Here is a 57,803-nt window from a genome sequence, read left to right as displayed (position 1 = left end):
CGCGGTCGTCGGAAGCTAGCTAGCAAACAATGCCTTGACTGTTGGGGGCGCTTTGGGAGCAGCTGGCGCGCGCGTGGGGTCTTCTCCGGCGAAGCAGAGCGGACAACGTGTGGAGTTCCCAGGAGAGATCGAGCGAGACGCCGAGACGGACACGGTCACGCAGCTTTGCTGCTGATGTGGGGGCTTCGTTCACTGCGTGCACTCGGTCCGTGGAACAGTGGATTAGATAAGAGGCTCCGACGCGAGCTGATCGGACAACGGCGTCCGGCTCTCCGAAAGGCCGGCTGGAGTGGAGTGGAGTACAGGAGGGTTCAGCACAGCGCCAGGCCGGCTTAAACATGAATTCTGTGAGAAAATTTTGTCATCGATCTTCATCTCATCTCTTTAAACGTGTATTAAGAGTAGTTATACCTACGGGTGTTTGCTGCACATGCAATGAGGTGTATGTGTGTGCATCTTTCTCGAAAAATATAAATGTACTCGTGCTGATTTTAAATATACCATGTAAGTTGTTTAGACTTGTGTTGTGTATATGAATTGAGAAAACAACTTGCTTACTCCTTGTTTATACATTTCTGAGATTTACGAGGGGGATACTAACATAGTAACATTTAGAGTATATTTCATTTTGAACCACTTTTAATAACCGAAGTTTCATCATGGACCACCAAGCTTATATTTTCACTTAGCACAGTTACCACCACTCTTTACACTTTAAACTAGGGTTTACAAGTTAGCACAAGAACATCAAATGTAACAGGTATACAACATCCTATAAAATAAATGGAATTGCATTATATCACTGCATATGAACATTCAAAGATAATATATATTTCATTACTATGTATGAACATTCAAAGATCATATTTCACTGCTTGAAAATTAAGATATCAACGCATGTTGTTCAACCTTGTCCAAAGCGTGAACGATTGTAACTATATGCTGTGATGTTACGTGAAAAGATGAATCTAGCGTAGTCTATTGGGAACTTTGGTTGATAAAAGTAGCCCAAAGTGAAATTTACTCTAACATTTATCTGCAAGGACATACAAGGAAAAAAGTTGCAAAAATGTCTTAAAGTAAAAAAAAATAGCTTACAACTTGGAAAGAGTCGAGAACTTATGTTCGAGACAGGAGAGTCAAAAAATTAATTTAGGGCTTTCATGGAACAAAGAAAAAACATAAGACCTTTTAGGATTGAAATCCAATGGAAAATTTTCATAGGTGCTCATTTGGAAGAAAGAAATGAGCACTTGAGATTTCTACGAAATTCCTATGAAATTGGCTTGAACCATAATTTATTTTAAGGATTTCTATCATGAGGTTGGGCCTCATGGGAAACTTTCCTTGTGGCTATCTCTCTCGAAAAATCCTGTATTTTTCCTATGAAGTATCTAAATAACATATTTCACACAATTCCTGCATTTTAGGAATTATTTAAAATTCCTAAGATCAACTAAACATGCCATTTTGATTCTTACGTTTTTCATGTCTAGTGTTTTTAGATTCCTGAGCATTTTTTTTCTTTTTTGCCGATAACCACCTATTAATTCAATACTCAACAGTGACACAAAATGCCAGAGCTGGCAAAGTGGAGTAGCTATTCTATGCAAAGATTTTTCCAAACATTCTCTCCAGTTATAAACATTTGACGTGGTTGACTTTCATGCATCTTATTAAAAAAAATTATATAAATATTATTTATTATGTTATTACTTTATGTATGTATATATGTATGTATTTATTTATTTGCACGAAATTTTTAAATAAAATGAACGGTTATAAAATATTTATGGTTAAAGTCGACCGTATCAATATTTATGGTCAAAGAGAGTTCTTCGTGAAAGAAAGAAAAGGAAATGCTCTCCAAGAATTGCATGCAATTTGACTTTCGGCACTACGGTCATAAAAGAACTGGAGTAGTGATCATTTTTGCTACCTGACACCTCCTAGGCTCCTAGCAGAATCTTTAATTAACACATTGCCTAAATTTTCATTACATATGGCAGGGAAAGAGCTACAGTAATGTCGTTACTCGTTAGGCCAGCCAGGCTCATCGATCTCCCAACGAGGCAATGGCTTGGATGAAGCTTTACAGTAAATTTGAGCAGTACATATCTACAGTATTCACTGCCACTCAGCCAGACTAGCGGAGTGGTGCCGTTCTCAGGCTCACGGTCTCAGATCAGCACGGGCCTGCTGTGCTAGTCCGGTATGGTCGATTCTTACGGGCGATAGAAGGCGACAGTATACTAAATTGCATTGGACTGACTCTGTGTTTCTGTCAAAAGCTCGATATATATGGAGTAGTGTAACTCATGTCAATCTAGGTGTCTATAGGTGGTGCGAAATCCGCAATTTACTAACGCGACGCTGCTGCAAATTTGTAAAGAATATGATAAGCAGAGATTGGAAAGTCGTGAGAAGGGGGGGCAGAGGCATGGACGCGGTCCAGGGAATGGAACAGGATGGCGCAGCGCAGCGGCAGGGGCGTCGCCAGGCAGGCAGGCAGGCAGGGCCATGGCGAGGAGGGCAGCAGCAGCAGCCGCGCAGTGCTGTCACTGCTGTGCTTGAGAGACCCACACACACCCGATAAAAGCGAGCGCGAAAGCGAGCGGGCGAGGTGGACGTAACACCCCCCCCCCCCCCCCCCCCTCTACTACCGCTGCACACACCTGCACACTGCCTGCCTCCCTCCCGCGCGCGTCGCTGCGACGAGCCAGCTGCCAGCCAGCCGGCCGGCCGGGGAGGTCTTTCCTCTTTTACTCCCTGTTCCTTGCTCGTATAGTTAACAGTAGTACGTACTCATGCAGGGCTGCCAGTGCCACAGCCTCTCTCCCCACGGGCCGACGGCGAGCTAGCGCGCGCGCGCGCATCATCCGTCGCGCTCGCGTATGGTTGGCGTGGCGCATCATTCATCAGTAGTCAACAGTGGCAGCGCCGCAGCAGCGAGCGAGTGGCAGCCTGGCGCAGGGCCGCAGGGGGGGCATCAAAATTTTGGCAGCTGCGTGCATGCGTCAACAGTCGTATACACGGCCGAGTACAGAGATGACATGGGCGCGTCGTCGTAGCGTGGATCCATGATGATGTGTTATATTCCGGGGAAGGAAGGATGATTGGATGCGATGAGCGATGTGCCAATGTCACGCCGCGCGCATCTCAGCAAATTCAGCATCGTCTCCCCCTGCACGATTCGGACCTGTCTTAAACGGTTTAGCTATGGTCAAAACCAGGAGTAGTTTATTTAGGGTAGTCCCAACCCTCTATATAGGATGGTATATATGGCATTAACTACATTGTTATGTAGGACCGTTAACTTATGTGGCACTATATTAATTAAGAGAGAGAGTGAAGAGAGGAAGAAACTGGGTCTCATGCAAGACACAGCTTCAACAAGAGAATCTATGCACTAGACACTATCAAGTTTTGCATTGGGAGATAATAGTGTCTTCATAATAGATGAAGAATAAATATGATTGGTAGAGAAAAGAGATGATGTATTTATTAACGGCCCACTTTAAGAAACAATGGGTTGTAGAGTGTAGTTTCTATTGTGATGTCTTATTGACATGATACCATAAACACTGCTTATGGACACTATAGTTTGGGACTGCCCTTACATGCCACATAATGTTATGTGATGTCATGCCGCTGCCAGGCAGGTATAAAGACGTGAGTAAGGCCTTGCTTAGTCTTAAAATAAAAAAATTTCACGGTTATATAGATTACGGGTAAATTACGAGATAAATCTTTTAAGCTTAATTATACCATGATTTGATAACGTTGTGTTACAGTTAATATTTACTAATAACGGATTAATTAGGTTTAATAAATCCTTCTCGTAATTTTCTGACATGATCTGTAATTTAGTTTATTACTAGACTATATTTAATATTTCAAATGTATAAAGGCCTGAACCAACCGGTTGAATTGGTGTTCAATGACGGTGCATTGATCGGGCTGGCCGTGCAGTAAGGAAATTAAAAGCAGGGCTAGCTGGGAAGAAAGGCAGTAAGACACCGTGGACAAAAGAGTAATAGCATATATTGACTACCTCCATTATTGTTTTCTACTGGCATCGATACACATCTTTTACTTTATCGTTGTTTACTTTATTACAACTAGGAAGGATGGGAAGATGCGTGGATATCTTATTTATTATTTATATAAATAATATTAGAAGAGTTAAGTCATATCTCATCATATAAATATAAAAAATTTATAAATTTCGTCTCATAAGAAAAAAAAATATGTTGTAAAATAGATAGTAGACTTTAATATAAACAACAAAAATGTTTCTTGTATTAAAAAATCACTGTTGATCAGGATACATTTAAACTCATCTATTGTCGCCGTTACTTATTAGCATTATCGCTAAATGCCTTTTGAATAAATGGAACTGCATCTGTACCACCAAAATAAGCCTAATGCATCATTAATACATAAAAACATTCATCTTCGCTGCATACCTAAATGTTTATGTCAACACTTAATTTTTAATCTATAAATAAGTAATCTAAAAATATTGCTTCTATTGGTTAATGGATAGCACCATTAACAATTAGATATGAATGCCCCCTCTAACAGGTGAAGCTACCAAGGCTTTATTTCTCTTTTGCCTTCATACATAGGTTCCGTATCGATATACTCGTGCCTCTCAAGGCCAGCATGGAGCACACTTTTAAGACTTAGTTCACTGTCAATATCTTCAAAGACGATTGTATCGCTAAGTAGAAAGTTGAGCACTATTGTCAATGGTGCCCTCCACTAGGACTGCCTCAACTCAACCATATATATGCCCCATGCTATACTCATGGTAACGCAACAAGCACTATCATCCATGCTTGATGCCCTTCAGGGGAAAGCAAGAAAAGATAAATGTGATGAGAATAGTTCTTTCCATAAAAAGTATATATATTTTTATTTTTTAGACACAATTTGTTTGTGGTGTTATTTCAAATTTTTATGGTACAGATACAATGCTCTGTTTTGAAATGAGCAAGGTTGATCCTTAAAATCGCAATATTTAACTATGATAAGTCATCAACAATATAACTATGATGGAGCGGATGGTTAATGGAATTTTTCTTATATAATATATATACCTTGCCACATCTAACTGTATACTGGTGCCTTACATGCATGGCCAGTATAAAGTCAGATTTGGTGGATAAGAGATTTTTGATATATTTGAATGCAAGTACCATGTGCCAAAGGAAGTCGTTTTGGACAGCGATATGGTCTCCAAAACTCAACTTTGACTTCTTGTTTCTATAAAAATATTTATTGAAAAATGATATATGTATACTTTTATGAAAGTATTTTTCAAGACAAATCTATTCATATAATTTTTACATTTTCAAACTCAACAACTTGAGAGCTATTCATGATTTATATTCTCAAGGTTTGACTTAAACATTGTCTTAAATGACTTTCTTTACAAGTACGGATGGATTACAGATAAAAGTAGTTAAATAAGTAAATATTCCACTGTATTTTCTTATGGCAAAGCTATCGATATCATTTCAAAGTGACAACACAAATATTTTTGTTATGTATATGTTGTGATCGAAGTTTTTTAAAGGTATGCATGAACTCACATGTTCTAAAATGACGACAAGACCTAGAGAGGGACAAATAGAAGTTTTCACCAGAAGATCGATCGACAAAGAGCAATTTTCACAAATAATTTATCAGCACACTAGGTAGCTCCAATAATGCAGGATACAACCATCTCAGATTCACAAAGCAAACCAAATTATTGGCCCCAAAATACATCCGAAAAGTCATAATATCACACACATCTAAGCTAGCCATGGACCACGAGCCGGGCCAACAGGGGGGAAGGTAACATGGCAACAAAAGGTTGTTAACACACACAAGAAGAGGAGGATCTTTCGGAAACAGCTCAACGAATCGTGCCCGAGATGCAGAAGAAGGCCGGACCCCCGGGCTAGCTATTTACTGGCGAGTACTGTGTTGTACTACACATCTATAGTAGGGTGGGGAAGGGAAAAGACATGGACAAGAACATGCTCAGATGGCTACAGGAAGTTGATAGTAATGCCAATTGGACGGCGCGGGGGCCGGTTGATGAAGGCACCACCAGCCGTTCTTTCTTTGGACAGCATGGCCCCTAAAATCCACCATGCATGATCAGTGCTGTTTAATTAGGGTTCAGCCGCTCAGAGGACCAGTAAGCAAAAGTTGTGGGCTTTAATTTGCTTTAGCAATCAGTATCCCTGCTAAAAGTGTGCAGGTTATGTAAAGGGTAGTTAAAGATGTATATAACTACATGTTCACAATGGCATGTCCTTGTGACCAAGGAGAATATCATAGAACAACTTCAAGTTCTATTATATGAAGTCTTAAATAACATGTGATACACTATACATTGTTCAATTTCATGACTCGGAAGATACGCTTGTTAATTAGTATATATAGTGCTAAACTAAAAGATGTGCTTACTAGTGTAGTGGAAAAAAAACATGTGGTTTTAACATGTCAACATGTATTATATTCTCGGATAGTATTCACCTCATTATTATTATCTGACATCAAGTATATTTTTAGTTGTCAGGTGTTTCTCACGAGTTCTATTATATGAAGTCTTAAATAACTAGTTATACACTCTATATTGTTTGATTGCACAACTCGGGAGATGCGCTTGTTAGTGCAATGGTAAATTAAACGATGTGCTTGCATGTGTAGTGGGAAGATGTGTGGTTTTAGCCTGTTGGTATGCATCAGATTCTCGGATATTATTATTATTATTATTATTATTATTATTATTATCATCATCAAGTACCCTTTTGCACGAGTTTCATTATATGAAGTCTTAAATAACTCATGATATACTCTATATTGTTTGATTGCATAACTTAGAAGATGCTTTTGTTAGTGCAGTGGTGAATTAAAAGATGCACTTGTTAGTATAGTGAGAAGATATGTGGATTGATTAGCCTATCGACTTGCATTGGATTTGATAGTATTCACTTTTGTATTATTATTTGATATTAAGTATTTTTTAATTGTCTAATGTTTTTCTATTGCAAAATCGGTTCCTTTCATGCCATGGTTGCCCATTGGCGTGTAAGCTAGAATCAACAATCAAGTTCAGCCATCAACAATCTGCCGGCGGTCAAGTTGCTATCCCTACTCTTCCCAACTTGCACACGCTCCTTACCTGACTCGCGCTATCTTTGAATTGTCACCAATGAACATGAGTTGGTTGATCCGGATCCGACCATTAGCTTATGATCTATGCCTTGACTGATATCAAACTAAATGTTCTTTTAGTTCGGCAATACGTAGTTGTTGTTATGATATAAAACTAGTGGCGATGCCACCGCTCGATAAATTCTGAGCAGTGGCTCGGTCTCATCTGTGAACACTTCGGTGTTATCACAATGACGGAAAATAGGAATTTTATAGTTAACATATTCTATAGTTAGATATGGTCGGGCTCTAAGGCCCCCTTTGATTCAAAGTAAATTCATAGGAATTTTTTAGAAGATTTTATTCCTATAAGAATGTTTCCTATATAGCCATTTGAATCAAAAGAATAGATCTTATGGAATCCTATGAAATTCCTATGGAATGCCTAATGCCTTGCAAGTTTTGGAGGAATTCTAACATGAGGTAGAACCTCATGGAAACTTTTCTTTGAGTCTTTATCTCTCCTCTAATTCCTGCATTTTTCATGCGTTCCAATCAAACAACCATTCTTGTGTTTTACAATTCTCTGTTTTACACTTACATTCATATCAAAATCCTACGTTTTTCCTATTCCTACATTTTCCAATGTTTTAAATAGCGGGCTAAGGCATTTAGCAGTTTGCTTTTTAAACAGCTATAGCTAGCTAAATGGAGCTATAGCGGCTAAATTGTACATGAGAGCAAATAGCTAAAATCCTTCTCAAACAGCTATAACGGGAGATAGCGCAGCTATAGCGGGATACTTAAAACCCTGACGTTTTCTCATTCCTGCGATTCAAAGGGTTCTCGAACTCCATCATTGTGTGAAACCATGAAAAAAGAAAGTTGTAGCAGTGGCTACACCAAAATCGCTTGAGCCATATATGAAGAAGAGTCCCTTTGATTTGGAGGAAAAACATTTGAATTTTGGGATTTTTATCTTATAGGAGAATTTCGTATGAAAGCTTTTGATACAAAGGATTGAATCCTATGTTATCCTTTGAAGGGCCCATTTGATTTGAAGGAATGCATAATTCTGTAGAGATTTTAAAGGAAATTTAGCAAGATCTTCAACTTATTGGAAATTTCCCTTTGAGTCTATCTCTCTTATCCGATTCTTATGTTTTTCCTGCAGTCCAATCAAATGGTCATCCATGTGTTTTTCCTGTATTTTGCACTTACATTCCTATTGGAATCCCGTATTTTTTATATTTCTCTATTTTTCTATTCCTGCGATTCAAAGAGGCTCTAAGAGATATATAGAGCCTATCATAGTTGGAGGCGATGAATAAGAAGGGTGAAGTACCATAAAAAGTACTCTTAGTGAAATGCTAAATTCTTCATCAGTGTTTACCTATGGGGTGTTTGGGAGAGAGGGGCTAAACTTTCTTTCATAAAGTTTAGCCCCTCTCTCCCAAACACCCCCCTACCCCCCTAGTACTACAACCTGAAAATGGAGCTAGAATCTATCGCAGGGAGGGCAGCTGTTTGGCTTAGACATAGGTTCCATTTCTTAAGGAAAATAAGTTCCACTTCATGCTGGGATTAAACAAGCAAGTTACTACAACTGTTTAGAGATAAACATCGATCATGCCTTCAAGCAGGAACCAGGAATCTTACTTTGTTCACGTTAAAACCAAACCAGAAGCACAGAAAGGTACTACTACAGCACTCCTACTTTAGGAGTATATATGCAGCAAATCAACATTCAGAAACCAGCCAACTTTTAGAAAACAAACCTGTAGGGAGTGAGAAATGTGGCCCCGCATGTTTTGCCAAGACTGCAGCAAAGGCAGTAAGGCAGTGAATCAGTGATGGAAAGCAAAGCATGCATGCAGCAGCATTGCGTTTTTACATCTCACTGATAAAGACATTATCAGCGCTTCACCGCCGGGACAGCATCGCTGCGGCAGCCTCAGCCAAGCCCACCTCTGCCGCTGCCGCAGCAGCTGCCCCTGCGCGCCCTTCACTGCGCTCGGCTCCCGCCTCTCGCGCTGCCTGTCTCTTCCTCTCTTGCCATCTCGCCCACTTCACTTCTTTTACTGCAAACGCCAGTACTATGAGCAAGTAATAATGTGATAATTTAAGGGCATTCATACCCCTCTGCCCAAAATAACTTCACCTTTCATCGTTTTATTTGTTCTAAAATAATTTTATCTTTAAAACGATCTAATATATATTATATTAGAGTTTATGAAAGTGAGAAAAATATATTACGATTTGTTAAAGTAGGGATAATTGTATTGAGATTTGTTAAAATGGAGATCATTCTAGTATTTTTCTTTTTTGACTTATATTGGCTGCAATAGAGGAAAAGTAAAGTTATTTTAGGATGGAAATAATACTGCTTATAGTGCTAGCTCTATTTTTTCATAGCATTGTTTGACACTTCCTATTTTAGTTCACGTATTTTTTTAATTTACATATAAATAAAAAATTACAAAACTAATATAAAATCCATACTCCCTCCTATTACTCATTTACTCCGCTGGTCTGTCTTCTATTCACTCCAACTCCTCCCTCTCTACCGCCACCATCACTACCTCTTCCTTCTTTAGCCACCAACACCTCTCCCCTCAAGCTAGCAAGCTTCTTCGACACAAATTGAAGGTGGCTTAGTACCGAGTGGACCTTATTTTACAATTTAGGCTGAGTTTGAAAAAGGGGAGATATAGAAGATTGGGAAGATACGCAAAACGAGGTGAGTAATTAACGTATGATTAGTTGAGTATTAACTATTTTAAATTTCAAAAATGGATTAATATGATTTTTTAAAACAACTTTCCTATAGAAAATTTTTGTAAAAAACACACCGTTTAGTAGTTCGGGAAGCGTGCGCGTGGAAAACGGAACAAACTATCTCACAATCTCACGGTGGCGAAAGCAGCCTTAGACACGAGACGAGAGCATCACTTGCAGCCCAACAAAGGAAGCAGGAAGAGGAGGAGGTAGATTGGCGATGTAGCACAAGAGGATCTCATTGTTCCCTCACCATCACCGGCCATCCCGTTAAGCTCACTGAACAGCCTTATTTTATAGAGTCACAACCTCACTATCATTCGTTGCTACATGTAGCATGGTGTTTCAACCCTACTAAGGTATCGAGTACAACCACTGTAGGGAGTAGTTTTTACGGTAATGACAACCCGCAACCATGCAGGGAGGGACAACACGTGTCATTGGGAGACACGGTTTCAGTCGAGGGGAGCTAGAGCGTCGATATGGATGGTTGGAAAAACTTACAAGTGTCAAAAGCTACAAACTATTTTTATTAGTTTTCAAATAAAATTTTTGAAAATCACTTACACTGTTTTATTTTTTAAAAGATGAATATTTTCGTCACGTACAGTACACGCTGTTTTGGCCAGGGTTGATTTTAAATATTTTTATTCAGAAGAAAACAATAGAAAAAAAATCCAAATCTACTGGGGTCAGCTCAGCTCGAACCCTGCTCCCCTCTGCCGCTCTCTTTATCCAACAATATTTGTAGGCCGTAGCCCTGGCCTCCCCTCTGCCGCCTACGAGAGACCCCCCCCCACCACCACCACCCAGCCCAGCCATTCATGGCCATCACCACCATGTGTCGCCTCCCCACCTCCGCCTCTCCTCACCCACTCCGCTCTCCGCTCCATTAAACCCAAGCGAGGGACCTCGATCGCCTCCCCTCCTCGCTTCCCTCCCCGTCTCTCCTCTTTCGACCGCGTTGGAAGCAAGCGCGGCGGCGGCGCGGCGAGCTGCCGGTGGGGGGTTGCGGCTATGGTGGGCATCGACCTCAACACCGTGGAGGAGGAGGAGGACGAGGAGGAGGGCGGCGCCACCGGCACCGTCACGGCGCCTGCGGAGGCGAGGGCGGGGGGCGCGGTGTGCCTGGAGCTGTGGCACGCCTGCGCTGGCCCCGTGGCGCCGCTGCCGCGGAAGGGCAGCGCCGTCGTGTACCTGCCGCAGGGCCACCTCGAGCACCTCGGGGCCGCGCCCGGCTCCGGCCCCGGCGCCGCGGTGCCGCCGCACGTGTTCTGCCGCGTCGTCGACGTCAGCCTCCACGTGAGTGCGCTCGCCGCTTGCTGCTCTCGCGCGAGCGCAATGTGTTCGAGGTATTGATTGAGAGAGATGGTCTGCTCCTCCCGTTGTGCTGTTTGCAGGCGGACGCCGCGACGGACGAGGTGTACGCGCAGGTCTCGTTGGTTGCCGACAACGAGGTGCGTTTGCGTGCGTGCTGATCCAAAAATGGGATGAATATCTTTGACATTCGGTCAGTGCTAGTTGCTCAAACGAACATTATTTCTGAGTGGTTTTTGCAGGAAGTGGAGAGGCGGATGCGGGAGGGAGAGGACGGCGCGGCCTGCGACGGCGAGGGCGAGGACGCCGTGAAGCGGCCGGCCCGGATTCCCCACATGTTCTGCAAGACGCTCACGGCCTCCGACACCAGCACGCACGGCGGCTTCTCCGTGCCTCGCCGCGCCGCCGAGGACTGCTTCCCGCCGCTGGTACGGGACGCTATCGATTGGGACAAGCTACCTCACCGTGATCTGTTTGATTGCTTGTGTGGTGACTCTGTTCAGCTTGGCGCCTGCAGGACTACAGCCTGCAGAGGCCATCCCAGGAGCTCGTGGCAAAGGATCTGCACGGCACGGAATGGAGGTTCAGACATATCTATCGAGGTGATTCGCCGGTTTAGCCTATCTTGGTGACTGGGATATCAGCCGTACTATCACTAACTACCATATATATATGTCATACAGCTTGGTTGTTAGGCTTCTCCCTGGGAACATGGGATTAATTTTCTTAATGCGTGAGAGAACCTAGTAATCTACGGGCTGTACAGTCCTACATCTTCCTATAGTACATCACAGGCTGTTTAGGTTGAACTACTGTACTTTGTTCACCGAATAACGCATTAGTATATATATGTTTTTTCTTTTAGTAAGATTATCCAGGTCTCCTTTTTAGATACATCTATCATGTCTAGGTATTGGAAGCGAGATGGCTGTCCAGTTTAGACGAAACAAGCAAACCAAACTGTAACTTGGCTGGCTGGATGAGATAAAAATGAGCAAACTATGCTATTTTTTCTCATTAGGCTCTGCTCACTTACTCTGGGAGTGTTTTCAATAGATTATTTTAATTTATGCATAGACTACCTATTTCTACAGCTATTGCGACATAATCTCTAATAGTTAAGCTAATTGCAATTTGGAGGAGTCTTGAGAAAATTATGGTCCATGAATATCTCATAGGTCTGCCTCTAATTGTTACAGGCCAACCACGGAGGCACCTTTTAACCACTGGATGGAGCGGGTTTATCAACAAGAAGAAGCTAGTATCTGGGGATGCAGTGCTATTCCTCAGGTAGGCCTATAGCTCATGTGCTCATGAACCACTAACTCGAAATGTACTAAAGCTTCTCTTTTGTAATGATCTCCAGAGGTGAAGATGGAGAGCTTCGATTGGGAGTGCGCCGAGCTGCTCAGCTAAAAAATGCATCTCCTTTTCCTGCACTTCATAACCAGATCTCAAATACTAGTAGTCTTAGTGAAGTTGCACATGCTGTGGCCGTGAAAAGTATTTTTCACATCTACTACAATCCCAGGTAATAAAGTACTTTCCTGATTTTTTGAATATTTAAATACCTGTACCTGTAGATGTTATTTGCACAAGTAACCATCATAAAAATAAGTACAAGTCACAGATGCACATAATATTGCACATACTGTACTTTTCCAACCAGTCAAATAATCAACCATATAATAAGAGGATGTCGGACAGACAGACACAGCAATAGCTTGTATACATACCATATGAGCTAGAGAATATTAATATTTATTCCTTGTTTCCTCATGTCAAGTTCAAACTCCAGATCATATAAGTCGGTGGCATGTTTTCAGTCATCCAGAAAATTTCCAATGCTGACATTTTTCAAATGCTCATTGTTTATATCATGGAACTGGACTTGTAATTTTGTATTAGAATTGCAACATTGTAAAGTTTAGTTCCGGCTTTATCTAATCCAACCTTTTGGTATGTGAATAGTAGTTTCCTGGCTGACTTTGCTGATCTCGACCATGTAGAATATTGTGTTGTTTTTACCACATTTAATTTGCTGAATATATTTGTTTTCTCGGATATACTAAATGATGCCACATTGCCATTGCATGTGTTCCTCGAAAGTGTTGAGGAAGTGCACATTGAAGCAGCAATATGATTTCAGAGGATGTATCTAATTTTCTTGTTTTCAAATGGTCATGTGTGGTTTACTGCTTTACTTTCATGTGTGGTTTAGCAATATAGATTTCAGAGGATGTATCTAATTGTCACCATTTGGCAATAATCGAGCAATTTTAACAATGTTTTGTGCTATTTCTAAGATACATCAGATAAAAAAAAAGAAGGATAATTCAGTTCCATTGTAGTGATAATGGTCTTTCTTTCAAATGATATTCATGCATTTGCAATGTGCAACTTCTGACTGTTCTTCTGCATGCTATGTCCTAATGTGGATATGGTTAAAAGTCTTCAGAGTTACAGATTTTCTTTTTGTCTGCTTCTCTTGTTGGATAATGTCTTGATGTCAGTTCCTGCCTTTAATAAGTTGTACTCACAGGTTAAGTCAGTCTGAGTTCATTATACCATATTGGAAGTTTATGAGAAGCTTCAGTCAACCCTTTTCTGTTGGAATGCGATTCAAATTGAGATATGAGAGTGAGGATGCTTCTGAAAGAAGGTATTATCCAACAGTTATATTTCATGTTTTGCGAAATGGCATTACAATGGTAAAGATATTTCTAGCTCGTGCTTGGTTTTTCATAAAGAATTTGTTTTTCAGGCGTACTGGAATAATAATTGGAAGCAGAGAGGCAGATCCAATGTGGCATGGTTCGAAGTGGAAATGTTTAGTGGTATGCTCTCTTATATATAATACTGCTTTGCACAGATGGATGCCAGTATTTCTCTTATTTGATGTTCTACTGCCTAGTGGGTCCGTGTCTTTCAAATAGCAGAGTGCTTCTCTGTATTCAGCATTCAACATTTTGTGTTCCATGTCTTAGCTTTTTATCTGTTGGGAAGTTATAGTTTGTACAATCCAAAATTTTGAATAGATTTAATGGCTCATACAAGGGTAAATTACGGAAACAAAGGCATTTAACCTTTTTATGCGAAATAAACTAGCTTAAAGTTTATTTTTGTGAACTTATGAAAGTATTGGTCAAGATTTCAGTGTTTGCAGCGCATATGTAAATTCTTGGTGTACTTCAGGTTCTATATCTATGTTTTTCTGAACACACAAGTTTAGAAGCATTTGATATGATGAACCCTGAAAAATAGCGCCCTGCACTTCTGCTTATCAGCTTATAGGATAGAATATAGAGGTTGAAGGGCATACTTTACATGCCATAGTGGGCAGGGCATCGTCTTTACTTTGTTAAAATTTTCTCCATTTATATTCCAAATCTTTATCATGTTCCTGATTTCTAGTATTGTATTGTGATGGTGACAGGTGAAATGGGATGATGATGTGGAGTGCCGTCGGCCTAATGGGGTATCTCCTTGGGAGATTGAGCTTAGTGGATCAGTTTCAGGATCTCATCTGTCCACTCCCCATTCAAAACGGCTGAAATCATGCTTCCCCCAAGTTAATCCAGATATTGTGCTTCCAAGTAGGTTCCATTTACAAGTCAAAGGAATCATTTTCTGTTCTGCATGTTCCCTGTTGAACTCACTTTTCCTTTTCCCATTTTGGCAGATGGAAGTGTTTCTTCAGATTTTGCGGAGTCTGCCAGATTCCACAAGGTCTTGCAAGGTCAAGAATTGTTGGGTTTAAAAACTCGTGATGGTACTGTTAATACAGCTTCTCAGGCGACTGAGGCAAGAAATTTTCAGTACACTGATGAACGAAGTTGCTCTATCAACATGAGTAACAATATCTTAGGGGTTCCGAGACTTGGGGTGAAAACTCCAAGTGGAAACCCTGGGTTTTCCTACCATTGCTCAGGCTTTGGGGAATCTCAAAGATTCCAAGAGGTCTTGCAAGGTCAAGAAGTGTTTCGTCCTTACCGAGGAGGGACTTTGTCCGATGCCTGTATAAGAGGTTCTGGCTTCCGTCAACCTGATGGCAACCATGCACCTGGTGCAGCATTTAAATGGCTTGCACCACAAGGATGTGATCATCATGGGATAACCACATCAGTTCTGCCGCAAGCATCCTCTCCATCATCTGTCCTAATGTTTCCACAAACTAGTTCAAAGATGCCTGGCCTTGAATACATATACGGATGCCTGGATAGAAATGAGAATAGCCGACATTTTAAAATTGGACCTACACAAGATATGACAAGAACTGATCAAACATTACGACTCTGGCCTCATCTTATTTCAGGCAAAATGCTAGATGAGTGTACGAGAAATGAGAAGCTGCACTCTCCAGTCGGTGGTGCTGAGCATGAATCAAATAACAAGTGTCTTAATACAAATGGCTGCAAAATCTTTGGTATATCATTGACTGAAAAGGCCCAAGCAGGCGATGAAGTGGATTGTGGCAATGCCAGTTATCATTCTCGGCTCCAGTCTTTAAAACCACAGATGCCAAAATCATTGGGCAGCAGTTGTGCCACGGTAAGTGCTCAATGAAATGTTCTTTTGGCATCTTCTTCCTGAAATTGCTTGCTAACCGAATTATTTACAGGTCCATGAACAAAGGCCTGTTGTTGGCAGGGTCGTTGATATTTCAGCAGTGAATACGATGATCTGATACATTTACTGTATCCAGGGAGTATGCTTGCAGAAATAGGGACCAACATTAGTATCATACTCACTGGTGCTGAGGACACAACTTCCATTCTGGCTATCTCGTCCCTCTACGTGCTTGTTGCCTCAACTTCAGCATTTCCACAGGCTGTGCTACCGCATCCAGGATGATGACAGGGGAAATGCAGATGATGCACGAAGGATGCTTGTCAAGTTTGTTGTAATGCACTTCTAAGTTCTAAGCTTTGAACCTCTTACCGTTGCTACTATTTTAAGCTCCCGTTGTAATCGGCATTTATGTTGCCTGACCTACTTGCATATTTTTCAATTTGTCCGTTAAGACAGCCCTTTTAGAGGGCTTGCTTATGTTAGCAACCCTTAATTTCCAAATTCCAAGTATGGCGACCGTTCGAGGGGTTTGTTTGCTCCTGGGACGACATCGGTACATGACATAGAATCCATTGGTGACACCAGGGCACATCAGAATTAAGGTGTAGTGTACTGCAAGGGCGAAACAATAGAAGCTGTAAGGGCGATGCTCCGGTGCTTTGATAGCTGTAGAAATAATCAGAACTGTTTGTTCTTGAGGGGATATTTGCCCAGTTCAGAGGCTGCTCCGATGGCTTTCGGCGTTGGCTGCGACGACCCCTCTCCGCGTGCGGGGCGAGATTAGCGACGACGCCCACTTTGGAGGATTCGATCCGTTCCGGCGGCGGGTCCTCGTGGCCCTTCCCGCGTGCTCCCAATTCTATGGACGGCGGCCACTCCGATCCTCTGGCGCCGGCCGGTTGCCTGATCCCCTCCGCGTGCGCATGAGACTTGTGGTGGCGCCCAATTCGGGAGCTGCTTCGATCCATTCCTATGTCGATTTCGCAGTACTCGTCGTGCGCGCGAGACTTGCACGAACCACCCTCGCCATCACCGTCTCAGGTTACCCCGCCGTCGCTGATCCTTGATTCAAGGACTTTCGTCGGCTCTATCAAGTTTAGGTAAAAAATTGTGGCTTTCTCTTAGTTTGCCTTAACTTTCTCCGCTATTAATTACAGTTTTCTTCCCAAAAGCAAAAAGAATTGGGGTTTTAATTTAAGCGATTGTAGTTTTATAGTATATTCCCTTTATTCCAAATTAATCATCATATAACCAAAATAAGAACTTCCAAATTGATCATCATATAACCATGACCCCTTCATTTGATATGTAGCATTATTGCATCTATGCATTAATGCATGTATATTGAGTCTGCATTCATGCATGCAGGCATTTAGGGATAGTTAAAGGTTCCTTTCTTGTGCATGTGGAAAGTTAAAGTATGCATGTTTCTTTATTTTTCACCACCACGTACTCGCATTAAATAAAAAATCAACCCCCACATACTCGTATAAAATGAAATATATGGTAGTTAAGTCTACCTTTATATCGATGAAAAACTCATATAATCATCCATATGGAATGGAGTGAGTATATTGGTATTGACAGTATGATCACAGCGTGTGGGCTCGCTTGTTCTGTGCAATGTATTCTAGGGGATACAATTTTTCTGTCTAGTGAAGAAGCTTAGAGCACACAAAGTGATATAGTAATATGAGAGTACTAACCGTCACATGTATCTAGTGCTGTGTCTATGCATAGCAAAATTCTTCACGTTAACGCTAAAACACTGTATTTCTGATCAAATAATTTGCAAGATGCCTAAGCTGCATAAAAGCATCAAAAGCAGCATACTTCAGATGACACTTGTTCTAAAGTTCAGAAACTGGCATCTTACAACTTACAAACTGAACTACTGAAAAACACTTGCATGTTCATTCTATTATCAATCTGAACAGCAAAGTGAAAGGGCGATATATGAAACCTTATAGTTTGGGATGACGCAGGGCAGGAAGTTGGCCTCGTCACCGACGTGCATCTGCTTGTACCCTGGTTCGTACTCGCACCTGTACCCCATGAACCCCATCGCCGCCATGCAGTTCCTATTCCCACATGCCACCGTCTTGCATATCAACCTGGCTCTCAACCATTCTAACCAAGGCCGTGTTTAGTTGTTTTGGCAAAATTTCTTTGACATATACGGACACATATTTGAAGTATTAAACGTAGACTAAAAACAAAATAAATTAGAGATTTCGCCTGCAAACAGCGAGACGAATCTATTAAGCCTAATTAATCCGTCATTAGCAAATGTTTACTGTAGCACCACATTATCAAATCATGGCGTAATTAAGCTCAAAAGATTCGTCTCGTAATTTACATGCAAACTGTACAATTGGTTTTTTTCTCCACATTTAGTGCTCCATGCATGTGTCCAATCATTTAATGTGACGAAAAAGTTGGAAGTTTGAAGGGAACTAAACACAACCCAAATCATCAAAAAAACAAGACGATGGATTGAAGAAAAATAACCCCTTTTCCACATTAATCGGGAGAAAGGATTTTACTAATTTTTCGTACTTACAAGAAGGCTGCTTTCTCTTCTTTATGTCAACTGGCAATGGCATCCTCCAATCCGCTCAGCACCAAAATTCACGCGTCTGTTAGACACGAAACAATGGAAAATTCCAGGAAAGAAAAAAGACACTGATATGTGCCTACATATAATATGTCAGACACGTACCTCGCAAACCAGCCAAACCACCGAAAACAACAGGACAGGAATCTTCGCCAGTCGAGTCCAAGCTATCATCCATTACCAAATAGATATGTCATATGTGTGAGAAGGGAAGACTTCCGTCTCCAGTTGCGGATCACATGGTAGCAGTAGCACGGAGCCAATGATATCAAACAAGAGAAGTTGTCAAAGAAAAAACAAAACAATGGCAAAGTTTCTCTATCTGATCATCCTTTCATTCTTCCTCTCTCTTTTGGTGTTCTGCACTTCTGCTTCACCCCGGCTGACATTGCACACCGGCTCATCTTTCTCGGTGGAAGATTACAAGCATACGTTCCTCACATCACCGAATTCCACCTTCTCATGCGGCTTCTACCCAATTGGGACAAACGCCTTCACCTTCTCCATCTGGCTCACCAACACGGCGGGCAAAACAGTCGTCTGGTCTGCGAATCGCCGGTCACCAGTGAATGGACATGGATCGAAGGTGTTGCTGCATGATGATGGCTACCTGGTCCTGACCGATGTCAATGGTTCCACGGTCTGGACGAGCACCATGAGTGCAGGCGAGGGGTCGATGGCTGCGCTGCTGGAGAGTGGAAACCTTGTGGTCAGAGATTCAAGCGGCACAATCTTGTGGGAAAGCTTCACTTCACCAACGGATACCTTGCTACCTACACAGCAATTGACCAAAGACACGAGGTTAGTATCTGGATACCATAGCCTTTACTTCGACAACGACAATAGCCTTCGTCTTGTATACAACGGACCTGAGTTCTCAAGCATCTACTGGCCAAATGATGATTACACCATGTTCCGGGATGGCATCAAAGTCAAGAACAACTCCAGGCTTGCAGTCCTCGATGACAAAGGCGGTTTCTTCTCAAGTGATGCTCTTACAGTACAGGCTTCTGATTTTGGTCTCGGGATCAAGAGAAGACTGACTCTTGACTATGATGGCAACCTCCGGATATACAGCCTTGACGCATCAGATGGAAGTTGGACAGTCACATGGCAAGCCATAGTGGAGATGCATTATGTGCACGGCATGTGTGGAAAGAATGGGATTTGTGAGTACTTACCAGAACTTCGTTGTTCGTGTCCTCCTGGATTCGAGATGGTTGATCCACAGAATTGGAGCAAGGGTTGTAGACCGACATTTAGCTATAACTGTGGGAAAGAGAGGTACAAGTTCATTGAGATTCCCCAAACTGATTTCTATGACTTTGATCTTGGCTTTAACCAGTCCATCTCATTTGAAGAGTGCCAAAATATCTGCTTGAGCACGTGCTCTTGCATTGCTTTCTCTTACCGGCTAACTGGAACTGGTGTTTGTTACCCTAAAGGCCTCCTGTTCAATGGTTACAAGTCTCCTGCATTCCCAGGAACTTTATATCTTAAAGTGCCCTACAGCACAAATTTACAGGCCTCATCAACACAATCAGCTCTCACATGCTCCCCTGGCAGTCAGGAGATTGCAACACCTTCAGATCACCCAAGATGGCTATATTTCTATATATTCCCTGGAGTATTCGGAGCCTTGGAACTAATTTTCATTCTAACAGCTTGGTGGTTTCTTTCCATAAGGAATGACATTCAGAATTCAGCAGAGGGAGGTTACATGATGATAAGAAATCAATTCAGGGGGTTTACTTACCAAGAGCTGAAGGAAGCAACAGGAAAATTCAGGGAAGAGCTTGGAAGAGGTAGTTCTGGAATCGTATACAGAGGAGTACTCAAAGATAAGAGGGTCATTGCAGTGAAGAAGCTCATCGATGTCACACGAGGCGAAGTTGAATTCCAGGCAGAAATGAGTGTTATCGGTAAGATAAACCACATGAATTTGGTCAGGATATGGGGCTTCTGCTCAGAAGGAAAACATAAGCTACTGGTTTATGAATATGTGGAGAATGAGTCACTGGACAGGTATCTGTTCAATACCATGGGTACTGAAAGATTGCTCGTGTGGAAAGATCGTTTCAATATTGCCTTGGGAGCAGCAAGGGCACTGGCTTATCTCCACCATGACTGTCTTGAGTGGGTTTTCCATTGTGATGTGAAGCCTGAGAACATACTCTTGACCCGAGATTTCGAAGCCAAGATAGCAGACTTCGGACTATCAAAATTGTATAAGAGAGAGGGCTCCAGCTTCAACTTCTCACAAATGCGAGGAACAATGGGCTACATGGCTCCGGAGTGGGCAACTAATTTGCCAATCAATGCAAAGGTAGATGTCTACAGCTATGGAGTGGTGCTTCTGGAAATTGTGGCTGGACAGAGAATTTCAAGTCATACAACCAGGGAAGGGAAAGTTACCAAGTTAAAGCAATTTATCGAGAATGTAAAGGAAGCTCTTGCTACTGGGGATACTAAGTGCATAGTGGATGGTAGGCTACATGGGCAATTTAATTCTGAGCAGGCAATGGTTATGTTGATAGTTGCTGTATCATGTCTTGAAGAAGAAAGAAGCAAGAGGCCGACCATGCATGAAGTTGTCAAAAGTCTCCTGGATTGTGAAGAGTAAATTGGTCATTTTTGCTAATCAATGAACCTGAAAGCAGTAGGGACGAAAAGCAGTAAGAGAAGGAGTAAGCTTGGCATTGATAGCAATGTTTTGCAAACATATGTACTTTCTGACCCATCAAGGAAAAGGATAAGGCATTACTTGTAGTCCTGTGTCATTTAGCCAATAACCATATTTTGTCCTTTTCCTGTGAAAATCAAGATAATGCAGTGTTTAGTTATTGACTTATTTTAAGATTTATCAGGAATTTTATGTAATATTTAAAAAAAATGTATTTTGTTTTTTTTCTTTTGTTCTTGAGACATACAATTGTAGGTAAATCTCTGAAGTTCTTTAAAGACAGATAAGCCAAAACAAAAGGGGTATCTAGTCCCTGAAGCACTAACATAGTTATTTTCAATTAATCAGTTCCATGAAGGATTTAGCTGGCTATTATTGTAAAACAATGAGATACAAAATTTCCATCCAAAATTCACAACTTTGTAGCTTGTTCTATTAGCAATAGATTATAAATTTATGTGAACTATCTTTGTCAATAATTCAATTTGATCAACAGCACAAATGTAATTTGGCAAACCAAACTGTTCTTTGAGGAAATGTCTTATGTTGTACTGAGTTTTTCTCTAATCTTTAACACAAATATGCGTACAATGAACAAAAAGGTAGATGTATGCAAGTATGTAACTCATGTTAACTTCCCACCGCATGAACCATCTAGATCAACAACATCTTGTACAAATATATGTAGTTCATGTCAGTTTCGAGTCTTCGACTAACCATAGGCTGCTAATGTTACCCGCTGAGTAACCAAATGCAGCAACGAGGCAGAGCAAAATCACGCATCAGACTATCAGAGCATTGCATAACAACGAAGAGAAGAGGGAGGCGTCACCTAGACGGTGCCTGCTGGGACCACGATGGAGGGGGTGGGGGGGTGGGGGGTCCAAACTTCTCGTCCCCTGCGCCCAAGCCTCTCCGCCTCTTCCATCACCGGCACGGTGTGGGGGATTCCGTATCGCCTACCAACACCTCCACCACTTGCCTCGCCGGCATGTCGCGGAGGTTGGCAGGATCGGGTTCAACGCGGGGGCCTCTCGTAGGCGTACCCGTCCGTATCTCGCTCTCGCCGCCGCTCGGAAGCGGTCGCCGGCGTCATTATCGGTCTCTTTTTTTTTTTTGACACCGTCATTACCGGTCTCCTAACAATTGCACAGAACAACAACATGCCGCACGTGCGTATATATATATCAGATCGAACGGTTAAAAGACAACGGGCCTGTTCATTCATTTTGATACCATTTTCAACCATACCATTTTTTACCAAAGTTATAAAAAAAAAAGGCTACGTTTAGTTTGTTGCCAACTTTTGTCAATACATAAAAAATCCTAGCAAAATTTTGGTAAAACCAGATATCCCGCGTCCTTTAACTAATCAAAACCGGTCACAAAAGGTCCCTCGTCGGTTTTGATCCCGGTTTGGTCTTACGTGGCTGCTGAGTCAGCGTGGGACCTACTTAGGCCCCACATGTCAGGGTAATCCACGTCATCACCCTCCCTTTTTCTCCTCTTTCTCTCTTTCTGGGCGAGGCAAAGCGGTGGGGGCAGAGGGCCAGAGGCTAGCAACGCGAGGCGGGAAAGAGGAGGGCGGCCGGCGGCGCGACGGTGGCCGGTGCCCGACGGCGGCAGCTGTAGCGGGAAACACGGCGATGCGGCGGCCCCAACGGTGATGTCATCGACTGCGTGCCGACGCACCTGCAGCCATCCGGTTCGGGATGAAGCAGCCACGCGCCGCCGACATCGTCCGCCCCGACTCCACCAACGATGGCTGCAACTCCTTCTCGCGCATGCCGAGGCGGCCTCTGTGCTGACGCTCCTCCTGCGCGCGTTCGGCTGCCCTTGGCGAGCGGCGCACACCTTGGCCTCAGCCTCTGCTTCGCGGCGGCCGCGCCGTAGGCCGTGGACGTGCCGCGGCTGGTGCTCCACTTCGACAGCGCTGGGTCATGGAGTAGCAGAGCTCGAGCACGGGGCAGTGCTACAGAGCTCGGGGATTACGTCGTAGTTGAACCCGAACCCGAGATCCACACACCCCTTCAGCTCCTCTAGGTCGTCGTCGACTCGTCGGTCAAGCTCGGCGCGTGCCGCTGCCGCCGTCACCCCCGCTCCTCGCCGTACACGCGCCGCCGCCAAAGACGACGACGCCGCAGGGCTCCTCCTTGGCGACCACCACCGGCTTCGTCCCCCGTGGTCACGCCGCCTCCCGCTGTACACCGCACCACACGTCTTCGGCCTCGACCTCGGCCGCCGCTTCCGCTCCGCTCGTGGCCTGCTACCGTCGTCGCCCCGCTACTCCGCCCGCCCTTCCGCGTTCCAACACGGCGAGCCATGCCCAGCGGCGAGAGGACCATCGCCGCGGCCGTGCAAATCCGGCAGCTGAGCGGCGGGATCCATACGGCAGCGGCGGAGGAGGAGGAGACCGGGAGATTGGCCGCCGCACGCTGCTCCTCTCCCGCGAGCCGCCGCGCGCCGCTCCTCTTCCACAGGCCGTCGCGCGCCGCTGCCTCCTCGTCGGTGAAGACTCGGAGGAAATAGAGGTAGAGAGGGGAGAGGTGGACGCCGCCCCGCTGCACACCGCCGCCTTGCCGCTCCTGCTCGCCCGCCGCCATCCTCGCCGCGGTCGTTTCCCCATCCGCCATGCCGCGCCGCTTCCCCATCCGCCACCCCACTGCGCGTCGCCGCCCCTTCGCTGGCCGTTGCCTGTCTCCTCCCCGTGCCTCCGATGCCGCCCAACTCTAAGGCTTCCCCCACCGGCCGTGCGAGGAGCTCGGCCGGGCTGCTGCCGCCGTCGGCCGCCGTCGTGGCGCCGCCCTCCTCTCCCGCCTCACCCCGCCAACCGGCCTACAGGCACACAGAGAGAGAGAGAGAGAGAGAGAGGAGTAACTGAGGAAGAGAAGAGGAGGAGAGTGACTTAGCCTGACATGTGGGGCCCACGTGGGTCCCATGCTGACTCAGCCGCCACGTAGGATAAAACTGGGTTCAAAACCACCTAAGGTTCTATTGTGACCGGTTTTGATTAATTAAGGGATGCCGGATATCTGGTTTGCGGTTTGGGGTCAATTTTGTAACTCGATGACAAGTTGAGGGACCTTCGGTGTATTTTTTTTAAACTTAATAAGGTTTATTTTGGCTATAATATGAACAGTTTCAACAAATGTGGATTGCTAACATTGGTTGTGATTCAGTTATCGGGCAGCCTGACTCATGAGTCATGATGGGCCCAGCCCACCTATTGGGGGTGATCGGAAAAACGCTTCTCTCTTTCGAGTAGCCACGGCCACCGCCCCGCCGGCAGCTTCTCGCCGTGTCTGTTCCTCCGTGAGATAGCATCAATGGTGGTGACCTTTTCGTCTCCCTCCTGATGATGTCAAGTACTTTGTTGGTCCTTAGCTGTTTGGCATGGTTGATTTGATGATTTGAGGTGTGTTTGGTTGACTGTCATGAATGAATGGGATATGGCCATCCATATTTAGTTGGATATGGCAATCCAATTTTTGTTTGTTTTGTATGGATATGGTGATCCAATTTCTTATTTGGTTGGAGGGATATAGTATGGATGGGAAAAGCTAAAAGTTAGTGGGGCCCATTTGTCATATATATATTTTTTTATCAAAATATAATCATCCGAGATCTTGTTTTAAAGATTTAAATATAACAAATATAATGGTGTAATCAAATCATAAATTAGATAAACGGTTTAGGATGAAAAAATTATTTGGAGGTTGCTTAACAGGAAATCAAATTAACCACAACTAATCAGAATAGGACACATCACCCAATCCAAAACTGGATGGCTTCATCCAGCCAAATCATCCGGATGCACTCATCTAACATATAGAGGGAATATTCCCTATTCTAGACCGCTCCATTTACTTTGCCCTCCAACCAAACACCACAAAAAATTGAGCGGCCATCTCCCATCCAGACTATCTACCTACCCAAACTCACCACGCATCAGCGGAACGGCAGGAACTCTGCCTACAATATTCAAAGAGTATGCAAAGCTATCAGCTATGGCACGTTTAGAACCAACAAAAAACAACTAGGACACCTGATTATCGTGAGTAAAGGAAAGCTTGTCCAGGTTTGCCGCCAATCGTCTTTCTCCAAACTTTGTTTCGTGAGTCGGCGGAAAGTCCAAAGTCGAAATCCCGCGTCCATGTGAATGCATGCATCTAGATAACAGGCATACCAGGTCATAGAGATTCCATATTTCCGTAGACCAACTCATGTATCGAGGATAAATGAAGTGGCTGCCCGGTGTTGGTTTTTTTGTCCTTGAATTCTGAAACAAGGGAAACTTCTTAAGATTCTCACACATCGCAGTTCAGTTCCTATAGAAGAACTATGTTCTGTTTAGTTCACACTAAACTTTCTCTCAACTTTCAACTTTCCATCACATCACATCTAAAATTTTCCTACACACGTAAACTCTTAACTTTTTTTTTTCCAAACTATCAACTTTTCGCAAACTTCTCCTCAATTTCAGGAACTAAACACAGCCATAGTAAAAGCACAATTCTTGCATCCTATTTTCCGAATGGTATTGCAATAAGCCAGTTTTTCTTCTGTAAGTCAACACAATCCACTAATTCTGAACTACTATACTTTGACTAGCTTCGGTAGTCATCAGCGACCAAAAGAAAGGAGAGAACCCAAGCTTTCCCTTTTTCAAAATAAAACTTTACGCAGGGTCTCAAAAAGACATTGTCACTAGTATTTTTTTACTTAAAACTCATTCCACACCACAGTCCACACAATCAAAACAAGGACCCTATGATTAACAAGAAAGGAACAAGAGAACACTACAAAGTGATCAGTAAGAAACAATGCAGAAACTTTTGGCGTCATTTCCCAGTTTTCAGAAGCGTAAACTATAAAAACTACAAGATCTAATTTTTAAATGTTTCAAGGAGAATAAATATAAGCATGTAGATCGGGGAAGCATATAAAGAAGGTATGACAAAAAAAAGTAAGGGGTAGCATCTGACGTGATTTTTAAGAACCATAAAATTAAAAACATGAGGATGATAAGGTTTGGTCTTTTAAAATTGTAAGACAATGAGATAGCGATTTAACAAATTTTAAGTAAAACCATATTAAATAATAGATAACTTTGTATTGTTGTTAGCCGCGCAGCTAGTTACAAGTAGGAGTAGAAGAAATCCGAAGAGCTTGCTAAACTAGCCACGAGGACACGCTTATAACCAAGAAAAAAAAAATACTTGGCAGACCTGATTACCGTGAGTAAAGGAAAGCTTGAACAGGTTCGCTGTCAATCTTTTTTCCAAACGTTGTCGGTGACAAAAATTTCGAAGTCAAAATTCCGTGTCCATGTGAATGCATGCATCTACAGACTTACGGTTATACCAGGTCATAGAGATTCCATTTTTCCACATACCAACACTGTGTTTAGTTCCACACCAAAATTGAAAGTTTGAAAACATTGAAACGGTGTGACAGAAAAATTGGAAATTTGTGTGTGTAGGAAAGTTCGATGTGACGGAAAAGTTGAAAATTCGAAGAAAAAAAGTTAGAATCTAAACAGGACCACTCAGGTATCTTCTTTTCTTTAGGACTACACTCAGGTATCGAGTCCTGAATTCTAGAACAAGGGGGAATTTTTAAAAATCTCACACATTAGAGTTCAGTTCCTATAAAAGACAAGGAAAAAGAACAATTCCTGCATCCCAAATGGTATTGCAATAGGAAATTATTTCTTCTGTAAGAGTCAATACAATCCACTCATCCAGTACCACCATACTTAGACGAGCTTTCCATAATCATCAGTAACCAGAAAAAGAAAAGGGAGAACCTAGGCTTCCCCTTTTCAAAATAAACTTTACGCGGACTCAGAAAGATATTTTCGCTAGTATTTAGTCCTAGACAAAGCTCGTTCCACACCACAGTCCACACAATCAAAACAAGGACCGTTCTCATTGAAAAAAAAGGATAAAGAAAATTATCAAGTGATCAGTAAGAAACAAATGGATAAACTTTTGGCCATTTACCAGTCTTCAGAAGCAAAAATGCTTGTGGAGGAATACTTAAATGATCCTTGACCCCAGATTAGAATAGCGCTCTTCTAGTGCTACATAAATACAGAACAAATGCATCATTCCCTTCCTTCTTCCATCTCAGAAGCCAATCATATATCTCATACACTTATGCACCTGATGTAATGGAAACAATTCCCTGCCTCATCCTCTTTTCGTCACTACAGATTCTGGCATTCTCTTCTGCATCACCAGAGCATACACTGGGTACCGGCTCATTCTTATCGGTAGAAGAATATGAGAAACCATTTCTCATCTCACCCAGCAATACTTTCTCCTTTGGTTTCTACGAAACAGGTGACAACGCCTTCTCCCTCTCCATCTGGTTCACCAATACAGTCGAAAAAACCGTTGTTTGGGCAGCAAACTCAGAATCACCAGTGAATGGTCATGGCTCCAAGCTATCCTTTACTCAGGAGGGTAGCTTAGTCCTCAGCGATGAGAAGGGCTTCGTTGTGTGGGATAGCAAGACAATGCTAGGACAGGATTCTCGAGTTGCTCTACTTGATACAGGCAATCTTGTCATCACTGATTCCAAGGGTAGTGTTGTGTGGCAAAGCTTTGATTCACCCACTGATACCTTGCTACCTTTGCAGCTCCTTACCAAGGACAAAAGGTTGGTGTCTGGTTACTATAGCCTCTACTATGACACTGATAATGTCCTCCGGCTCATATATAATGGACCAGAGATTTCATGTCAATTTTTGATTTTGGACGAACTAACTACAACAGCTCCAGGATTGGAGTCCTCGACAATACTGGTCATTTCACGTCAAGTGATGGCTTAAACATCATTGCTTCTGACTCAGGTCTTGGAATAAACAGAAGGCTCACAATTGATCAAGATGGCAATCTCAAGTTGTACAGCTTAAATAAAGTGGAAAAAAGCTGGATAGTCACATGGGAGGCCATGCCGCAGCTCTGTGACATTCATGGACTGTGTGGGACAAATAGCATATGTGAGTATTCTCCTGATCCTCGGTGTTCCTGTCTTCCAGGTTATGAGATGGCTGATCAAGAGAATTGGATCAAAGGTTGTCAGCCAATGTTCAGAACCAACTACAGTCAAGTCGCAGAACAAGTCATGTTTGTTGAAATGCGCCAGGTCAAATTTTATGGTTTTGTTATGGGATTTAATACATCTATTTCGTTGGAAGACTGTGAGAAACTTTGTTCCGAAAAGCATTCCTGCCTTGCCTTTTCATACGGCATCGGAGAAGGTAGTTGCTATACAGAAATTCAGCTCTTCAGTGGCAAGAAGACTCCATCCACAACCATGATTCATAGCACATATGTCAAGCTACCCAAAACTGCCAACATCTCAGACGTGAAACAATATGACTTGATCTGCAAACCCAATAGTGTATATGAAATGCACCAAGATGACAAAAGGTGGTTCTACTACTATACATCTATTGCAATCTTTGGAGGTCTGGAGTTGTTCTTCATAACAACAGCCTGTTTATTTCTTCGAAGCAAACAAAATATTCCAAAGTCAGTGATAGACGGTTATGAATTGATGACTGAGCACTTCAAGAAGTTCTCATACAGAGAACTGAAGGCGGCTACAGGAAATTTTAGGGAAGAGCTTGGAAGGGGTGGTTCTGGAGTTGTATACAGAGGCGTACTTGACAAAAAAAGAGTTGTGGCGGTGAAAAGACTAGCAAATGCAACAGAAGCTGAAGAGGAGTTTCAGGCAGAAATAAGTATAATTGGAAGGATTAATCATGTTAATTTGGTCAGGACCTGGGGCTTTTGCTCAGAAGGCAAAGACAAACTATTAGTATATGACTATGTGGAGAATGAGTCACTGGACAAGCATCTCTTTGAGAGCATAGGTGAAAAAAGATTACTTCGGTGGAGCCAGAGGTTCACCATTGCATTGGGAACAGCAAGGGGCTTGGCATACCTACACCATGAGTGCCTTGAGTGGGTTGTCCATTGTGATGTGAAACCAGAAAACATACTCTTGACCCAGGACTTTGAAGTTAAAATAGCAGACTTTGGCCTAGCAAAGCTATCCAAAAGAGATTTCTCTTGTCTGCAATTATCCCATATGAGAGGAACAGTAGGATACATGGCTCCTGAATGGGCGTTGAATTTGCCCATTAACACAAAGGTTGATGTTTTTAGCTATGGAATTGTGCTTCTTGAAATTGTGATGGGAGCTAGGATTTCTAGTCAGACATCAGCAGAAGGGGAGAAACTGGATTTGGCACAAATAGTGGAAGCACTAAAGCAAGTTGTAGCTTGTGGAGATGTTACACGCATAGTGGATGCTAAGCTGCATGGACAGTTTAACCATCTCCAGGCCATGGAAATGGTGAAGATTTCCTTATCATGCATAGGAGAAAGGACAAAGAGGCCAACAATGGATGAAATTACCAAAGCTCTGATGGCATGTGGTGATGAAGACAAGTATGCTGACTGTACAGAATAGTATGTAACACATAAATGCAAACCAGTCTCATCGAATTAATCAAATGTTACTTCAAAAGTATAAAGGCGAAGCAAAAGGACCATTCAAGAGTCAGGGATGTAAAAAGTAGCACAAGCCAACTTACAACTTGTTCATGCCAATGAATGCTATTATTTACGAATGATGATGTATGTTTGTAGATTAAGAATTCTCTTTAATTATCTTTTTCCAGTTAGTTCCCCAGTTCTATATAATTCACAGCCTGATGGTTCTTCTTTCTGTTACCAAACCACTTGTTTTCAGAAAAAAAAAAAGATTCATTTACTACCTCCGTTTCATATTATAAGACTTTCTAGCATTACCCGCATTCATATATGTGTTAATGAATCTAAACATATATGTGTGCCTAGATTCATTAACATCTATATGAACGTGGGCAATGCTAGAAAGTCTTATAACCTGGAATGGAAGTAAGTTATAGCAAATCAGTTCTTCATGTTACCAGAATTCCTTGTTCTCAGCTATATGAAAGTGATTGGGACAGGGAGATTTGCTAAAATCTAGAACAGAGGTAATGGTACAGAGAAAAGGATAATTAACTAAAAAGAGCTTCCCTACACGTTCCTGTGGCTTTTCAATGAACTAATAATAACCTATACTCCTATAGATTCAAGATTACTGCATTTTATCTAAAAGTTCTCGTCCCGATCTCTTAGAGCAGGGTAAATTTGTTATTTCAATTTGTAGTAACCAAAGCTGCTAATGCTGCCCTCTCAGTAACCAAATGCAGCAATGATCCAGAGCAAAACCACGCGTCGGTCAGAGCATTGCATAACAGCGAAGAGAAAGAGGGAGGCGTCACCTCGACGAACAAGAGCCAGCGCCGTCAACCTGGCCGGAGAGACGGTGGCCGGCTGGGACCGCGAAGGGGGTCCAAACTGCTCATCCCCCATTCCCCCTGCGCCCAAGCCTCGCCGGATGGCCAGCCCCCTCTCCGCCTCTTCCGTCGCCGGTACAGCGTGGGGGTCCCGTCTCGCCTGCCAAGCCCTCCACCACCACCTGCCTCGTCGGCATGTCGCGGAGGTAGGCAGGGGTGGGGATTCACGCGGAGGCCTCTCGTAGGCGTAGTTGGCTAGCGGCAGCAGCAGGCCGCTCCTCGTTCGCGCGCCGCCGCTCGGCGGAGGTCGCCGCCGTCATTATCGGGCGCAGCCGATAATTCGAGGGGTTTTACGGGAATAACAACATCCCGCACCTACGTGTCTAAATCAAAGCTACCAAGATCAGATCGGACGGTTCAAAGTTCACAATCCTTGGAGGCTTGGACCGCTACCGTAGTACCATTGGCTGCGGAACAAAAAAAATTGGTGGAGCCAGGGTGCAGGCGTGCGCCGCGCCTCCTCTGTAGTCTGTACTCTGTAGCCCCGACTCGGATGGCCGACGCGTTGAGACGTTGCCGATGAGCCGATCCAACACGAGTCCTCTCTGCTCCAAGCGTGGGGCGATGGGAGAACCGGAGAAGTCGCGCACTCGTCGCAGTTCCGATCTGAGTTTGTGAGGCCGTGAGGGCGATCTCCGAAGGTCATCATCGGTCATGTGGGTGATGACGACGATCCAGACAGTGCATGCGATAGTTTGCGATGGAAACAAGAGGGGTGTTGTTCCTGTCATGATCTACGCGGCACTGCGCTGGTGTTTCGTGTGTCCGTGCTTGCGCTGGCCTCAGGGTGTGCATGCAAAAAATGTGTCCAGTCCAGTGCTACATGTTTTCCTCTAGATGACAATACGAGCCACTATTGTCCAGCGACCAGCGGCGGTGATCAAAGTCAGACTAGTGCCTCGATTCTTTTTTACATGAACAGAGAACAGTGGAGGCGGATTAGTGTCAGTGATTAATGATATCCGGGGTTGGGGGGGGGGGGGGGGGGGGGGGGAGGGTAAGGTACAGTGCCCCTGACGTACTACCACCTCCGTTTCAGGTTATAAGATTTGCTAGCATTGTCTATTCATATAGATGCTAATGAATCTAGGCACACATATATGTTTAGATTCATTAACATATTTATATTAATGTGGGCAATGATAGAAAGTCTTATAATATATGAAATGGAGGAAGTACTATTTAAAAAGTTTAATTATGTCGGTATTTGTTTGTGGCTTTTTTTTTCTAAGGTGTCGCCTTAGGGCATCACCAATGTACATGGCAAAAGTGATCCATATAGATGGGTCCCATATAAAGAGACTTTAACTATAGCAATCTCCACAATGTATATAGATACAAGGTAGCATTAGGAGATGAGAGAGAAATAGAGATAGATAGTATTATTTATTCTATATGGGTAGTACATATGCTTATGGATACCTTTTATTATTTTCTTCATATAGACTAGTTGTACAATGGTAATAGGTAGCTGAATGGAATATAATATTGTCTATTAACTATTTTTGCTTCACATCGTGGATGTCCTTAAAGTTGTCTTTGAATGAAAGTCTAGAATTGACTTTTCAGCATGGCTTGAGCGACAATGGTAGACAAATGATTATTCCTTCTTGAATTCGTTGTTTTGGAGGGGTATTATATTCCTAGCGTTCTCCTGATTGTAGTTGACCACACTGTCACATAAACAAATATGATATGTTAATTTATGTGTTCTTTCCTTAGTTAGTGTAAGTGGATAGGTCGGATGATTTTGTTGTTCAGTTTCATTACTAAGAAAATATTATGAAGGTAAATATATTTCTAGTTGCAAAGCCAGGTAGGAGTAGTTTAGTAGTAATTAACTAGTATTGTTAACTAACTCGTACTCACTGGTACGTGCAATTCACGTGTAGGCGTTGACCATATAAAGGAAAAGGGTTGCGATATTGTGCGTGGAAGTATATCCAATCAAGAAAAATGTCAAGAGAACTAACGCTTTGTTCTGCTCATTCTCTTCCAAGACTAAACAGTTCACAGCCCCGCCCTTAGTAAAAGGACTTCCTACCTCCAACTTGTTACGCTAGCTATTGAAAAAGACCTCCATTTTTGCGATTGGTGATACATCTGCTACTCTTATACTACCTCCATTTTAAAATAAGTGCAATCGTGGATTTTCGTATTCAATGTTTAACCATCCGTCTTATTTGAAAATTTTATAAATTCTTTTTAAAAAAATTAGTCACATATCAATTACTATTCATATTTTATCATCTAATAACAACAAAAAAGTAATCATAAAAAAATTCAATTAAAGCGGACTGTCAAACGTTGGACATAACCGTGCAAAACTGCACTTGTTTTGGGACGGAGGTAGTATCTCTTTGGCTAGATAAAATAAAAAGAATAGTTTGAATTTCAATTTGGATGGAGTTCATTAATCATCCTTGACGGCATACCCTCGTTTATTCTAACCTGTCAAATATAAATCAAATACTTAAAAAATCTGATTTTTTTTTTCCAAGATCGATACAACAGTCCTTTATTATTCCTCCAAAAAGATAATTTTGAACTCAACTGATCTACAAATTGATAAACAAAATAACAAACTAACCTTTAAGTTTTACGAGCACTATCCACGGTTAGATTTGTTTCTTCTTAACTTAATCGAATTCAAACTTCCATGTATATAAAGTGATACATATATATATACCACAAATATCTATGCTGCGATATTTCCTAAGATTCTTTTTACTGTCCAAATGATTGCAAATAATGAGGAGATATTCTCTTAAGAGGCAGAATTGTTTTTCCATTTTGAACCCGATTTTCACATCGATGTTTCGTATTAGACCCTTTTTGTTTATACTTCCACTTTAATTCATTTTCTTCCTTTTTATGTTTTAACAAAACTGATATAAAAATATTAGGTGATTGATAAATACTACTAGCAAAAGTGGTTTATTGATTAAAACAAAGAGAACAATTAACTTCGCCCCTAGTGCAGCTCGAGTTTGGCTCGATACTCCCTCGCACGATTTTAGGGTAAGTACTATGGGCATCAAGCACAAGTCCCAAAATGCCACATAATACTAAATGATGAGGTGGAGGAGAGAAAAAAATATGAGAGAGAAATAGTCACCTCTTATGCAAGGGGCAACCCCTATACAAACTCTAAAAAATATATGAGAGTGTTAGGGATATTGGGGATTGTGTGGTAGAGGCAACCTACTATACATGTTACCTCTTAATTTAATTATGTATATTATGCATGAAATTAGATGTGGTAATCACCTCTACCATAAAACGTGCCCTTAGATGTACTCTGACATCTTCCGTAGATCAAAACCATGCGTTCTGTCTTCACGCAACTCTATTTTTTTTAAGGCTCCTTACAACAACAGATATTTAAACAAATTTTAGAGGAATTTATTCTTATAGAAACTTTTTGTTTGATCATTTGGATTAAAGAAATAGCTATCCAAAAATCCTATAAAATTTCTTTGAATTGGCTCAAAACAGAGAAATTTTGTAGGAATTTTGACATGAGCTTCAACCTCTTGAAAAAAAAACTTTGCATCTATCTTTATTTTGATTCCTACTTTTTTCTCTCAATCCAAACAACCATTTCTACAATTTTGTTGTGTTTTTCAAAATCATACTCCCTTCGTCCCAAAAAAGGTGAATATAGGACTGGATGTGACATATTACATTATAGTACAATAAATCTGGACAAAGATATGTCCAGATTCGTAGTAGTATGATGTGTCACACTCTATACTATATTGGTTTTTTATGGGACAGAGGAAATAAGATTGAAGGTGTTAGCCCGTCTAAATTCGTAGTATAGAATATAGATAGATTCATAGTATTAGAATATCATCTAAAATCGAAAGTACGACGCATCGATCCTTATGTACTTTGGAAATCCTCTACCACGGACTCTTGCTGTCACTATCGGACAGAAGATATCAAAACAGTTTATTTTTAAAGAATAATAAAAAAAAGCAAGTGGTTATCAGAAAGTCGATTCAACGCATCCATCTAATTCTAGTCTACGTACGCATGCGTTGCAGGCCCCCCTTGCTGTACTAAATAATTGCAAGCAAGTGACAGTCAGAACCCTCGAGCGTCATCAATTTCTCATGTGCGATATGATTATCTAAACTCGATCGAACGTGCCAACTTCCATGCCTTTTTTAAAGGAATACAACTTCCATGCTTAATTGACGGAAAAGCTAATGCATGCGCCGCGGGGCGCGCGTTTTGGGCCCAGAAGACCCAGCGCCGCTTGCCAATGCTCACGCGTCTCCTCCACTTATTTTTCATTTTTTTAACCTTTTTTTTTTACTTTTTTCCCACTTTTTCTGATTTTTTTTATCTTTTGCATGTTTTGAGTTTGAAAGTTTTTAATTTTTGAGTTGAAAATTTTTAAATCTGAATTTGAAAGTTTTTAAATCTCGACTTGAAAGTTTTCAAATCTCAAATTGAAAGTTTTTAAAATTTTCAAATATAGACTTGAAAGTTTTCGAATCTCGATTCTCGAGTTGAAAGTTTTTGAATCTGAGTTGAAAGTTTTCAAATCTCCAAGTTGAAAGTTTTCAAATCTGAATTGAAAGTTTTTAAAATTTGACTTTAAAATTTAAAACTTAAATCAAAAGTTTTCGAATCTAACTTAAAAATTTTTTCAATCTGTTAGTAAAAAATTCTCCCTAAAAAGTCTCTAGAATCTTTTCTAATTACTATCATTAATATTAAGTATATTAATTAATATAGTTAGTTAAGATTAAAGGGGGAGAAGTGCTCGCTGATGTCGCGTACGCGCCAGCTAGCAGCCCCCTTAATTGAGGAGTAGTTTTATCCGGCTAATTTGCTAGTCGGCCAACCCACATACAGCTAGCCACCATATTTTAAGAGCTTTATCATGCATATATGCGATTTGCCAACCAATTGATTCGAGTCCAACTCAAGACTCGTAGACGAAATCGATCATGTATACAAGTACCCAGCTAAAAGTGAAATCAAAACCAGCGTGCGCTCTGGGTCTTGCCAATGGACAAATGTTCCTTTTGTGATTATTACTCAAGAGGAATTTCCCTTCACGAACGAAAACGGTCATATCTATATCGGCATGGCACTAGTGACTGCCACGACTAGTTGAGGACTGAAGACCAGCAATAATGACAATCGTAAACTGATGAAATATCAAAGTGATTGTCAGACAAAGCGCCATTATCCTGTCGCTTACGGCTGCGTATGTCCAAATCAAGAATACTACCCGTACTTTGATTTGCATAATGATTGCGCTGAACGTTGGTTGCTTGATCATCCTTTATACACTTGTCCCATAATTTTCTTTGCCTCTGTAGACCGTAGTTCAACCAATGAACCAAACAGCGAGCTGAAATGATGGCTGGATTGGTCATCGGCTGCCTGGCCGTGCAGCTCTCGCTGGCGTCTCTGCTGCTGTGCTCGTCCGCGTCGACGGCGCAGCACACGCTCGGCACCGGCTCCTCCCTGTCGGTGGAGGACCGGTCGCGGCCGTTCCTGGTGTCGCCGGACGGCACCTTCTCCTGCGGCTTCATTCAGGCCGGCGACGACGGCGACAACGCCTTCTCCTTCTCCGTATGGTTCACCGCCGCCAGGGACGGCGCCGTCGTCTGGACGGCCAACCCCGACGCCCCCGTGAACGGCAGGGGCTCGACGATCTCGTTCCGCCACGACGGCGAGCTGGCCCTCGCCGACACCAACGGGACCACGGTGTGGGCGAGCCGGACGGGCGGCGGCGGGCGGGGCCTGACCGTCTCCCTCCGCGACACCGGGAACCTCGTCATCGAGGACCCGTCGACCGGCCGCGCCGTGTGGCAGAGCTTCGACCGGCCGACGGACACGCTGCTCCCGTCGCAGCGGTTCACCAAGGACACGAAGCTCGTCGCCGGCTACTTCAGCCTCTACTACGACAACGACAACGTGCTGCGCATGCTCTACGATGGCCCGGAGATCGCCAGCATCTACTGGCCGTTGCCGGGGGTGAGCATTTTCGACTTCGGCCGGACAAACTACAACAGCTCGAGGATCGCCATCCTCGACGACGCCGGCGTCTTCCGCTCCTCCGACAGGCTGCAAGCCCAGGCCTCCGACATGGGCGTCGGCATCAAGAGGCGGCTCACCATCGAGCAGGACGGCAACCTGAGAATATACAGCCTGAACGCGTCCACCGGAGGTTGGGCGGTGACCTGGGCGGCGCTCAGCCAGCCGTGCCAAGCTCACGGGCTGTGCGGCAAGAACGGCCTCTGCGTGTACCTGCCGAGCCTCCGGTGCTCGTGCCCGCCAGGGTACGAGATGATCGACCGCCGGGACTGGAGGAAAGGCTGCCAGCCGATGTTCTCCGTCGGCAACTGCAGCCAGCCGGCGGCGCCTGAGCGGTTCAAGTCTGTCGTGGTGCCCCAAACCGATTTCTACGGCTACGACCTGATGTTCAACGGGTCCTCGATAACATTCGAGCTATGCAGGAACCAGTGCCTGAGCGATTGCCAGTGCGTCGCCTTCTCCTACAGGTTCGACGGCGTCGGCAGATGCTTCACGAAAGGCAGGCTTTTCAACGGCTACACGTCGGCGAATTTCCCGGGGAACATCTACCTCAAGGTGCCCATCGACTTCGACGAATCGTCGCCATTGGTCAGCGCGCGGAGCGCCGCCGGCCTCACGTGCAATCCCAACGTCTCCATCGTGACAGTGCCCGCTGCCGTGTACGGGATGGCTCCAAGAAACAGCGGGAAGTGGACTTACCTGTTTGTGTTCGCCGGCGTGCTCGGTGTCCTGGACCTCCTCTTCATCGCGACAGGGTGGTGGTTCCTGTCCAGCAAGCAGAGCATCCCCAGCTCGCTGGAGGCAGGGTACAGGAGGGTGATGACGAGCCAGTTCAGGCGGTTCACGTACCGGGAGCTCAAGGACGCGACGGCCAACTTCAAGGAGGAGCTCGGCCGTGGCGGCTCCGGCGTGGTGTACCGCGGCGTGCTCGACGGCGGTAAGGTGGTGGCGGTGAAGAGGCTGGCGGTCGACGTGACGATGCAGGGGGACGAGGAGTTCTGGGCCGAGATGACGGTGCTCGGGCGGATCAACCATATGAACCTTGTGAGGATTTGGGGATTCTGCTCCGAGCGCAAGCACAAGCTGCTGGTGTACGAGTACGTGGAGAACCAGTCGCTGGACCGGCACCTGTTCGACACGGCCGAAGGCGGCGGCGGCGGCGGCGGCATATCGACGACGACGCTGGCGTGGAAAGATCGGTACAAGATCGCGCTGGGCACGGCGAGGGGCCTCGCCTACCTCCACCACGAGTGCCTCGAGTGGGTCATCCACTGCGACATGAAGCCGGAGAACATCCTCCTGACGAGGGACTTCGACGCCAAGATCGCCGACTTCGGGCTGGCCAAGCTGTCCAAGCGGGACGGCGGCGCCGGCATGGAGCTCACCCACATGAGGGGGACGTCAGGGTACATGGCGCCGGAGTGGGCGCTGAACGTGCCCATCAACGCCAAGGTGGACGTGTACAGCTTCGGCATTGTGCTGCTGGAGATCGTGGTCGGGAGCCGGGTGGCGGACCAGAGGACGGAAGCCGGCGAGCGGCTGCAGCTGCCGCAGATCGCGCAGGCGCTGAGGCATGTGCTGGACAGTGGCGATGTGAGGTCTCTAGTTGATGCCAGGCTGCAGGGGCAGTTCAACCCTCGTCAGGCCATGGAGATGGTGAGGATTTCTCTGGCGTGTATGGAGGACAGGAACAGCAGGCCGACCATGGACGACATCGCCAAGGCTCTCACGGCGTTCGATGACGAGGACGAACACCCCGCTTACCGGTCATGATCATCACCAGGCTAACCGTTAGCATAGTTCAGCTTAGAGCAGCAGCTAGCTGTGAGTTTAATTCAGCACTTGAATTTCAAATTTAAGGATTATGAAATTCCGAAAAATTGTACTCAGTAGAAGTACTAGTCAGTATTGAGCTCCTCCCCAAATATTAAGCAATCAGTTGACTGAAAAAAAAAAAAAGGAAAAATGGAAAAGCACTCCCAGAATTCTTTGGAACAAAGGTCCCATCGGTTGCTTACGGCTGATTATAAACCATTATTACTTATTAGTGATAAAAAAGATTTGTGAGTAAAACTTTTATATATGTGTCCAGACTTAAAACTAAAGCTGAAAAAGGAAATCTTTTAAAAAACATCAAAATCAAATATTAAAATTTAAATTTTAGCATTGTCTTATAACTTTATATGCCATAAGGCAAACGATGAGGCCCAAACATCATCATATACCTTAGCAGAACTGAATTACAAATAGTGTTTTTATTCCTTCAAATTTCAGAATGGTATGGCATCCCAGCGCGCTCACGCTGCCGATGGCGCCCGTCGTGCCTCTCTCCATCTCTCATGCGCTTCCTCGGTGCACGCTAAGCTAATTTTGTTATATATTTGTTGATAAATTTTCTCATAAAAATTTAATAAATGAAATTATAGTACAATCGTAATGTAATTATATTGTAACTTGCATATAACCGTAATGTAATATAACCTATATGTAACTTTCGTATAATTTTAAACTGTTAGATTTGTTTCAAGATTCATGTGAGGAAGGAAAAAAATCACAGCACACGTATATGTGAGAGGATTCAAGTCCCCACAACCTCCATTTCATAGAAATAACGTGTTTTGGAGAAATTTTTTTAAAGTTAAATACAAGTTACATTTACATTGTAATTACATAAAAATTACAATCTACTCCCTCCGTTTCATAATATAAGGGATTTTAACTTTTTCTTGCACTGTTTGACTACTCGTCTTATTCAAAATATTTGTGCAAATAAAAACAATGAAAAGTTATGCTTAAAGTATTTTGGATAATAAAGTAAGTCACAAATAAAATAAATAATACTTCTATAATTTTTTGAATAAGACGAATGGTCAAACAGTGCAAGAAAAAAATTTAAAACCCCTTATATTATGAGACGAATAGAATAATTATATTGTGATTGTACTGTAATTACACAACAAATGTACAGGCAATCCCCGTTGAGCTAGCTGGCCTGATAGACTGGAGCGTGGGGAGCGTGGGGCTGGGTGCTGAGGATTCAATTGGACCGATAATGAGAGGAGATATATCCTAATGGGCTGCACACTGATTGGATCAGCCCAATAGATGCGTATCTTTCATGATCGTTTATATTAGTAATAAGTTCACTTTGATTCCCTTAAAGTGACCTAAATCTAATCAGTAACCCTGAGCAAAACCAAAAATCTTGACCCCTAAATTGTTAAAACCGGTTCAATTTTGACTCCCCGGGTGGTTTTTGAGGGTGGTTTCGCTAACATGGCGGTGTTGACTTAGTCTCCGTCCGACGTGGTGTTGACGTGGCGCTTATATGGCATTAGAATTAAAAAAATATGCGGGACCCATTTGTCATTCGCCAAAAGAAATATTATGGGCCCCACATGTCAGCATTTCTCTTTGACCCCTTCTTCCTTCCTCTCTCCCCCTTTTCTCTCTCCCTATCTCCTCGACAGGGGCGCACCGTTGCAGCCGCGGGCGGTGAAGGCAGTCGTGGACTCGGCGTTGGTGCTCGCGGCGAGGGGACAATTGAGGCAAAGCCGCGCCATCCTGCTGCGGCGCCAGCGGGATGACGACGGGGAGCGGCGCTGAGGAGACCGCAAGCAACGAGCTTCATGGTTGATGGGTTGGGAGGAGGAAGGAGAGCCCGGAGCAGGGGGCAGCATCCTCCTCGCCCGCCGCTCCGCCCCACTTCGGTTGATGGGAGAGGAGTCGGAGACGGCGACGTCGGCAGAGAGGTCAACACCGACGCCGCAGCCTTGGGAGCAGCAGGTGCACCAGCCTGTCCACGTCACCATGGTCCCCATCATAGCTAGCCCCGCGCCCTAGAGCTCCCTTGCCGAGCTCTGTACCGCTGGCTCCTATCTCTCTCACCACCCCTCCATCTCTTCCCCCAATCCTCAATCCTGCCCCACCCCAATCGAAAATGGGCATCGACGGCTTACATCTAGGGCAGTGTTGCCGGCGGCTCACAGGAGGGAGGAGCCAACTGGAGGAGGACGATAAGGCGGCGGCGTACGTAGAAGGTGGTCTCGTCGGTGGTCAGTGGAGGCGAAGGTGCCGGCCTCGCGCGCATGAGGCCGGCCAACAGGTAGGTCCCATGTGGCCTCCGCCCTCTCACCCGCCGCCGTCACTGGCCCTGCTCACCGAAGGGAGAGAGAGAGAGAAAGAGAGAGAGAGAGAGATAAGGGGAGAGTGGGAAGAGGAAGAAAGGATAGATTGACATGTGGCCCCACATGTCAGTGGGGCCCTTTTATTTTTCTTGTGTGAATGACGAAGGGGTCCTACGTGTATGTCTTCAATTCTAATGCCACCTATGTGCCATGTCAACGGCAGACCAAGTCAACGCTGCCACGTGGACGCCGCGTCAGCGAAACCGCTCTCCAAAACCATCGAGGGAGTCAAATTGCACCGGTTTTAATAGTTTAGGGGTCAAGATATCTGGTTTTGTGGTTCAGGATCACAGATTAGATTCGGGTCACTTTTAAGGGGATCAAAGTAAACTTATTCCTTCATATTAGGAGAAGTCCATTCACTACTTAAAAAACTATCTTTTGTGGCAGACATTTTTGGTTTTCGCTGGCAGTATTTGGAGCCGCCACAAAGTAAAGGCCAGTGAAGATGAAGCATTTTCGCTGGCGGCGAAAAACCGCTAGAGAAGTTCAATTTTCACTGGCGATCTGGACCACCAGCAAAAACATATTTTCATTGGCGGTGGACGGTGGATGGCCCCCAGCAAAAAGTTGGTTTCGCTAGCGGCAAGTAAGAAGACCCGCCAGCGAAAATAATTTTGGAGAAAAGAAATAAAAATCACATTTCCCAATTCACATCCCAAATCACATTTCAAACTACATGTTCTCATTTCAAAATCCGGCCCAAATGCAGCTTGGGTCTAGCTCTACATTCCCTTTCGCGATTTCAGACGTACGTGCCAAGTGTCCAAGTGGACGATCGAAAACCCTGCATATGTTCAAGCGACTCTTAAAGTTTGGACTAAGATAAGAAATTCCCTAGACCACGACCACATATATACTCTCTTTAATTGCTGGCACTCTCGGACAAATGAGACACTATCACTAGTATAATAATTCAGCAAGTGGTTCCTTTTTTTTCTCTCATAACATCAGAAACGGGTATTCAACGCATCCGAGAATTACAGTCTATGTGCCGGCCCTGCCGATTGCGCCAAATTGTTCACGAGCGAGAAACTCGATCGAGACCTCATGCGCATTTTGTGCATAATTAATCCGAACTAAACGCGTCACACTTAATTAATTAGCTTTGTTTTTTTTTCCTAATTTGCTAGTTGAGTAGTTGACCCCCCTCAAAAAAACAATTAAACAAATTTCTAGCAGTTGGCATTGGCCAACGCCTTCATCCAAGCTTTGTGCCATTTTTTAAAGAGCTATGTCATCCAAGTTTGATATAGATGATGCTTGTTGAAACTCAGTTTGTGTAACAATTATACACAAACGAATAATTAAATAATAGAAAGCTCAAAAGTCCACGTGCTGCCAATGTTCGGAGGTTTCAGATTGGGCGACAGACCACAGCGGTAGGGTTGTAGAGGGTTCCAAGCGAAAGCTTAGCCCAATGTTTTATTGGGTCAACTACGCTTTTGGGCGTGGTAATCATCCTGAGGATGCTGTTGGGATACCCCTCCTCCAACAGTAAGGAGCTCTGAGTGAAAACCTGTCTAGTTCTTTGGACGGATGACGACGGCGTCTTTCGGCGTCGCAACCTTCGTGAGGGCATTGTTTTTTAGAGTCTCCGCTCCGTGGTGGTGTTGTAAGCCCGGTGGTGACCGGTCTCACGTAGCGACGGTCAGCTCGGTGCTCCGCTTCCCTCTCTGTAGCACGTGTCTATGCGGTTGGCACATGGTTCGGGGCGTGTGCTCTAGTTCATATTCTTTCTTGACAGTCAGTTGTCGATGAAAAATTTTTTTTCAACATTTTCTTCCTCTATCTTAATAACATTTGGATAATCTTCTTTGGTCATCCGGGTAAAAAAAAAGGAAAAGCTCAAAAGTAAATTAAAAAACTTTTATTAAGGAATGCCAATGAAAAAAAAAAGGGACATTGCTCCAACTTGCAATGTCTTTTCTAAATTACTGTTTAGTCGATGACTCGATGTAATACATTGTATTCGCATTGTTATTTTTATTTTATCACCCTGCCTAGAGTGTCGCCCGGAGCCATGAAATTTTCTGGGATGGCCTTGATATAATTATCCTCTTCCGCAGACCATGTAAGAGGAAAACAGAACCTTCGCGGACGAACAGTTTGATCTCTTTTTTTACGGGAATGCTAGTGGACGGGATACCGTCCCCCCAACAGAATAGCTTCTCCTTCACAACGTGATTTCTGCTCACTCGCTGCCATCGCCGTCCCCCGTCACCTCCGCCGTCGTCGCCACCGCCGCCGTCGCTGTCCCCCGCCGCCGCCGTCGCTGTCCCCCGCCACCGCCGCGCCCATCCCCCACGGCCGCCACCGTCGCCGTCCTCGTCTACAAGGGACGACTGCAGAGGGTCGACCGCACGTGTCGGGGTGCTCCTCCCCCAACGGAATGTCCTGCTATATCTAGTAGGAATCACCTGATACCTGGTAGGTTTCATCCGATACCTCGTAAGTATCACACGATACATGGTAGAAATCGTCTGATACCTGACAAGTATCACATGATACCTCACGAGCATCAAGCGATACGTGGTAGAAATCGTCTGATACATGATAGGTATCGCATGATACCTCGTGAGTATCACGCGATACGTGGTTGAAATCGTCTGATACCTAATAGGTTTCATATGATAACTCGCGAGTATCACATGATACGTGGTAGAAATTGCATGATACCTGATAAGTATCACATGATACTTGCAAGTATCACCTGAAACGTGTGTAGAATCGTCTGATACCTGATAGATATCACACCTGATACCTACTCGGGATCATCCTGTTGTGTAGAATCGTCTGATACCTGATAGGTATCACACCTGATATCTACTCGGGATCATCCCGTTCAAAAACGAGATTCCGTTATATAGCAGCACTTTTTTTTATTACTCGGGATAAATTCCCAGTATGGACAGCAATTTATTTTGCATGGCATTGGTGGTCGTACTGTCTGTGCGAGTCGTTAAAAAAAAAAGTGATCGTACTGTCACGACGAGTCGACGAACGAAGACCAGCAACAACCGATATCAGAATTGAAGCTAGCAAATGCACGCGTCCACACAAAACCTGCGAAAAACGATCCACGACCCTCACAAGAAATCTTGACCTCAGCTCACTAATTAACTAACACAGGGAGTACGAAAACAAACATAAAACGTAGAGAGGTGCTTACTCCTAATCATCATCAAACGAAGCATCGTTTCTTTTTTTTTTAAGAATTACATAGTACAACGCAGACACTCACAACACACGCGTACTCACCAATATGAACACACGCACGTAAATCCTACTCCTATGAGTATCTTCGAAGACTGGGCCGATAAATCATGGAGAGATTGACGAAGTCACCACAGGTGCCTCGCTGTCGATACGTCGCCTACCACTGAAAGCACAACGCCGATAAATCCTGAAAAATTCGCTCCTATAGGAAGTCGAACCCAAGACCTCAGGTGCTACTGAGGCTCTTGTAACCACTAGGCTACGTATCCTTTCGCAAGCATCGTTTCCTGTGGCATACGCCTCACGGCATATGTACAAGTCATCAATAATTAGACTTTTCAACACATGACTGCATTGGCTGCTTGATATCGCCTTATATGCGCTCATAATTTCTTTGCCCTATGCAGTACAAGTGTACAACCAATTGCCAAACTGCTATAGTTGAAACGATGGCTGGATTGGTCATCGGCTACCTGGCCGTGCAGCTCTCGCTGATGTCTCTGCTGCTCTGCCCGTCCTCGTCGACGGCGCAGCACACGCTGGGCAGATCGTCCATGTCGGTGGAAGACCACGCGCGGCCGTTCCTGGTGTCGACGGACGGCAGCTTCTCCTGCGGCTTCCTCGAGGCCGGCGACAACGCCTTCACCTTCTCCGTCTGGTTCACCGCGGACCCGAACAGGACCGCCGTCTGGTCGGCCAACCGCGACGCCCCCGTGAACGGCAGGGGCTCCAGGGTCTCGTTCAGCCGCGACGGCGAGCTGGCCCTGTCCGACACCAACGGGACCACGGTGTGGTCGAGCAAAACGACTGGCACCGGGAACAGAAGGGGCCTGACCGTCTCCCTCCTCGACACCGGGAACCTCGTCGTCGGGGACCCGTCGACCGGCCTCGCCGTGTGGCAGAGCTTCGAGTGGCCGACGGACACGCTGCTCCCGTCGCAGCGGTTCACCAAGCAGACCAAGCTCGTCGCCGGCTACTTCAGCCTCTACTTCGACAACGACAACGTGCTGCGCATGCTCTACGACGGCCCGGAGATCGCCAGCATCTACTGGCCGCTGCCGGGGTTGACCGTGTTCGAAAACGGCAGGACGAACTACAACAGCTCGAGAATCGCCATCCTCGACGACGCCGGCGTGTTCCTGTCCTCCGACCAGACGAAAGCCGAGGCCACCGATCTGGGCCTCGGCATCAAGAGGCGGATAACCATCGAACAGGACGGCAACCTGAGAATGTACAGCCTGAACGCGTCCACCGGAGGCTGGGCGGTGACATGGTCGGCGCTCAAGCAGCCATGCCAAGCTCACGGGCTGTGCGGCAAAAACGGCCTCTGCGAGTACCTGCCGAGTCTCCGGTGCTCGTGCCTACCTGGGTACGAGATGGTCGACCGCCGGGACTGGAGGAGAGGCTGCAAGCCGACGTTCCCAGTCGGCAACTGCAGCCAGGGATCGGCGCCGCCGCCGTCGCCGGCGCCGGCGCCGCCGCAGTTCAAGTTCATCGAGGTGGCCCAGACTGATTTTTTCGGCTTCGACCTGGGGTACACCGCGTCCATCACGTTCAAGCAGTGCAGGGACCAGTGCATGAACAACTGCCAGTGCACCGCCTTCTCGTACAGGCTCGACGGCCGGGGAAGATGCTACCCGAAAGGCACGCTGTTCAACGGCTTCACGTCGGCGAATTTCCCCGGGAGCATCTACCTCAAGGTGCCCCTCGACTTCAACGCCTCGTCGCCGCGGGTCTCCGCGCAGCGCCCCGCCGGCCTCGCCTGCGGTGCCAACGTCACCGTCGTGCCCGTGTCCGCTGACGTGTACGGGATGGCGCCAGGAAGCAACGGGCAGTGGACCTACTTCTTCGTCTTCGCCGGCGTGCTCGGAGTCCTGGACATCCTCTTCATCGCGACGGGCTGGTGGTTCCTCTCCAGCAAGCAGAGCATCCCCAGCTCGTTGCAGGCAGGGTACAAGATGGTGATGACGAGCCAGTTCAGGCGGTTCACGTACCGGGAGCTCAAGGGCGCGACGGCCAACTTCAAGGAGGAGCTCGGCCGCGGCGGCTCCGGCGCGGTGTACCGCGGCGTGCTCGACGGCGGTAAGGTGGTGGCGGTGAAGAGGCTGGCCGTCGACGTGACGATGCAGGGGGACGAGGAGTTCTGGTCGGAGATGACGGTGCTCGGGCGGATCAACCACATCAATCTTGTCAGGATCTGGGGATTCTGCTCCGAGCGCAAGCACAAGCTGCTGGTGTACGAGTACGTGGAGAACCAGTCGCTGGACCGGCACCTGTTCGACGCGTCCGACGGCAGCGGCGGCAAGGCGACGACGCTGGCGTGGAGCGATCGGTACAAGATCGCGCTGGGCACGGCGAGGGGCCTCGCCTACCTCCACCACGAGTGCCTCGAGTGGGTCATCCACTGCGACGTGAAGCCGGAGAACATCCTCTTGACGCGAGAGTTTGAAGCCAAGATCGCCGACTTCGGGCTGGCGAAGCTGTCCAAGCGGGACGGCGGCGCCGGCGTGGAGCTCACCCACATGAGAGGGACGTCGGGGTACATGGCGCCGGAGTGGGCGCTGAACCTGCCGATCAATGCTAAGGTGGACGTGTACAGCTTCGGCATTGTGCTACTGGAGATGGTGGTAGGAAGCAGGGTCGCGGACCAGAGGACGGAGGCCGGCGAGCCGCTGCAGCTGCCGCAGATCACGCAGGCGCTGAGGCATGTGGTGGACAGCGGCGATGTGATGTCCCTAGTGGATGCCAGGCTGCAGGGGCAGTTCAACCCTCGGCAGGCCATGGAAATGGTGAGGATTTCTCTGGCGTGTATGGAGGAGAGGAGCAGCAGGCCGACCATGGACGACATTGCCAAGTCTCTCACCGCGTTCGACGACGACGACGAACACCCTGCCTACCACTCTTGAGTACTCATGACCACCAGGCAAATGGCACGCTGGATTAACTATAGAAGTACATCCGTACTTAGTTCAGAGTTCAGACTTCAGAATTTCTTTTTAAGCTCCTCAGAGCATACTAATTTTGTATGAAGTTTTTGAAAAGAAAAACTTCATTTTATCTCTCAACTAAAATAAAAGATAGAACTGCGCCAAATCTTTTTAATGCTAGACAAATTAGTTCTCTTAGTACAATTCTACAATCCAATATATGTTACTTTCTTGAAACAGGAATCCAATATATGGTTTTGGTTAAATTGTCACACGCTTTGCCTCTCTTTGCCTAGGGCTGAAACTCCATCCATTCTCAAATATAAGGGACATAAGCATTTAAAATTTATTTCAAAATATAAAATATTTGTGTAAAATTTGTCCAATCAATCATCTTACCATTCAAATTTTCTTTTCACTTTCCGAATAACATTTTCACTCACCATATAATGGGGGGTATTATAGTCTTTATCTTTATTATTAATTTATACAAGAAAACCTATAATTTCTTGTACGTATTTAGGAACTGAGGGAATATCTATCTTTCCCTCGTTGGTAGAGCCAAGGAAGTCAAGTCACAGCTACAATGGCCGATCATTGAGCTCAATATTGTGGTGACTACAGTCATAGCATATTGGAATTTTCTCCAGGGAATTCTATTGGACATGGATCCTCTGCAATACAACACATGCATTAGCAGATCCGATCTCATATGTCAGTAGTAGCTATTAGAGGCGTAATACTACAGACAATTCGCATTGAAATATATTTGTCTCGAGAGGACATTTCTTTGTTTTGTGCAAGTCGCGTAAAACGTCATAAAAAAATAAGATAGATCAATATGTGGCACAAACATACAAATCAAATTTAACCTATATAAGCATAAACAAAAAAAAACAAATTTAAATGTGAATAGTATAGTTGATTATTTGCTCCATGCCTCTAAAAATACTCCCCATTGGTACATAAGTATAATTTTAGCTAGTCGAAGACATATTAAGTAAAGAATTAAAATATTACTATGCCCTTCATTATTATGCAAAGAAAAACATGGATGGGGAGTAAACTGGAAGGATGAGATATTTATATTGGTTCAATGGCTAAAAAGGAGAAGTAAAAGATGAAGTAGTATTAGAAAGTTCAAGTGGACCACTCAAAAACTAAAATTATTTACAGACAAATCTTTTAATTAAAACTACACTTATTTAAGGATGGCAGGGGTATTTTCTGTATATTGTTTAGATCACTTATTTTGTGTTGTTTGTTCAGTTTTTAAAATTTTTAAATCATCTCTATATATAACGAAGTAGATAATTCATTAAAAAAATGTAGGGCCTTGGAGCACAGGAAACATCTAGAACAATGACGGGTGGTTTTCGGTAAGGAATACGGATAATAGTTGGATAATAGCCAAACAGTACCATCATCGTGTGTAGGGAGAAAAAGAAACAAAGGAATAAAATGGCAAGGAATGACGTGCGGGATGATCTTTCTTTCCTTGTTTTTTTTTTTACTATTTTGCTACTATCTCTGTTTTAATATGTAACTAGTATTGGTGGCCCGTGTAGATTGTGCGGTTAGCATCATTATATTTTCTCTCATATAATAGCATATATATTTTCTCATTATATTATTCAAATATATTAAAATGACAACATGATTTTAAAATTTGCAATAACTTTACAAAACTACTAATGTGTAATATTCATATTATATTTTATATACGTATTAGTTATTAATTATTTTTAATATCAAATTTTATTTATTTGTAAATTATATATATTCCTATATGGACTCTAGACTCGTCTTTTAATATTTCTTTTTTTTAATTCCGAATTTTCTGTAAATAGTATTTCTATATAGACTCTATGTTCTTCTTCCAATATTATTTATTTTATATCTGATTTTTTATTATTTCTAATTGTATTTCTATGTGGACTCTAAATTTATCTTTCAATATTCTTTAATTTTTAATTTCGAATTTCAGTTACTTCGTAAATTGTATTTCTATATAGACTCTATGCTCTTCTTCCAATATTATTTATTTTTCTTTCTAAATTTATTATTTCTAATTGTATTTCTAGACTCTAAACTCATCTTTCAATATTCTTTAATTTTTAATTTCGAATTTCAGTTACTTCTAAATTGTATTCCTATATTGACTTTAAACTCTTCTTCCCATGTTTTTTTTAATTTCAAATTTTAGTTATTTGTAAATTATATTTTTATACGGACTATAAACTCTACTTTTAATTTTATTATTATGTTTATTCCAAATTTTAGTTAGTTTTAAATTTCTATATGGACTCTATACTCTACTTCTAATATTCCTTACTTTTTAATTCCGAATTTCTATTTTTTTTCTTAATTGTTTTTCTATATGGACTCTATACTCTACTTCTAATATTCCTTATTTTTAATTCTGAATTTCAGTTGTTTTCTAATTGTATTTCTACATGAACTCTATACTCTACTTCTAATATTCCTTATTTTTAATTCCGAATTTCAGTTATTTCCTAATTGTATTTCTATATGGACTCTAGTCTCCTATTATAATATTCCTTATTTTTTAATTCCGAATTTTAACTATTTCTAAATTATATTTCTATATGGACTCTAGTCTCCTCTTCTAATATTCCTTATTTTTTAATTCCGAATTTCAGCTATTTCTAAATTGTATTTCTATATGGACTCTACTTTTTCTTTTTCTCCGATTAATGTGAGAATTTCTAGACCATGAGAGCGAACGTGGAGGCTCCTTTTTCTATTCCTTTAATAATATAACTAGCTGGGTGGCCCGAGCAATTGCGCGGCTAGCACCGATATAAAATTATCTAATTTTTAATATAGTTTTACTTAAAATTTTGTTAAATAGATATCTCGTTGTCTTAAGACTTTGAAAAACCAAACCTTATCATCCCTGTATTTCTAATTTTATTTTTTAAAAAGTTATGTCAGTTGCTACTCCTAAATTCTTTGTCACCCCTCATTTATGTGCTTTCTCGATCTACCACTACGTCTATTTGTTCTCACTAAAAACCTCTAAAAATTAGACTTATAGTTTTTAGAGTTTATTGTCTCATTTGGGTTTTGTTTTTATAATTTTCAGAAGTCTCGTCAAATGCTGCCACCATACTACTCTACGGTCCATCCACTGCCTCTTCTCTTTATTTTCATTGGGATTTTAAAAATCAAACGTAATTACCATTTGGGTTCTTTTTTTACTTTCTAGAAGTTCCACCAAATTGTCAGCACCTTTACCACTATACACATGTACTGCTCGCCCGCTGCCCCCCTCTTTATTGTCTTTGAGATTTTAAAATTCGAACATAATTATTATTGGGTTTTTTTTTTTTTACTTTTTAGAAGTCCCGCCAACCGTTGTAACCACGTCCATCGTCCCTCCTTTTAATCATCATTGGGATTGTATTTGGGGTTTTGTTTATAGTTTTTAGGTATTCCATCAACCGCCACCACTCTAATCCTTTACATGCATGTTGCTTCTTCTATTTGTTGTCATTTGTCATCTTTTTATAATTTTTAGAAGTCATATCAAACCCTGTCACCATACTTCTCTTCGGCCTATCCACTGCCTCTTCTCTTTATTGTCATTGGGATTTTAAAATTCGAACATAATTATTATTTGGATTCATATTTTACTTTCTATAAGTCCGGCCAACCGCCATGATCGGGCTGCTTAACGGCCCATCCGTCGTCCCTCCTTTTAATCATCATTGGGATTCTATTTGAGGTTTTGTTAATAGTTTTTGATGTCCTATCAACCGCCACCATTCTACTTCTTTATAAACTTGTTGCTTCTCCCCCTCTTTATTGTTGTTTGTCATCATTTGTGTTCTAGATGGAGTTTTTTTAGAAGTCCATATTTTTCATTCCAATATTTTTATTTACAAATTATATTCCTACTTAAACTCTTATAATTATTTTTCTATTTTCAGAATTTATTTTTTTGTTATTTCAAATTTTAGTTAATCTCGTCATATGTTCTAGATGGTCTCTTATTTCAATAGTTTTTATTTTTTTATGATGAATTTAAGTTATTTATAAGTTTTATTCCTAGGTGAAATATTATTTTTTCTTTTTCTATTTTTGGAATTTATTTTAATTTTTATTTAGAATTTTGGTTAATATCGTATTATGTCTTATATGAATTATTTTTAAATGTTTTTTTATTTTCAATTTTATAGTTGTTTCATCCTACTCAAACTATCTTTTTTATTTCTCTAATTTCGGATTTTATTTTATTTTTATTCCAAATTTTAATTAATCTCGTATTGGATTCTTATATGGACTCTTCTTTTAATATTCCTTATTTTTAATTCCGAATTCCAGTTATTTCTAGATTGTATTCCTACATGAACTCTTCTTTTTCCAATTTAAGATTTTATTTTATTTTTATTCCGAATTTTAATTAATCTCGTATTGGATTCTTATACGAATTCTTCTTTCAATATTGCTTATTTGTAATTCCGAATTTCAGCTATTTTTAAATTGTATTTCTATTTGGACTCTTCTTTTCTTTTTCTCTGATTAATGTGGGAATTTCTAGCCTCCACAACGAATGTGATGCCTTCTTTTCGAGCTGTTTTAATAATATAATATATAGATTAGTAATTTAGAATAAGATTAGAAGTATTTTAGAATTATGAATATGGACATATATCTATATCCAAATTTAATATATTCAAATTTATAGTTCTACGGTGGATGTAAAGTTACCGCATACTTCCTCCGTCCCAAAAAAACTCAACCTAGTACTCCTATCTAGATTTGTTTTACTAGATTATATCTCATCGAAGTAGTAGGTTGAGTTTTTTTTTGGACGGAGAGAGTATTACCATGCAGAACGCCATCACTTCGAATTTCGTTATGAAAAAGCTAGTCAGTGCTGATAGATGATTCAAGAGGTGAATCAGACATCCTTCAAACCGCCTTGGCCCTTGAGCGACTCTGCGACTGAACCACTTCACCACTCCCCACTCCCCACTTCACCAGCGAACCAGCCGTGCCGAGTGCCGAACTGCCGCTGCGCTCGCCTTCACTTCGCCTCCACCACGTTGCCTCGGGCCTCTTGCCACCAGCGGAGCCATCAGATCTGCAGCTCTCTCCGTGTCCCCGGCCGCGTCCGGCGTGCTCTCCGCGCAGGTGAATGTTATCCCCCCCCCCCCCCCCCCCCCCCTCCGCCCTTGTCCCTGCCCCGTGCAGACCTCTATTGTCTTTGCGGAATTCTATCGAACACCTTGGCGGCAACCACGAGAATGGGGAATCGGGGATGACTCGGATGATTGAGGACATATCGCGTGCCCCTCCCTCTTGATGGCTCGGTTATGTTATTACTAGTCTCGTGATGGTATTAGAAAACTGACATTTTTGCCGTCAATTGGTACCCCACAGGTGATGTCGCAGCTGTAGATAGATGAGGCGATGAGCCATCCCTAGAACTGAATGCGGCTGTGCATAGCGGAGAGCGTATCCTTTATGGCTTTGTGTATGTGTATATTTTTTAAGGAAAGTAAGCTTACTGCTTACGAGATCACATGGTACTGTGGTAGTGTAAATCATGCGCCAAAGGATCAAGAGAAATGTGCACTAAATTGATATTGTGTATATCATATCCTTACTTGGGCCCTTCTGAATAACTGAACGCAGCTTGCCATCAAATAAAGGTACTGGTATCGTACTTCTTTCTAAATGAACCTACTTAGTTTCATGCAAGAGTTCATACAGACACCAGAATATTCAACAGATTCATTACAATTAAGAACAAGTTGATATATTATTGCCCTAAGAAGAATTCATAACATGCTCGAACTGATCTTTTCTCTATGGTATAATAATTCTTCTTCTTGCAAAATAAAATTAGTGTTGTTATTGGTCACCATTAGTAGGTTGTCTGATTATCGCGGTGGTTGTACTCTAGGAGAACTTCCAGTATTTAAATCATTATTAGTGAGCTGGTTCTTTCAAGGAAAGAGTTCCTTTCTGGTCCTTACAAATTTTCCAACGATAGGTGTAGCAGTCTAGCACCTTTCATCATTATCTTAATTCACTTGTTTAGGATCAAAATGGCCATATTATATAGTATTAACTACTCGTAGGTGAGGCACCCTCAAATCCTATTTGCCATTTTAATCTCTGATACTCAGTGCCTTGAGGGAATTTTTAGCAAACATTCTGCGGACTGTGCTGATTATCATTGATTTGTATTATGTTTACATAACTACCACACATGATCATGGATGACTAGGTAAGTTACAGGATGTCATACTCAAGTCAACTATTTATTCTTGGATTCTATATTCTCTTTAAGCTTTGTACATTATCTGGGCAAATCAGCTAGCAGCCTAGCATATTAAATCAACCTTACTATTCCAGGGAACAACAAATACTTAAATTCGTAAATTTATTTGTGGTCATATCGTGAGACACTACTCGTTGTCTAAAGCATGATGGAAGGGTCTTTCCTGGTTAGATCTCTAACGGGTGAAAAAATGTGAAGAAATAGTTGTTGGATGCTGTTGCTGTATTTCCCAACAGATGACTACACCAGCAACACAACTACAAATTATTCTTAGCTACGTGGAAATATATACGTGGAGAATGACACGTCAATATGAGGAGATTCTCAGGAGACTCACCAGAAGTGCAAAGTTAAGAACTTTAAACATTGGTACAGCGTTCCACTGATCCAACACACTTATTTTTCTATTGGATGTACATTTGAATAAACAAACCTGCCACTATACTGAAATGAATTTATAGAAGTATCTGACTTATTTTATCTAACAAGAACTGTTTACTTCAAGTATTGTGCATGCTAAACTGAATAACTAGTTTTTGATCCTTCAAATCAAAACACTATTGCTTTGCAGGTCACCATGAGTAGGCTGGGTGATTGTCTTGGTCATCACATGCCAGGAAGGCTTTTGCAATTTCATCCATTGTAGGCCTGCTGTTTCTTTCTTCAAGACAAGATATAGCAACTTCCACCATTACCTTTGCTTGCTCAGAATTGAAATGCCCATTCAGTCTAGTATCAATTACATCCTTGACGTCCCCAGTAGCCAGAATATGTTTCATGACCTGCACAAAATCTCTGAGCTCCACCTCCCTCCCATCCACTTTTATCCCGCTTGATATCCTGCTTCCAGTTACAATCTCAAGAAGAACAACACCATAACTGTAGACATCAACCTTTGCATTGATTGGTGAGTTCAACGCCCATTCTGGTGCCATGTAGCCCATTGTACCCCTCATATGCGTGAAGTTTAAACTGGTACTGTCTCTCTTTGAGAGTTTGGCCAGTCCAAAGTCTGCTATCTTCACTTCAAAATCTCTGGTCAGAAGTATGTTCTCTGGTTTTACATCACAATGGACAACCCACTCTAGGCACTCGTGATGGAGATAGGCCAAACCTCTAGCTGTACCCAACGCTATTTTGAACCGTTGGCTCCATGCAAGCAATCGCTCAGCACTTACATCACCAAATAGATACTTGTCCAGTGATTCATTGTCCACATACTCATACACCAGTAGTTTTTGCTGACCCTCGGAGCAAAAACCCCACATCCTAACTAAGTTCATGTGATTGATCCTTCCAATAATACTCATTTCTGCCCAGAATTCCTCCTCACCATGTGAAATATTCATTAGCCTCTTCACCGCTATCACTCTCTTATCTTCAAGTACTCCTCTGTAAACAATACCAGAGGCTCCTCTTCCAATCTCTTCCTTGAACTTTCCAGTTGCCTCCCTTAATTCTCGGTACGTGAACATCCTGAATTGGCTTGTTACCATCCTGTAGCCTGCCTCCATTGACATGGGTATGTTGTGCTTGCTGTAAAGAAACCACCAGCTTGTACCTGTGAAGATTAGCACTAGAGCTCCCAATACTGCTGCAAACACATAATAGGTTGCATAATTTTTATTTGCATCATTCATTCCGTACATACTTGAAGATCCTAGTACAATCTCTTTGGTTGGGTTGCATGAGAGATCGGACTGTTTGGAAACCATATTCTTGGGTAGTTTGATGTAGTTATCACCCGGAAAATTTGTGGAGCTGTAGCCATTGAAGAGTACATATTTGATGTAACAAGTTCCAGACCCTGTCTTATACGTGACTGCTGAGCAGGAGCAGATGTCCAAGCAAGTCTTTTTACATTCTTTAAGTGAGATGGATTGGTTGATGATTAGATCGAAGCCATAAAAGTCGGTTTGAGCGAGCTTGAAGAACTCATATTCTTCTATTTTGCTGCAGTTTTTGCTGAATAGTGGACGACAACCTCTGCTCCAGTTTGTTGGATCTCTCATCTCATATCCAGGGGGACAAGAACACTTGAAGCTTGGCAAGAACTCACATATACCATTCTCGCCACACAGTCCATGCACATCACACAATTTTGCTATAGCCTGCCATGAGACTTTCCAGCTCCCATCTGATGCATTCAAACTATACATTCTTAGATTCCCATCATAATCAAGCGTCAGCCTTCTGTTGATTCCAGCACCCCAATCAGCAGCCTTGATATCCAGCTTATCAGTTGAGAGGAAGTGTCCTTCAGTGTCAAGGATTGCATTCCTGGAGCCATTGTAGCTAGTCCTCCCAATATCAAACACTGAGTAGTCTGGACTTGGCCAATAGATGCTAGATATTTCTGGCCCATCATACATGAGGCGTAACACATTGTCATTGTCAAAATAGAGGTTGAAATAACCAGAGACCAGTCTTGTACCTTTGGTGAGAGGCTGTAATGGAAGCAAGGTATCCGTTGGTGCCCAGAAGCTTTGCCATAACTTCGTGCCTGTGGAGTCTCTGATGACGAGATTGCCAGTGTCAAGAAGGACAGCCGTTGTGCCCTTGCCAGAGCTCGTCTTGCTGTCCCAATTTGCGGTGCCATTGACATCAGCGAGGACCAGGTTACCTTCATGGTTCAGTGTCACCTTAGAGCCATGGCCATTTACCGGGGACTTGGGGTTTGCAGACCATACGACGGTCCTATTCTTGCTGTTGGTGAACCAGATGGAGAAGGAGAAAGCATTCCCTCCAACTTCATAGAAGCCACAAGAGAAATCGGCGTTTGGTGAGGTAAGGAAGGTTTGCTTATGCTCTTCAACAAATAAGGATGAGCCGGTGCTTAGCATCAACAGGGGTGAAGCATATGAGAATGGCAGTACACTGATCAAGGGAAGAATGACTAGACAGAGTAATCTTGCCATTTTGTTTTCTTTGTGTTCAGGCCATCAGATCATGGTATGGAGGAAGGTGTTTGCTTCCATTTATGATGCTCTGCCTCATCCTTATTTGATATCCACCTGTTGCAAAGGTTCTTTCGTGGAGTCAAATTTGAATCCATGCTGCAAATTCTACATGCCTAAACCAGTAAACCGGGAATAGTTAAGTGCTCCTTCAGGACATTGTCGCATTGCATTCAGTCCTGGCGGCTTTCAGGTATATGAAAGTGATTGAATATATTACTGCTTTTAAAGCTCTCTAATTTTAGAAGGTCTGAACTTTTGTTTTTACCATCATTCTCTAATCGTGCAGCTTAAATATTTGACATGTTTCTTGTCTTGGTCATACAATCTTCATGACAGCTTTCACATTTTTGAGAGCTGCCTCATTATTTCTCAATACCAACATTCTGTTTGGCGTGGACGATTTGGAAAGAAAGAAACAATCGGGTCTTCAACCAAAAGAGCAGGACATGGGCGGAAATTGCTAGGGCCATGACGGGCGAAGCGGACCTTTGGCGGTTGGCTAGAGCCGCGATACCGGCCATGGCGACCCCTATGTCGGGTGGAAGGTCGCCACATTCGTTGGGAGATTAGGCTTTTATTTTCTTCCTCCTCCCCCCTCCTGTATCTTGTCCCCTTCGTGTTTTTGATTTTTCGGCCTGCTCTGTAAATACTTTTATTCCTTCTTAATACAAAGATGCGCCCCTCGCGTATTCCAAAAAAAAACATTCTGTTTGGTGCTGCTAGCTATATGGACTCTAGAGTATATAACTATATATGGGAGTAATTTGTCTACTTGGAGCAAAGATTGGCTATGTTCATTCCATGCCATTGTTTGGGATGCTGACTTGTTGATTGCCAGTTGTAGAGGTGGACAATTGGTTTGGTAATTTGCATGATAAATGCCCTGATCGTTAGGGTGACAGTGACGCGCAAGTCATGTGCCGTGTCTGACCGGGCAGTTCGGTATTGTATTGTCATTGATCATTGTGTTGTCACTGTCTCGTGGAGTCGTGGTACCAATATCATTGCGGCGATGCTAGCCGAACTGACATGGTTTATCTTTTCTTTTTAATTGGCTATTAAAAGTAGACTGAACACTAAAGTTGTGCCCGTTATTATAGGTTCCCAAATTAATTGGTATGGCCGGCAAATTGTGGTCACGCTTCCTAAAGCTGCCTTATGATTTATGCTTGCTGATTTTACGTCGATAAATCTTTGCAGGTTGTAACACTTCCGAGGGGATCTCTAAACAAACATCCAAAACATTTTCAGCTCAATGAACCAGCTGGAGCTGTTCAAAGTTCAGCAGTGAGTCGGATTCCTCATGCCGGTCCAAGGGCCGACGAGGCGGCGAGTGCTCCGCGAGAGAGGTGAGGAGGATCTGTCACGGGTGAGCCGCCGTGAGCGTGTCGCTAGTGTTTAGAGTTTTCATGTTCCTGGAAGGAACCAGCTGCTTAGTATAGAACATTCCATTTGATTTGACGTGCTGATGATTGGTTTACTACTAGCTATTGGTCCAATATGTTCATCCGTGGTCAGTGATTGATTGTGCTCCTTTGTCTTCTTGTTACTGACGATATACCACTTGTGCTTGTGCATGCCTAAACTGACCGAT

General features: G+C 43.4%; 6 protein-coding genes and 1 pseudogene across 7 annotated transcripts; 5 read left to right on the top strand and 2 right to left on the bottom strand.

The window, feature by feature from the left end:
- The first annotated feature begins 10,707 nt into the window (after positions 1-10,707).
- LOC127782349 (auxin response factor 2) lies at positions 10,708-16,393 on the top strand. 2 transcript variants are annotated; one of them, XM_052309522.1, is made up of 11 exons: positions 10,708-11,238; positions 11,337-11,393; positions 11,496-11,681; positions 11,771-11,855; positions 12,453-12,543; positions 12,620-12,784; positions 13,784-13,915; positions 14,018-14,090; positions 14,690-14,849; positions 14,936-15,804; positions 15,875-16,393. In XM_052309522.1, exons 1-11 carry the CDS (start codon positions 10,954-10,956, stop codon positions 15,938-15,940), a joined length of 2,169 nt encoding a protein of 722 aa, XP_052165482.1. In that variant the 5' UTR covers positions 10,708-10,953; the 3' UTR covers positions 15,941-16,393. The 2 variants fall into 2 exon arrangements, with proteins under 2 accessions (XP_052165482.1, XP_052165489.1); XM_052309529.1 differs by having other exon boundaries at positions 10,709-11,238; positions 13,796-13,915.
- A 2,273-nt stretch (positions 16,394-18,666) lies between these two features.
- LOC127762525 (putative receptor protein kinase ZmPK1) lies at positions 18,667-21,270 on the top strand. The gene has a single exon (XM_052287035.1). The coding sequence runs from the start codon at positions 18,705-18,707 to the stop codon at positions 21,063-21,065; it is 2,361 nt and encodes a 786-aa protein (XP_052142995.1). The 5' UTR covers positions 18,667-18,704; the 3' UTR covers positions 21,066-21,270.
- Positions 21,271-23,215: 1,945 nt separating this feature from the next.
- LOC127784301 (uncharacterized) lies at positions 23,216-24,099 on the bottom strand. The gene has a single exon (XM_052311552.1). The coding sequence runs from the start codon at positions 23,774-23,776 to the stop codon at positions 23,216-23,218; it is 561 nt and encodes a 186-aa protein (XP_052167512.1). The 5' UTR covers positions 23,777-24,099.
- Positions 24,100-27,300: 3,201 nt separating this feature from the next.
- Positions 27,301-29,660, top strand: LOC127784220 (putative receptor protein kinase ZmPK1; annotated as a pseudogene).
- Positions 29,661-35,717: 6,057 nt separating this feature from the next.
- On the top strand, positions 35,718-38,477 carry LOC127783067 (putative receptor protein kinase ZmPK1). Its single transcript, XM_052310339.1, has one exon. It carries the CDS (start codon positions 35,914-35,916, stop codon positions 38,368-38,370), a length of 2,457 nt encoding a protein of 818 aa, XP_052166299.1. The 5' UTR covers positions 35,718-35,913; the 3' UTR covers positions 38,371-38,477.
- Positions 38,478-44,371: 5,894 nt separating this feature from the next.
- On the top strand, positions 44,372-47,191 carry LOC127783058 (putative receptor protein kinase ZmPK1). The gene has a single exon (XM_052310333.1). The coding sequence runs from the start codon at positions 44,405-44,407 to the stop codon at positions 46,907-46,909; it is 2,505 nt and encodes an 834-aa protein (XP_052166293.1). The 5' UTR covers positions 44,372-44,404; the 3' UTR covers positions 46,910-47,191.
- A 6,441-nt stretch (positions 47,192-53,632) lies between these two features.
- LOC127784122 (putative receptor protein kinase ZmPK1) lies at positions 53,633-56,167 on the bottom strand. The gene has a single exon (XM_052311346.1). The coding sequence runs from the start codon at positions 56,165-56,167 to the stop codon at positions 53,822-53,824; it is 2,346 nt and encodes a 781-aa protein (XP_052167306.1). The 3' UTR covers positions 53,633-53,821.
- Positions 56,168-57,803: the final 1,636 nt, after the last annotated feature.

Source organism: Oryza glaberrima, chromosome 1, assembly GCF_000147395.1.
Source record: "Oryza glaberrima chromosome 1, OglaRS2, whole genome shotgun sequence".
Classification (NCBI taxonomy): Eukaryota; Viridiplantae; Streptophyta; class Magnoliopsida; order Poales; family Poaceae; genus Oryza; species Oryza glaberrima.
The sequence above is the reverse complement of the archived record's forward strand: the minus strand, read 5'-3'. Positions and strand labels throughout refer to the sequence as shown.

Excerpts from the sequence above, each read along its gene's own strand:
- LOC127782349 (XM_052309522.1), top strand. The coding sequence starts at position 10,954 with ATGGTGGGCATCGACCTCAACACCGTGGAGGAGGAGGAGGACGAGGAG. Across the intron at positions 11,394-11,495 it reads CGTTGGTTGCCGACAACGAG|GAAGTGGAGAGGCGGATGCG; the intron begins GTGCGTTTGCGT and ends TGGTTTTTGCAG. Across the intron at positions 15,805-15,874 it reads TGGGCAGCAGTTGTGCCACG|GTCCATGAACAAAGGCCTGT; the intron begins GTAAGTGCTCAA and ends AATTATTTACAG.
- LOC127762525 (XM_052287035.1), top strand. The coding sequence starts at position 18,705 with ATGATATCAAACAAGAGAAGTTGTCAAAGAAAAAACAAAACAATGGCA.
- LOC127784301 (XM_052311552.1), bottom strand. The coding sequence starts at position 23,776 with ATGGGGAAGCGGCGCGGCATGGCGGATGGGGAAACGACCGCGGCGAGG.
- LOC127783067 (XM_052310339.1), top strand. The coding sequence starts at position 35,914 with ATGATGGCTGGATTGGTCATCGGCTGCCTGGCCGTGCAGCTCTCGCTG.
- LOC127783058 (XM_052310333.1), top strand. The coding sequence starts at position 44,405 with ATGCAGTACAAGTGTACAACCAATTGCCAAACTGCTATAGTTGAAACG.
- LOC127784122 (XM_052311346.1), bottom strand. The coding sequence starts at position 56,167 with ATGGCAAGATTACTCTGTCTAGTCATTCTTCCCTTGATCAGTGTACTG.